The sequence below is a fragment of the Erithacus rubecula genome (genome assembly GCF_903797595.1).
Source record: "Erithacus rubecula genome assembly, chromosome: 1".
NCBI classification, from domain to species: domain Eukaryota; kingdom Metazoa; phylum Chordata; class Aves; order Passeriformes; family Muscicapidae; genus Erithacus; species Erithacus rubecula.
Genome location: NC_136658.1, coordinates 35936669 through 36006505, shown reverse-complemented (window position 1 = coordinate 36006505; position 69837 = coordinate 35936669). Strand labels below are relative to the sequence as shown.

The window sequence follows — 69837 nt, the reverse complement described above, 5'->3', positions numbered from 1 at the left end:
GCAGGAATGGAGAATGTAGAGACACATTTTAAAACCATCGCAGACCTTTCTCTTTATTAACATAATTTTGACATACAACAAAGAGTAGATTTTTGTGTATGCAACAAAGTACAGATGTGGCTCTCCTTCCTAATTACCAATTGCAAAGGAAATTCTGGGGAGGATCACCAGCTTTGACCAATCAGAAAATAAAATGCCAGAAAACACAGAAAGCATTCTCAAGTTTTTATTTTCTAATACCTTGCCAATTATTTTCCTCTATCACAGAGACAATTATTTGTTTAACCAGACAACATGGAATATTTGCAAACAACCTGAAAACATCATCCTTTGGAATATCGTCCTTTTCTCTATTCTCCTGGTCATTGGTGTGATTGAAGCTGTTCTTTGTTTCATTCAAGTCATCAATGGACTCACTGGCTTCATATGTGGCACATGTATGAGGAGAAGAAAGGTTGGTATGCAGTAAAGCATGCTTTATGTTCTTTCCAGTTTTATTTTTCAGGCTCTGGAATGGCACATGAGAGATGAGGGATCTGCACAGTCTCTGGACAAGCTGCTCTGGGCAGTACAGATGCATTTGCACACTTTCTGTCTGTCACATTGCAGTCAGGGATAACCTGATCCTCAGATTTTTCTAAAGAGTATGACATACTGACATACTCATTGCATGGTTCTGTTCATATTTAAGAAGCCTTATTGATAAAGTGCAATGACCCTCCCCAGTATTTGTAAGTGAGAGAAAAAAAGTAGAGATGTTTTAAATTGATCAAATGTAGTAATATTGTAATTTCACAGAACATCTTCCAAATTTCACTTATCACTACTGCTTCCTTTTCATTGTTTATTTTCATTGTACAAGATATTTGCAGTAAGTCAGATTTCCCATGGAATATTAACAAATCATCTTTCATTCATTGTCTTTCAGACAAATATTTCTGGAATGTGAACGACCTACAAGGAATGCCAAGACAAGCCCCAAACTACCAATTCACATACAAAAAGGATAGTGCACTGTACTGTTTTACTTATGGGAGACAACAAAAAACATGGTCAGATGTTTCACAGGGCAAAATGATTTTTTTATAAAGAAGTCAGGGTGCAAAAGGGCTAGATCATTTCAGTCTGAGACTCCACATTTTCATCTCTCTAAACAGACCTGCTAAACCTCAGGAACTGGCTAAAACATTAATCTATCTGGCCCTTACTGCTGTACTTGTGTATAAAGCACAGCAGTCCTCAGATAAAAGATCACCACTTGCCCTCTCATGTATGTGGGAAATGCAGCTGCTGTTAATGTGTACATTTATCAGCTGCATGAAGCAGGTGCTCTCTGGCTGATGTAAATACTGTCCTGTCCTCCCCAAATCCCACCGTGAGCTCACCTGGCTGTTCCTATTAATATTCAATTGGGGCACTCACAGATTTGAATGAGGATGAGCTGGGAATATATAGAGCAATGTTTGAGACACTGCAGAGGCAACAGGAGAATGTGGTTTTCAGCTTCTTTCTGCCCCCCTGGAGCCAGATCCCCTTGCCAAAGCCCAGTGCACTTCTAAATCTGTTCTTCAGGAGCATCTGAGTGTTGTGGCAGCCTTAGGGGAGCATTTGGGTCAACACAGACAGCAGGGTTTGCAGCAAGTTTAAAATGTCTGGTTCAACAAAAGGGGGAAGAACCTCACCACCAATTTTGCCTTCATGAAACTGCCTAAGAATTTCACTAACAGGGATCAAGGAATTAACTCACCAAAGGTAAACACAGATATATGTAGTAATTACATGCAGCTTAGCAATAAATAGAAGATATAATCTGAAGGCAGCAAATTGCATCAACTTTAGGTTTTTTTGCAATAGTAATACCAACCAGGAACTGCATAATTCCCCATCATCACTCAAGAGCCAGCTCTTGAACTTGAGCTAATATCCATGACTGGGAAATTTCAGAAAACTCATAATTTTAGACACATCCTCAAAGATTAATTCTTGGACATGAACTGTCTTTCCTCTGTCAGACAAAGCATGAAATAATATTTTCTCATACTGAATGCACGTAGGCAGCTATGAAAACCTGAATATATTTAAGGCACTTGGAGTCTATTTTTCCTGATTTATGTTTTCTCAAAGTTGTTCATATTTCTGCACTGTAGCATTGGAGCAAGCTCTTTATTGCAGACATACATGGCTGCTTGTGCTGTGCAGCAGGCAAAATACTTCACATTCTCCTTTATATAAAATGGAGTCAGTTGCCTAGATGAGGAGCATATGCACCTTGGAGCATAGTTTCACCCCTAGAAGCAGGAAATTTATCCTATAAAACTTCAATGTCACTTCTGTAAAGAAGAAAGGGTAAGACTTGCTGAAGTTTGCAATCCATCACAGGTGCATCCAAACCTGCCAGGTGGCCTGAAAAGCTCATGTTCATTGCCAGGAGTGAAACATGGACAGTGCAACCACATACAGCAGGCAGCAAACCAGGAAAAGAGTTAAAGGACAGTGGGAAATAAGGATATTCACATTTAGTCAGGTGGAGAGAGACTCCTTCATCAGCACAGGGGCTCTATGAACTCTTCACAGTCCCAAAATACCCACCCTTCTTCATCCCTTAGTTTTGGCTCTCTGATTCTCACCTGTGGAATAAAGCCAACTTTGGCTGTGCTAGCACCAGGAGAGGAAGAGATACCCACTGGCCCATCTCCAGCACAGAAGAATAAATGCTCTGTGTTGCTGTCACCTGCTTGTTCCAGGCTGTCCTGCCTGGGATGTCTGTGTGCTCCTGAGAACACCCTCTGTCCTGCCAGCTGTGTGACCACTGGCCTCACTGATATGTGTAAATATTAAATATTGCTATTCTGAACTTATTTTCTGGCTTGATTTGTGTGGTCTAAAGGATTTATGAGTTCAAACTACCTCCAACAGGAAGATAAATGGGACAACAGAGTAAGCAGATTTGAAGTATCTAACTTGAACCACCATGAAGAAGTCTCTTCTAGAGCAGGCATCAAGATACAAAGGTCCTGGGGAGAGGAAATCTTCCCCCTGCCCACACTGAAAGAGATGCCCAGGGCAAGTGGGAGATGTTGCCTTTCTGAGCAAAGTTCAGTTGTCCTCCATGGACAGGAACATCTGTCCACCCTGGAAAGGAACATCTAGTGCCAGCTGAAAAGCAGCAAGAACCCGCTCACAGATGATCTCTCACTCCAGAGATCCAAGAGTCTCATCTGGAGCTAACAACACGAAGGTGTGGATGACCAGAGCAAGCAGCTATCTCTTGCTGACACAAGGAAAATTCATTTATTGAAAATACATAAAGGTGACTAAAATTAGATGAAATTATTTCAGCTTATGTTTTTTTGGGTCCCCCAAATCACCTTTTACATGAGTCAAAGCCTGTCCTCTCAGAAGTATCACCAGAGCCTTCTCCAGGAACTGGCCAGCATTGCAACAGGGGCAGCTCCTCATGCTGAGCAATGTGGGGAGACCTGTGAACCCAAGCTCTTCTGGTGGGCAAGGCTTCAAAAGAAAATGTCTACATAATACTAAATATAATAAAAAATTTGATTAGAACAGAGGGTTGGCTTGACTAAAGATATTGTGCTTCAAAATTAGGGCTACTACAGATTTTAAGTTATTGGTTTGGGATTTTTTCCAAAATGGAAAGAATTCTTTCAGGGAAATCTCCTAGCAAAGGAAAAGAGCAATTTTGTCCTTGTCTTCATCCTTTTGTATTGTAAACATGAAGAACTTAGTAAAGCAAAGGAACTCATTCTTCTGTATCTAGCTTTCCTCTATATTCATCCATCCATCCATCCATCCATCCATCCATCCATCCATCCATCCATCCATCCATCCATCCATCCATCCATCCATCCATTTTTTCCATATCTATCAACTTTAAATAATTCATAGTCAAAAACTACCCAGACATAACGACAATAATATTTGTGTAATTTTGATACTAATTCACTGTGCAATCACACTATATAGGCTGTGATTTAAGGACTTAAATATGGTGGGTTTGCATGAAATTACCCCTCTCATGAGTTTCCTGCATTTGAAACTCGTGCAGGAGATCAGCCACTTGCAATTAGGATGAACTTGGGATAGGAATACAACTTTAGATCAAGGACATCATCTGAAAAATGTAAATATTTGGAGACCAACAGCCCCATATTTCAGCTGTCAGGATCAAGGATGCAATCCAAATACCTGGGCAGGACACCACACACTAGTTTATACCCTCTCATTTCAAGAGGAGCTGTCAGTTCATTTTGATGCAAATGGCTCAGATGCCTCAGGCCCTGGCACTCTGATGTTCTCAGATGTTTTTTGGATTGCAGAGCAATGTGAACCAGTGAGAGGTTCATCCTTGCAGACTCCAGAGTGCCCTGGCCTCTGCTCTATTGTCCCAGCCCTGTGCCTCTGCTCCCAGGTGAACTCTTCTGTACAAACAAACTTTAAAAAATTCCAAAGGGAATTTTAAAAACCCCTAACCTTTCCAGACTCTCAGAGTGCTTTATTTCATCTCCTACAGAGCACCAGCTCTTTGAGCTTGTCCCTCTCCAGAGGAGTGACAGGCACCCTTCAGAAATGCCCTTTTCTGTAGCACCTCTCTCACCTGGAAGCATCCCATTTGTCCTAAGCCCATGGGCCACAGAGAAAATCCATCAGCAATAATGTAGCACATTTAACCCAGAAAGGCAGAGCAGAGGTGTGGTTTTAGGCACAGAGACCACTACTTTGTCCATCTTTGTTCCTTCCTGTTCAAAGCTGGGTAGCTCACTACAGCACTCGCACTTACAAAGCTGTAAGTGCTCACTGCAGTGCAGATAATTTCTACAATACACAGAGAACTTTGCTGGTACACAGCACTCCTTACTTTCTCTGTTCTTATCAACAACCCCTGTCAGAGTCTGTTCCATCAAGGTCAACTAATAAGGTGTAAGAGCTAAGAGGTCAGCTGAAGAATGGTTTGAGTTAGAAGGGACCTTACAATCATCTAGCTCCAGCCCCCTGGCACAGGTAGGGTCACCTTCCACTAGATCAGGTTGCTCAGAGCCCTGTCCAACACACCCTTGGGCACTTCCAGGGATGGGGCATCCACAACTCATCTAGGCAACCCTTGCCAGTGCCTCAGCACCCTCAAAGTAAAGAATTTATTTGTGATATCTAATATAAACCTACCACCTTTCAGTTTAAAGTAATTACTGACTCTACATGCCCTTGTAAAAAGTCACTCCTCAGCTTTCTTATATTCCCTTCAGGTACTGGAAGGAACTTGTATCCCCTAAGCTCAGAACTCTGGAGATACACCAGAATATCTTGGCTGCTATTCCAGGAGTGTAAGGTGTCTCCAACAGGGACTGTAACCTCTGCTTGGCCAAGTGGACATCTCAAAGGTTTATGGCATCTCAGGTGTCACTGCTCTTGGGAGTAACCCTGAGTTCATCAGTCTGAGGCCTGTGCTCACTCTGCCCTGCCTCACAAGACTAGAAACAGGTCAGTCAATCACCCCTAAGATTTCTCCCCATGGGTTACTCCAGGAGTTTGAAGTGAGCAGCACAGCAGCTGGCACCCACAGCTGCAGCCCTCTGTCATGAGCAGGTAGTAAAGCCCACCACAAAAATCTCTTCATTTGTGAGATTTCTTTTCCCCCTCCCTTAAAATAGATTTTAAGCTGATAGATTAGCTGATAGATTAGCTGAGAGACATTTACTGGCAAAAGAGTATTATAACAGATTCAGTGAGGAACTGGTCTTCTTGGTATAAGCTTGTATTTTTACAATCATTCTTCCTTACACTGTATATCAGCAAAACCACTCCAGATTCAGATAACTGTCTTACACATCCTCTTTCTCTAAGTCTCCTTCATCCCATCATGTAATGTTCTCACTTACATTGTGTCCTACCACATCTGCCCTCCACCCCTCTGGGTCTTTAAATGAAATTTATCTGGAGAATTTTATGCCTGGCAATTTTTTTGGGTTTTTCCCAAGAGATGAAAAAAAGCAGGGTCAGTCCAGACATTCTCTGCAGATGTCAAAGAACAAATGCAAATCTTGCTTTGGGCATGTTGAATTTAGTTGACCCTCATATGAAGGGTGCAAGGTCAGGGGTGTCCTCTAAGGAGTGTCATTGCAGAGGAGGGTGAGACCTGGCTGCATTCACCCTCAGGCACATGCACCTTCAACCTGTTCCTGCTCCTGCCTACAAAATATGCTGCAAAACATTTGTAGAAAAAAACTTAATATCTGTATGCTGTTTTAAAAATTTGTGGAGCACTCATTTTGAGAAAGGAAGGCAAACCAGAGAAACCAATGGTGCCACTGGCAATGGAGCTGCAGTTTCTGTGACCTTGTAGCAGGTTCATTTAAGGCGGAGTGTTTCTAATTACCACCCCAAAAAATGTGCCTTTAATATGCACAGTGTCCCTTTTTGTACTTAAAATAATTTTGTACTTAAAATAATAATTGTACTTTAAAAAAATTAAAAGTCATTACTCAATGAAAATAGCATACGATTATAAATATAAAAGAATATTTATCCTAAGGTAGGTTAAGTAATTATCTGGTTGTCAGGCTTTTTCATCTCTTTTAATTTTCACTTCTTTTTAAACACTAATTATAGAGTCTTCCTACCAGATCACTGCATATCTTACCAAAACCTTTACTTCCCCTTGTGCAAGAAGGTGTCACAGACATCATGGAGTTCCTGCACTTCTCCCCTTTTCTTCTCACAGCCATCACCTGTGTGTTCCTACCATGTCCTGCTGGCAGGATATGTCCCACTGTCACTTCCATGCACAGCTACTCCTGTCTGTCTGCAGAAAACCTTCCTAAAGATTTGGTCTGTCACTCAGAGAAGAAGATATCTGAGATTTCCCCATGGAAAGGAGCTACCCACTCCACAGATGAACAAAGGAAAGCCATACATGTGCCCTAAAATGGGCAGATTTTACATAGGATTGGTTATAAAGGGCCATACTTGGACAGATGGTAAAGATTGACAGAGCACCTGAAAAGATATCTGTGTGGCAACTCTGCAATAAATGTACAATAAATGTAACCAGCTTAATTCTCTAATGCATGTATGAGGTTTTCTCCCAGAAATGTTTCTGTTTACAGAGAGCTTCACAAAGTTTAAAAGTCTGCATCATTCCCATAGTTTCCCTGAGAAGTCCAACATCACCTGGCTTTCCTACCACTTTCCAATGCTTGTTTTGAGTATCATCATGTAGCTCCTGCCATTGGTCAATGGTAAATGCTGAGAGTTTAGTTTAGTCAACTTTAAACGAATTCTTAGCCTTATCTTCTGCTATAGCCTTGTGCCTAGAACCCAGAGAAATACATATTATCTTCATGCCATTTCATAGAGACAAAATATAACATTTCCCCTACTTTTAACCAATCTGGTAATACTACTCACATCAGTGTTCCATTATGCATATCAGCACTAATTCTTATGCTCTTAATCTTTGCTCCTCACAAAAACAAGATTGGATATCTACTGGAGAAGGGGGAAGGCTGCAGAATTGCCAGTGTTTTTCCAAAGACTGAGACTCTCCAGTTCTGGGTTTATCAGACTTCTGGGTTTATCACTCTGTTTCATACTGCTTCTTTTGTTGCAAAGCCCAGCAAATACTCAGCAATCTCTTTACAAGGCACCACTATTCCACTGATTTTTTCTGATTGTGTACTCGATCAAAGAACATTTTCATCACACCATTTTTCCTCTCTATAACCTAAACTGAGCAAGAGCAAATGGCTCTGAATATACCAGGCTTAATATCTCTGACTGTATTTTTTACATTGACTTTAGCCACTGGAATTTGGGCTTCTTGGAAAAGCAGAAAGGATCAGCAGAACAGGAATCCAACAGAGATGGCCATGGTTGGAGGCAGGAATATAAATGTTTTCATTGGATTGTTTACTGCAACAGGTAAGTTTTCTTAAAAGACTTTGAAATTCTTCTTAAAACACATGTATTGCATAGGTCTGGGTTACTTTTATTTCAAAGGAAGTGAACTCCTTTAATGTCAGGGTAGATTTTGCCTAAGTGTGAGTTTAAAGGAGTATGGTTTCATGAATCATATTGGGATGGATTCTTACAAACCTCTTTACACTGAGCAGAACTTAATGTTTATGTAGATTCTCTTAAATTAAAGAGATTAATTTAAGACTTTAGTTAAGAGTTAAATTGAATTTGACAAAAGAATACAACATTTTTCATTAAGGAAGACTGTGGTCTTAATTATGAACCAGTTTCTGTTATCCGATATAACAGGAGAATTTTGCTCATAGAAAAGTCCAGTTCTGTGTGAAATAAATTGTCACTCATAGTGAGCATTGTCTCTGTCTTAAAGAGAAAGCTTCCCTCAACTTCCCTTTTCTCTCCTTGCTGCCTGGCATAATGTGAAATTTACTTCCCTTACCTGTTTTTGTAAAGGCATACCCAGTGGCACTATCACTGTTCTAGGTTTGTTGTCTGACTGCATTGCCTGTTTGCATTTGTTTTCTCTAATGTCTATTTTCTTAGATCCTGTAAGTGATGCTCTTGAAGGAGAACAGTTCTACAAAGGCAATTCTATTTCCTTTAGCAAAAGCCTTCCTCTGAGGAAAAAAAAGTAATTAAAAATTACTCTATTCAGACTGCCTCTAAATGTTTAAACATTGAGCTTTTCCATGGACACAGATATCCATTCTTGAAGCTGGAAAATTATTTAGAGTGAGATTCTAATTCTATTGCCTATAGTCAGCAGCATATCTCTGTAGGGCAGAAAACTTTGAAAAGAAAATAGAGGTATGATTAAATATTTGTATGAGAAAAATGTTTACAATCTCTCAGAGTGTACTGCAGGGAATGTCTCTCAATTCTGACCTTTTCATTTTCCATGATTACAGCCACCTGGGTTGGAGGAGCATACATCAACAGCACAGCTGAAGCTGTCTACCTGCCTTCAAAAGGATTACTGTGGGTCCAGGCACCTGTGGGATTTGCCTTGTCCCTTGTTATTGGTAAATAATTCATGTAATTAGGACACATAAGATTTAAAAATATACCATAGGAGTATATTAAGATATGTGACAGAATATAGGGTTCATTTTAAATGTGATTTTGTTTTTTCAGTCTCCCATATATCAAGAATAAGCACCCATAATGCAATCCTCTGAACTGAAACTTAAGTTAGGGTAGCTTGGAGCTAGTGTAGAGTTTTGCCTGCTTGTAGCAATTTATAGGACAAAAATCTTCTCTGAGGATTTAGAAAAATGTGTCTATGTGCATATTGCATTTTTCACATGGTCTGTAATTCACCACCTATTGAGAATATTGGTATCTAATTTTTTCCTTGGAATTTCTGTGTGATAAAATAATAGTATCTTGATTTTTCCACTAAAATGCATTTTTCTGAGTAGTCTCATCTCAGGATGAATCCAGTTTATGCTACTTTATAGCTGGTCACTTTTTTGTTGAAACTAAGCTAAGTGTGCAGTGTTCTATACTTGAATTTCCATTTCTAACTCTGAGAATTTGATGTTCAGAACTCTGAGGTTCAGCTCTCTTGCCAAGACCAAAGTTGCTTTCAGGTCACATTGTGTTATACCAAAACTCTCTAGGGACACAGGATGATGAAAGCAAGGAGACCTGTGCAGACCTTACACAGGAATTTCTAAAAGAACAATAACCTTTATTTTCAAGTCAAAGAAAAGAGTCCAACTGACGTGAATATGAATCAGGCTTGGAAATATATTGCCAGCACTGCTTATGTATGTAATTCTTACTAATGAAACTGAGGAGTGCAGGTCTGATCCTGCAATCTCTGCTTAGGTCAGTAGTGCCCAGACAAGCAGTCCTGTTGGCTTCAGGGTTAGACACAATACGTATTCTTTGCTATTAATGAGATGGTTGCACATCTGAGGTCCAATATTTAGATGAAAGTTGGTGGGACTCAGCACAATGCACATATTAAAACAATATAGTTTTGGGAAGAGACAATGGAGCCACCAAAATGAAAAATGTAATCAGAAAAGGACCATATATCACAGGTTGTATTACATGACTGAGGACAAAACTTTCCCTCCTTTTTAGCCAAATAAGAGTCTTCAGTACCTCACTCAGTCTACTGACATCTTCCCCAGGATGCTTTTCAGAAAGCTTTGTCTCAGATTGGTAGGTCTTTGAGGATGCAGAGGAGATTCAATACAGGTATCCACTGAGCTAAACTCCTGTTACAGTCACCCAGGTAATTTGTGCCACTTGGGGTGTCACAGGGAGTCCTCTCTGGCCTCCAGTAGCCATTCCAGAAAGGCCATATATATCAGCTGTAAGCAGATATCCTTCATAAGATGGAACCCCTCGAATGGATGAAACCTCACATTTAGCAAATGAATGTAAACTCTAGTGGCTGGTTGGCTGCATCATTCTGTAGAGTCCTTTATGTACAAATTCCACATTCACTAGGTGGGTCTGATATCCATATACCATATTACTCTCACCTTTTTTTTTTCTGGAATATAAAACATGCAAAATTCTACCAAAATGTCATTACTTCCTGATAGGTGGTTTCTTCTTTGTTAACCCAATGAGGTCAAAGAATTATGTGACTGTGATGGATCCCCTTCAAGAAACTTATGGGAACATGATGGGAACCTTACTCTTCATTCCACCACTGCTAGGAGAGTTGTTCTGGTTTGCAGCTATCCTGGCATCCCTGGGTAAATTCTTGCTTTCCTGTTATATTTGTTAAAGGTCTGACAGAGTGTGATACACATTTGGGTTTTGTGGAAAGCTGTGCTTCATGTCTCCTTTTGTGAGAGGAACAAGCATTTCTCATTTCTAGAAAACATGTTCTAAAGTTTAAAGCAAATAGTGCTGTATATTCATTATAATAGAGAACACTTCCAGTGTGAGTCTGTATCTTCCAGATGTAAAAAGGCAAAGAAAGTGCTTTGGAATGGCCATGTAGTGAGGTGAAGCAGTCAGAGCAGGAAGGAATCATGTGCTGTCTCATTTTCCCACTGTGCATGCTCACTAGATTGCATTTTTCATACAGTGTGTTGTACTGGCACCAGGGAAATAACATATCCTTATTTATCCTGTATTCTGCACTTATGAAACCTGTCTTAAAATACTTGACTGCTGTCCTTGTCTGCAGGAGCAACAATGAGGGTCATCTTGGATATTGAAGGCTCTTTGGCTATCACCATCTCAGCATGCACTGTCATACTGTACACTCTGCTGGGAGGCCTCTACTCTGTTGCCTACACTGATGTCATCCAGATGGTTTTCATTACCCTCAGCCTGGCAAGTCCTGTGCATTTCTTTGGTACCAGTTTTTTAACTAAAGGGAAAAGTCCTTGTCTCAGACCAAAAATAACTTCCTTGACCTACAGTTCCCCTTTAGTAGAGCAGGTTTCCTGAAAAATGTGACAATCTTTATAAGTACCTTCATAAAGGTACTTTATAAGTTTTTATAAGTACCTTGTGCATTTCAGACAGTGCTCACACAAACCACTGGCCTTGCTGGGTGAACACAAAAAGGTCTGCACAAAAGTAAAGTTTGCAGAACCTGTCTAGAACTATATTAATTATACAAATATCAATTAACCTGAATCACAGACTCATGTTCTTGATGATGTCATGAACCAGAAACTTGTAGATTTAGAGTAAGGAAGGGGGAGAAAGGAAGACTCTAATTCTAGGCTTAATCTTATGTAACTGCATTCTACATCTACCTTAACTTAATATCTGTTCTCCAAGAACAAGGACACTGGGAAAATGGTTAACAACTCCCATTTCTATCCTAGTGGATCTGTATCCCCTTTGCCCTGGTGAATTCTGCAACAGAAAGTATTTATCACACTGCAACTCATCAATCTTACCAAGATCCTTGGATTGGGAAGATAGAAAAAGAGTATATTGGAAGGTGGCTGGATGACTTCTTCTACTTGGTATGGAGTATTTCTTGGACAAGTGGTTGGGAGGAGAGGCATTGTGTGGGGATTTTCTGTCTGGAAAGTTTGTGAGTTCTACCAGCCAGGAGCCCCTACATTGCAAGGCCAGTTGACACAGGCTGGAGGTGTAAAACTGTCTCTCAGCACCACCTGCTGCCACCTAAATGGACTGGGGACACCCAGGGTTCAACTGTGGGATGAAAAGAAGCAGTAGGGAAACTCCATCCTGTACCCACATGGAGGAACATACCTCTTGGGTAAGACCATCCAGGCAGCCAGTTCCTCTCCTGGCACCCAATGAGTTATTTCCTACCCTTTGAGACTCTGGTCTTGCAGCCTCAATAGTGTGCTTTTAACATAAATATGTAAAATTTCCTCTATTTGAAAAAAAAAATTAAAATTACATGACTGCAGATCATCAACAAGCACAGTGTGATTGGCTCTGCTGCACAACACAATTTTTGGGTTACTATAGCCAAGACCCCAGGAGGTTGTCCTGCTCTTACTAAACTGATAATAGGGACACATAGAAGCTTGTTTGGTGAGGACAGAATCTTCAGATTTTATCTGATTAATTTTGTGTCCTAAGAAAGTTGAAATTATGGGTTTATTTTTCATTTTAAAAGCAGGTCTATTGGGTAGATCTATTTACAAAAACTGCATTCCTGAAAAACTTTCTTTTCACTTCCTCTGTGCCTGATTCACAATTCCAAACAACCATTTTTCCAGCTTTCTCCATCTGCCAAACCATTAACATGTTTTCATTAAAATTTCACATCCATCACAATAACAAAGGAAAAGGGAATCCTCAGCTATCAGAAATATTATCCTCAAGAGTCACAGCTGGGCAACACTGACACAATTGAAATGAGAATTTGATAACACTGAAGATTACTATGGATGATGCCCTGCAGCAGGCTGGTGGGTACCACTGGTAACCTATGCATGTTTCAGGTGCTTGGGAGCATCCCGTGGCAGACTTTCTTTCAGAGGGTGCTGTCTGCTGCCTCAACAGGACAGGCAAGGCTCATCTCCTACCTCTCTGGACTGGGGTGCTTTGCTATGGCCATCCCCTCCGTGCTCATTGGGGCAGTTGCAGCATCAACAGGTATAACAAACTGTTTGTCTCTGAACAATCTATGTGTTTTGGGCACATATTACTACAGATTGTTAATAAGGTTCTTGACAGAAAGAATCAGGATGTTCAGTACTGTAAACTCATAGTCTCCATGCAGGGAATCAGTCCTGTGTTGGCTGTGAGCAAGGGTAAAATTGCAGCCAGATCACTGAACATTCAAGAAAATCAGCTGAAGTCATGGGATTTCATCTAATTCCCTTCTCCTCATGAGCAGAAGTTGACCTTTAATTGAGGCAATTCTGGAATTACACCTATTTCTACAAATGCTGCTGAGGGAAAGGGAAATTTTTGATCTAGTGGGAGCTGCAGCATGCTAAGGGGAATCATGAAAGTTCACAAAAGAGCCCAAAGAAATCAATCTAAGTCCTAAAATACTGAGTAGATCTCAGTTCTTAGCCCTTCTGTGACTGGCCTCTGTGAAAATTCAGTTTCAAAACCAGCAAAAATGTCCACGAAGGTTTTGTTGTGACTTTTCCTTGTTTTGTTTTAAAGACTGGAATCAGACAAGCTATGGTCTTCCAAGTCCATTTGAGAGAGGGGAGTCAGTGACGATATTACCACTTGTCTTACAACATCTCTGCCCAGCATATATCTCCATTACTGGCTTGGGAGCCATCGCTGCTGCTGCCATGTCTTCTGCAGATTCAGCTCTTCTCTCCACTGGCTCCATGTTTGCTCACAATATCTACAGGAAAATCCTGAGGAAAAAGGTACCTGGTTGCAGCATTCAGTAGTTTTCTGTGTCAGGAAAGGCAGTTTTGTTTCAAGGCCATTTCTAAACAGCCTGGGACTGGAGGTGTGTGTCCTGAACTGATTTCTGGAGATAGAGCTCCAAACATGAGCCAGGTGTTCATATCCTTGGTAGGGATACCCATACTGGTGAGCTTTGCTCATTCCAGCATGACTAGTATAAAATTGGGACTAAGGTATTAATGGAAACAGCATAAAGCCATGACTCTTAAAATCAGAGGGCCCCTCCAAGGGGCTGCTGGTGGGAAATGGTGCCTGAAAGCATCAAGGGCTTGGGGAGAACCAGAACCAGAGCCATTTATCCAGAAAACACTGTGTCTAATGCTGCAATCTCTCCTTTACAGGCTTCAGAGACAGAGGTGCTGTGGGCCATGAGGACATCCATGGTGGTGTTTGGGGCTGGGGCTGCTGGTCTGGCTTTTCACTCCAGCTCTGTCTATGACCTCTGGTTCCTCAGCGGGGAGCTGGTGTATGCCCTCCTGTTCCCCCAGCTCTGCTGTGCCCTCTTTGCACCCAGCACAAACACCTATGGATCAGCTGCTGGCTTCTTGGTTGGGCTCCTGCTGAGGCTGCTGGCAGGGGAGCCTGCCCTGGGCATCCCTCCTGTCATCCACTACCCAGCCTACTCCCTGGTGAACGGCACCTACCGCCAGCTCTTCCCCTTTAAAACATTCACCATGCTTCTCACCTTGGGCACAATCCTTGCTGTTTCACACCTGGCCAAGGCTTTGTTTCAGAGAAACCTCCTCCCTCGCAGCTGGGATGTTTGCAATACAGTGGGGGGAGCTGCCATCCCCATCCCCTTGCAGCAGGTAGGAGTGTTTGCCAACCACTGCACTGGAAGAGAACCACGATTAAATGTGGGGCTTCATTTGAAAGGCCACGGTGTGCTCAGCAGTTAGAGCATGGCACAGACAGCATCACTCTGCTTTCTCCACTAATGATTTATTTAAATTCCTCACCGAGAAATAAAGAGGCATTCTGTTCATCCAAGAACATGTGAGTTTGAAGTCAGCAGTTATTGAAGTCACATGGTGATGGAGCTCCATCCTCGTGGTGGTGACTACAGGACACCTTGGGCCCCAGCAGTGGTTGCTTTGAGGTGCCCCTGGTATTCCACCTGAAAGCAAAGCTGTAATCCTGCTCCAACACTTAGGGTGTTCCCAAGTCACATACTTTTCTCACCACAAAGAAGCCAAATTAATGTCTGATAGATTGGGTATTCTTGATTAAAAAAAAAAAAAAAAAAAAAAAAAAAAAAAGGTGAGCAGACCTGTTTCCACTAAACAGCAAGAGGATTGGCATAATCAAACCTCTGGGGAGTGCATCAAACCTCTGAAAACACAAATTACTGTAAACAGTGCAAGTGCCACAGCAGTGGAGCAGTAATATCAGTTCTGCACCATTCCTTGTAAGCTTTACAAAGCTTTGCTTCACACTGCAAACCTTTTAGCACATCTCTCTCCACTGCAGTATCTGCCAGTGGATCACTAAGCCTGGGAATATGTGAGACATCCCCTCTATACAACCTGGTAGGACAGCAACAGGTGAGATAAAGCAACAGCCCTTAACTATTCAGTAAGCAAGATTTACACAACCACTATTTACAAAATCATAACCAGATAGAAAAACAGAGGTGCCAGACAGACTATTGGATGGATTTTGTCTAAAACCTGTTAAATCACTTGTGTCCAGGTTTTACCCTAGCACAGTGACAGGATGGTGTGTGACACACACAAACCAGTGTGTGAGGACTCAGAGGACTGTGATGATAGAAAGGTGCTGGCAACTTTCCTAAACTTTCCTGCAGGGGCACAAAATCCTAAAATCCTGAAGGCAAGATCCTGAAAGACTCAAGCCCCAGATGAGTACAGAAAAGCCCTCAATAACCTGTTTGCATAAATTTTTAATGACATGGAAGACAAGAAACCCAGATAAATAGTCAGTTTGGATTCTAGCCTGAAGTCTGATGGAGAACAACCCCCAGTGAGATGGATCATTAAGATGTGAGCTGAATTAAAGATTCAGGAGGATTCTACAGCAATGGCTCACAGATGGCTGTCATTTTATACTCCTCTCAGCAGCTGTGCAGCATCTTACTGGGGTCAGTTGCAATCCACCCACAAGAGCCAGCAGGAACCACACTCACAGTACCTTCCCAAAGTGCTTGTGGGAGCTGCTGTGAGTGGAAACACCTGGCACTATTGAAGATTATTTACTGGCATAACCAAAATGTGGTGCAGCAGAGTTACCCTCACAGCCGAGTGAGCTGCTGAGGTGAAAACAAGGTGCTGCTCTATGATTTATTTCCAGCATGTGCATGCTCAAGGTGAGAAGTGTCACTGTGCAATACTGCAGCAAGGAGCCACAAGACTCTGAATTGTACCAAGGCAACCACCTTGGCCTGGGAGGAGGGTTGTCAGCCCTGCACTCCAGGTATGGCTTTGAGGACTCTGTTACCTGTGCGGGATCATTCACCTCTTTTAAAATATCTATCCTCAGCAAGGTGAGATTCTGCTCCTCATCAGAAAAATATCACATAACCTTATGTTTTGTGCTAGTTAGTGAATACCTGGGCACACTAACCTTCCAATGCACAGTAGTCCTGTTGATACACTTTGTTAAAAAAAAGACCAGAAATTCTCTCCTGTGCCTCTAGAGACTGTCATGAAGTATTAATTATAATGTGCCCAGAAAAGGGAGAAAACTGGTTTACAAATCAAAAGCTTTTCCATAGATTATGGCCCTAGGCAGTCACCCACAGGAGTCTTTCACACAGCAGTGATTTGAGTGGGAGCATGTGAGGTTGTGCTTAGGCAAGGGAGGCACCAAAGCTATCATTACCCCAGCACCAGGAGAACAGGACTCTCCTTAAATCACAGTTGCTGATTCAAGCATACTCCCCTGAGAGATTTAGGGGTGACCTAGTTTGGGGACCTGTCCATCCCCCGGTGTGGAGCAGATCAAAGCTGCACTTGAACCAGGGCACAGACCTGCTGCATAACCCAGATAAGAGAGAAATCCCAATGTCCTCTTGCCAAGGTCATCACCCTATCCTGACCACAGAATCATAGAAGGTTAAGGGCTTGGAAGAGACCCTAAAGATCATCCAGTTCCAAGCCCCCTGTCATGGGGAGGGATGTCACTTACTAGGTGAGGCTGCTCAAAGCCCCATTCAACCTGGCCTTGAACACTTCCAGGGATTGGACATCTGCAACTTCCCTGGGCAAACTGTTCCTGTGCCTCACCAACCTTTGAGTAAAGAATTCATTATCTAATCTAAAAACACCCTCTTTCATTTTAAAAATATTGCCCCTTGTCCTGTCACTATCTGTTCACACAAAAAGTCCCATTCCCTCCTTTTTATAAGCCCCCTTGAGGTACTTGAAGGCTACAATGAGGACTCCATGGAGCTTTCTCTTTTCCAGGCTAAGTAATCCCAAATCTTTCTGACTGTCTCCATAGGAGAGGTGCTCCATCTCTCTGATCATCTTTGTGGCTTCATCTGGACCAGCTCAGCACATCTTTCCTGTGCTGAGGACCCCAGAGCAGGACACAGCACTGCAGGTGGGGTCTCACCAGAGCAGAGCAGGGGGGCAGAATCCCCTCCCTCACCCTGCTGCCCACCCTGCTTTGGATGTAGCCCAGGATCCATCCCATACAGCAGCTCTGACAGGCATATGCCTATATCTGGAGATACCTTTTCACTCCACTGTTGTTGCTCAATTTCTGCTGCTTTTACCCTGCAGAGACCCAAAGTTTGATATTGCAGCCTTTCTGTGCTGACAGGCTTGGCATGGCAGGCAATGGATCCACAGCTTCCTGAGAGAGCAGCAAAGGACACTGCTGAAGAGTGCCACCACTGCCACCATCGTGTTACCACCCAGCATCACCACAGAAACCCACAGAGACTTCAAACACGAGAGCCTTTGCTGTCAGGGCATCTGGCATGCTCAGCCATACTTGGCCCTTGCAAAGCTTCCCTAAATTTCATACCACTCACAGCCCTCTGCTTTGTGTGAAGAGAGGAAAATGGCAAAGACACAATTACTGTAACTCATGCATGTTTACCATTTTCCACCCTTATATGACTCTCTCCTCCGAACATCCCCCAGCAAGCTTAAAAAGAAAACAGTCATCAAGCTTGGACAAAGTTTTGGAAGCAATTACCTGCAAGCAAAATAAACACAAAAGTACTTCTGTCCTATATTTAATGCCCAAATGTCTAGTTGCTCCATTCCAGCAGAGCCAAGGTCCTTGAGGTGTTGTTATCATGGGGGATAATGACCCAGCTCCCATGAAGCCATTCTGTCCTTGGGTAACAGTTCAGCATTCCTTTATCTTTCTATCCCCCCTTAATAAAAAACTCACCTGAGCTCTGGAGAGCCCCAGTTTACCTCTCCACGTGTGGATTTACCTCCTTTGACCCTTAGAAGTGTCCATGACAGTGGCTCTATATTGTTTCAGCTTTCATTAGCTTTTCTCAGCCTGGACAGCTGCTACATAAGGCAGCAAACACCAGCATCCAGCAGTACACTTGGGCCTGGGCTAGCAGGATCCACTGAGATACCCTGAGGCTTTCACTGTCTTGCCTTTCTTTTACATTTTCACAGTTCATCTTCAGAGCATCTGAGATGCTATCACACTGAAATTTGATTAAGAAAGAAGAACCATACAAAATCAATGCCATGTGCATTAGGCAGATTAACAACTGGCAGATTTGAAATGTAATTACAAGTAGGAAATTACCATCCAGGGTCAGAACCTCTAGGGAGGGTGATTCTTGGCACTGTGCTGTGGAACTGCACTTACCAGTGGTGGGTGGGCAATGAAGAGCAGTGCACATCATGTGCTCAGCTGGTCAAACAAGCTGCAGGCCAGTGTGGGCTCATGGACAATCTCATGCAGGTGTCTACAGACAGATCAAGTGCATCCCAGCCTAAAACCAACTGCTGGCTGTGTTGTCCTCAAAGGAAGGTCTGGGTGATGCTATGCGCTGCAATGTTGAGATTTACAGAGATCACCTGCTACTTTATCTCTTTTTTATTTTTTTCCTCCCAGGCAAGGTTCATGGCAACATCCAGTGTCTAGAAGTAAAACTAGACAAATTAAGACTACAAATGAGGCTCAGCATTTTAAATGTAAGGTCCATTAAATAGAGCACGTTGGCAAGGGCTGAGGTGGATTTGCCATCACTGAAAACACTACAGTGCAAGTGAAAGCTTTTCTCAAAGTTATCCAGAGGAATACATTCAGTGTAGCTCTGGGATTCTGATGTCCAACCCAGAGTTCAGACTGACAAATCCCAGTAACATTTGTTCCTTACTTCTCCCAGCCTTGCTGGAGATGAGCAATCAGGTCACCACTGAGATAACCACTGCCACTTCTGCCTTAATGCTAACATTACTCAGAGCCCTGCTTGGCACCCTTGAACTCCAACAATAAGAAGTCAAGAACACAGTATGATTTGGATTTCTAAATCTAAACTGAGTCCTCCATCAGCAGACTCTCTGTATCCTGGACCCCAAGAGGTTCCCCAAAGATGAGGGAAGAAAGTCTCCTTCTCTCAGTGATGGCACTGCACAACCTCCTCCAGCAGCCACCTACCCATCCTGCAGTGAAAAATCAAATTCCATCTCTGGTGTGTGGGGAGCAGTTCCTAAGTCCTCCACAACACGGGCTGAGTGGGGCATAAGGCCAAGGCTAAAACTGGTGTTGTGACATCTGTGTGTGGTGCTCCAGGGGGAAACCAGCCACTGTGCCTGTGCAAGGGTCTGAGCTGTGACTGCCCTGAGTTACCCGCACTTGTTTCTGGGGGAGACACCATAATTACACCAGCATTGCTCCTTCACAGTCCTTATTTGACTGTCACATGCCTGACATGCTTCAGCAGCTGCTCTGCAGGGCCAGGGGAGCTCGATCCAATTCACTGCAGTGCTCTGTATTCCCAGCTGCCTTGCAGGTGCTGTGTCCAGGCACAAGAACCAGCACAGACAGGGAGGTTGCCTGCAGTGAGGATCAAATCTGGCTCTCTAGAGAGACCCAATGGCAGCCCCTGCTCAGTGCTTCAGCAGGCTCATTGTGAGCCTGATCAGTGGCAGAAAAAAGAGTTGTGGTTTTGGCAGCTCAGACGCCATGAGGACACAGCTGTGTAGGCAGGGCAGGTCAAAGTAAATACTTTGCACCAAATTTAGGCTAAATAAATTGGAGAGCTGTTTAGGTGATCCACATAAAAAGTGCAGTTAAGACTGAAGTGTGAATATATAAACAATCCATTTCAACCAGACCAACTTAATCATGTTTAATTATTGCTTTTCTTAATTATTACTCATATTTAATTTCACTTGTCACTCAACCTATACATATCAGATTAAGACATAATGTACATATGCAGCATCTTAGGACAGTGATCAAATCAGAGATGAGAGGCAGGCCTGAGCACCTAGAGCATTCTGAGATTTGAGATGAATAAAGCTTGTATTATTCTGGTAATGGACAGAAAAAGGGGGGAAAAAGAGGGGAAAAATGAGGGGGAAAAAGGGGGAAATGGGAAGACACAAGAGACTCTTTTGCACTTGTCCCTTCTCTTTTTGGGATTGTTTTTATTCTGCACACAGTGAATAGGTGAGCCATTCACTTTGCTGAATTCTACAACTGAAAATATTTACATTGCTAATGAACAACAGTGAAAAATACCATGGGTCAGCAAAGTTGGACTAGAAATTCAGAAAATGGTCAGATGAATCTTCCTTGTGATAAAGGCTCCTCTTGTATATTCTTTGTGTGGTATGACAATAACCAATAGACAGTAATTTGGGACACTGATGTGAGGTGAAGGGTTGTAGGAATGACTGACATTCTGGTGTTCAAAGTGGAATACAATTATTTTATTTAATTGGAATTTAATCATTATTTTACTTTATTTTTACCACCACAACACAAGTTAATCAATGACATCAAGATTGGAGACAGCCTGGGCTGCAGTGATAATGCACTAGCAGAGTTCACATCCTGAGGGATAAAAGTCAGGTAAAGAATAAAATCAGGACTCTGAATTTTAGGAAAAAAACTTCCAATCTTTCAAAGAGTTAGTCAATAGGACCCCCATGGAAAACTTCCCTCAGGGGCAAGGGAGCAGAAGAGAGCTGAGAGATCTTAAAGGACATTTTTCATAGAGCATAAGAGCTCTAAATCCCCAGGTACAAGAAATCAGGAAAGGAAGGCAAAAGACTGGAATGGCTGAGTCAAGACCTGCTAGAGAAACTAAAGGGCAAGGAGGAATTGCACAGGTAGTGGACAGGAGCAGGTATCCTGGGAAGAGTATAGGAACACTGCTCAGCTGTGTAAAGACTGGGTGAGGAAGGAGCAGCTGCAGTGAAAGGGAAAGGGGTATTGGTTTTAAATCAGAGGTGATTCAATTTGGATTAGACATAGGAAAGAAAATTTCTACAGTGAGGGTGGTTTAATACTAGAACAGGTTGTTTAGAGAGGTAGGACAAAGACCACCTCAAGGACTTAAGATGGTGAGATTTATTTTCTCTGTTTTGATATAAACTTCTTAGGAAAAAAAAAGCAACTGTGTGCTTTGGTTTCCCATTGAAAGGACATGGGGATATTCCACTCTTTGTGAATGCAGAGGGAGGATGTGTTGTCTCAGAAGATATTTACTGCCACAACAGCACCCCATGGGCAAATGTCAGCCATCCCTGCTCAAAAGTGTGCTTTGAGCATCAACCATTTGATAAAAGCTGTTTCCAAATGTCTCTCTTCTACTAAGCATCTGTGTATTCTCAGATAAACATTTCTGCACTATCATTTGATATTTTCCTTCTATTTCCCTAACCTGCAAACCCACAGGCCAAACCCACAAGAAGGTTTAGGCAGTCTAGATAGCTTAAAAAGTGGATGAATGCTGACAGACCAGAACTGCCCACTGTCTTTCTTCTTACAGCTATTGATTGATTTGAGGTAAGAAAGGGGCTTTTTGTACTGTACCTCTGCAGAAAAAATAAAATGCAAAAGGAAACTACTGACATGCAAAGGCAAATTTGACCATGTTCTATTTCAGATGCTGAAAAATCCTTTTTCATCTTATACAAAGGGAAGGAAAGTTTTTACACACCAAGACCTCACAACAAATATTCTTCTCACCCCCAGAAGACCAGAACAGCCAAGCCAGGATGACTAACCTCATGTGAAAGAGGGGCCAGCAGAATGTTGCCTATTTTTTGACTACTCCTGTGCCAGGTGGACGTTTCTTTGGTGGTTTGGAAGCCTGCAGCTCTCTCCTGCTCTCTGCCAGCTGTTTGCCAGCTCACTGCAAACATCAGCCAAAAACAATGGTGAGCAGCCTCTGCAGCCCATCTGACCAGGCAAATGCAATGCCCTGCAGCTGCTGCTAACATTTCTTTGCTGAGTTTTCTTCTATGGTTTCATGCAGGATGAAATTGCCTCTAAAGGGCCATCTCAGGTCTGCTATCTCTTCCAATATTTAACTCTGGTGGTTTTTATCTTTCCTTCAGCAAAAGACAAGGTCAAGCATTTTATCAACTCCAAAAAAGACATCAATACAAAAGGCTGAGAAAAAAAGAGCAAACCCTCTGTATAAAGCACTTCAGTGTACTCATGCAGCATATTAGAGAGCAAAAGGAGCTTTCTGGCTCCTATCTGGCTGTTGTTGCAATCATTAATGTGGTTTTGTTCCATTATTGATGGCACCAGAAAGAGAAATCAGGCTCTCCAGACAAACTTGAGAGACTGTGGTTTAACATTTGGCAATGAGAAGAAAGGAAAAAAAAACATTTAAAATAATGGAAATAAGCAAAGGGAAGGGGGAGAAATACTTAAAATATTAAGCATGTAGCAGTAAAATCTGCAGATGCCTACAGCAGGGTAGGAATGGCAAACTAAACCTTTTACAGACCTTGTAAGTCATTCCCAGAGCCTGGTAGTTTAAGACCACTTTTTAATTAAACAAAGCCAACTTGATTTTTAACAGAGTCTATTATATTATTTGAATTTTTTTGCAGGGCCTGTTACATTACTTGATACATTTATGTTTCCTAGAACTGGTGATTCACAAGCAGAGAAAAATAAAACCAGAAGAGAAACATTAAAGGATGAAAAACCTACAACCTGGAGTGGTATACCATTAGGCTTATCTGAATGTGGTTGGATAGGATTTTATTAAAAAACTTTCTTAGGAAAATACATCATGACTATGCCAAGGTAAATAAGGAGTAACACTCCAATCTGGCTTGTCTGTAAAGTTACCCTGAGTTAGGCACCCAATCCTGCAGAAGAGCCAGGCAGGGTGCATCCCTTCACTCACACCTGGCAGAAACTGCTCCCTTGCAGAAGCTTGCACCAATGCCCAAGCACCAAAGCCCAGGATGTCCACAGCATCCTCTTCAAACTCCAGCCCAACAGCAGGTGTTATCTGCTGAAGCTCATCCCCCATTGCCTTTGGAGTGCTGGGGGGACTCAGAGGGATCAGGCAGCAAGGTTAAATTCAGTTAGATTGGTTGCTCATCAATAATCCAGCCATCATCAGTAGGAGAGGAAATGACTTCAGAGGACTTTACTAAAAATTGCTTCTCTGAAGGGATTGTCAACTACTTGAACAGGCTGCACAGGGAAGTGATGGAGTCACCATCCTGGAGGTATTTAAAAGACGTGTAGATGTGGTTCTTAAGGTCATGGTTTAGTGGTGGACTTGGCAGTGCTGGTCTCTTCCAACTGAAGTGATCCCATGATTCCTTGAAGCCAAGTGATTCCTGCTGTAGTCACTTGTTGATGGGGCTGCACCCCAGGCTCTCCAGCACCAGCCCCCACTGTGCAGCTCATATGCCCACACTTCTGCACAGGCTGCAGGCAAGAAGACTGCCCTGAAAATTGCCCCTGCCCTCTGCTGCTCCCCTGCCTTGCCAAGGGGCCCCCAACCTGCCCAGCTGTCACCCAGCACAGCTATTTCACACCCTGATGCATTTCTGCTTAAGAGAAACCTCCTCCCTTGCAGAGGGGATGTTTGCAGCACAGAGAGAGGAAGCATTGCTTCCAAGGGCTCTCGATACATTTAAAATATGCAGGGTTAAATTAATTTTATATGAGAATATAGCTCATAAGTTGTGCTGCCAAAATAGTTGACTAGGTCGCAAGCTCTAAAATAATTTAAATAAAGGCTGAAAGAGATAAAAAAGGAAAATTACACGAAGTCACATCACCATGAGACCTTCTTTAATGCACTGAGAAATAAAACTCAGAAATAAAGTGATGGGATCAGGAAGAAACTTTGTCTGAGAGAATCTCTCCCAAGGGAAGCACTACACACTTTTTCCTGCAGTTACATTTTCAGCAGGAACACCCAGGCACAGTGTTGGCCAGACACAGCAGAGGGGATTTGGCAAAGCACAGGAGCAGCTTGGGCAGACAAGGTGGAAGGGAAGCACTTCATGGCCTGCCTCTGCAGACTGAATGCAAACACACTTCCAGGCACCCCAGCACCATGGCAGGCTGCAAAACCTATGTGGGATCAAACACTTGGGAGTACATCCTCACTGACCTCCTTTCCTGCCCCTTCATCTGAGTATCATCGCTGAAGCTTCAGGACATGACCCAGAAGTCGGTGAAGCTGGAGGGTTGTTTTCACCTGAACAAAATTCAGGCCCTGGAGTCCATGAAGATTGTGCAGTCTCTTGTCAAGGCCTGACCTAAGTCCCAGAAGGCCCCCCCTGAGATGTGCATGACAGAACCTGTAATGCCATATAGAGCATGGCAGCACATGATAGCAACACTCTTTGGTTGAAAAGCCCCAGCAGGAATGGGTCCCCTGCAGATGAGCCCTGCACAAGCCTCACTCCTGCTCAGCCCCCTGCCCAGAGCTGTGCTTCAGCCCTCCAGACCCCCTTGTGACTCACCTGTTCTCCTCACAGCCAGCCAGTACATAAGGAAACCTTTATTCCATTAATGATTCCATTACTCCATACAGTGCAGGCAGCTCGGGCAGATCGCAGCTGTCCCACCTCACCTGAGTTGTTGCCCTTTCCTCCCATTCACCATGAGGAGCCTTTGCTGATGCTGAAATGTCTGTCTTTAATCCACAACTCTACTAAAGAAAACGTGAGAAGGAAATGCAAGAAAGAGAATGGAAAATCAGCCAAAAGGCTGATTTGGTGTGTAACTCTTTTCCTGGTCAGAGGGGCAAGTCTCCGGGGGTGTATATGGCTTCTGCTAGCCATGCACAAGGATGTCTCTGAGCAAGGATGAATTTTCAGGATTGGGACACTCTCCTGTTTTCTGTTCATGTTTCCCACTACCTCACACTATCTGGTGCTTCTGGAAGAAGCACAAGGATTGCTGGGGACCTCCTCTGGACGGCAGTAGAAGGGAGAGAGGAGCACCTGGTGCAAGTGCCGGGTACAGGTGGATGCGAACCGTGTTCGTTTTCCAGCGCGACCATCTGAGATGATCTCTGGGGACACAGAGATGCTGCTCTCCAGCCCTCCCCCATCCCCATTTCACCTTCAGCATCACCAGAATTCTTGGAGCAAAAAAGCCAGTTTTTAACACCACGAAGAGAAATTTCCCTTGCGGAAGCCAAACCAGTGCAAAGCAGCCTGCTCGGCCAGGTGTCCCGGCGCTGCTCCCGGCTGCAGGCCGGGCAGGGCGCTCGTTTCCCGGCGGGGCGATGGCCGGCAGCGCCTTCCCTTCCTCAGCCAATTGCATCTCCGCCGGGCTCGGAGACCGCGGGGGTGAGGCGGGGGAGCGCCGGGGCCGCGCCGGGGGGAGCTGGGCGCAGCGGCGGGAGCGGGAGGAAGAGGAGGGAGGGAGAGAGGGAGAGGAGCGGGCAGAGCCTGGGGCAGGCAGCCCCGGGGTCGGGCCGGCCCGGGCACTTCAATGCGAGCCCTGGGGCATCGGCTTCCCGCTGATGAGACCGCTGCAGGGCTGTCGCGGCAGGGGCGTCGTCGTGGGCACCGTCACCCTCTGCCTGGCCGCCGGGTGGGCTCTGCAGAGTAAGTGTCCGACCCCGTCCTGCCTCTCCCGCTCCCTCCCCCGGCCCTTCCCTGCTGCTCCGCGATGTCCCGGCTCAGCCCCACGCCCGCAGACCCCCGCCCCGGCCAGCGCTCTGCCCAGCCCGTCCGCAGCTGGGAGCGGCTGGGGAGGGGATGGGCACGGGACGGACCGAGACTCAGGCTGGCATCGCTGCTCCCTGGGGGCTGGGCACGGTCAGGGGAGGCTCGTCCCTGCTCCTGCTGCTCGGAGGGAGCGGGGCAGCCCAGCGGGACCGGCCTCCAGCAGCCGCCGTGCCCCGCCGCTTCTCCGAGGGGACAAGGCGTGGAACGGGAAACCAGCCCGGCTAGTCAGGGTGTCGGGTCACGCTGGGAAGGTGGGTTCCGGGGCAGCAGCCACGGGGGGTGAGTGGGGATGGGGCAGAGAGCCGTCCGCACCTCTCCCAGAGTCCTGAAGGAAGGAGGCGAGGCTGCTCCCAGCCCACCTTCGCCTGGACCAGGGTGTCAGTGCCGCCACGGAGCTCGGCTCGGTCGCTCCACCAACAGAGGTGACGCACAAGAGGACACCAAAGGGAGGAGAAACTGTCCGCAGGGTTTCAGAGGCCCCTTTTAGAGCTGTCCCTCCAGTTTAGAGCTCTGCCTGGGGGCCCCTTGCTGCCAGCGTTTACCTTCCCCACTCAGTACCGGTCTGTACGCAGAGCCGCACTTGCCACTGGCACTCTTGGCCAGGCAGACACTCTGAGCAGAGCAGCGTGCCAGGATGGCAAACCCGGTGAGCTCTGAGCAGCTCCTGCACCCTCTTCTCCTGGGTGTGTTTTACCGGGTGTGAAGGGGCTGGTTTTGCCAGCAGCAGAGAGCAGTCACCCTGCGTAGGGCGCTGCATGTGGGTGTGATGTTTGCTCTCCAGCCTGGTGCAGCTCTGCTGGGTTAGACAGGTTCAGGTGATCTAGGCACACTGCCTACTAAAAATAGTTTTGAATGGTTAGATACTGCATTGTGTTTTTTAGCTTTGCATGCCAGATAGGGACAGAACATGTTTGCAAATCATTTAATGGAAATATTTAAATTCTCTCTCTTTTTTTTTTTTTTTTTTTTTTTTTTTTTTTTTTTTTTTTTACATTTACCTTGAAATCACATATTCAAAACAAAGCCTCTATAAAAACATGAAATGGTCACTGAGGGGAGACACTCAGCTCCTGTCTGGTCAGAAACAGTGGGAAAGGCCTTTAAATAAACACACGGACCAGAAAACAATTGGAACAATTTGCAGTGATTACCAGAAGTTCCCGGCTGTTCTGTTTCTGTAGCTGGCACAAACCTCGTTTTCACAGCTCTGGTTAGTCTCTCCTGCACACAGGCTGAACAGCAGACCACAGCTCAGCTGAGGATGCACTGAGCTGCCTGGAAAGCATGATGCTCCTGCACAGGGACTGGGCAGCATGAGTACAACAATGCTGATCAAAGGGGGAGCCCCGGAGTGTTATCTTGGAAAAATCCTTTTTGGTATTGTAGATGAGGGCCTGGGAATTGAACTGGCTTCTTGAGCTCCCTTACCTTACCCTGACCAGGAGAGTTAGTGAATTCTGCTACACATCCCAAATACAGTGAAGTCAGGCTGTAATTCACCCATCTCTTCCATTTGTGGTGGCTGTGGAGTTTTGGCCGTAGAGGGCTTCTATTTTAAAGATTTTTTTAAACATATTTTTTCCCTTGGATACTTTTTCTTTGCCTTTCTTAATCATTCTTATCCCTGAAGATTCTGCAGAACCTTCAGGATCATCTCCAGGTGTCCTTCTTTGCACTCATGCAGTGTAGCTGAGGGTCTCATTCTCACACCCCTACTGGGTTACAGACATTTACAGGTCAGCATTTCCTTTTCATTTTGCTCTTGCAGTCAGGCAGTTCCCACAGTAAGGGAGTAGAGCAGGTGAGCTGCTCCAAGCCAAACCAGGAAAAGCCATTCAGCCTTACTCTGTGCTTTATCTGCCTTTCTTCTTCCTTGCTTTTTGTGGGTAGGTTAACAGAATTTCAGTCTTTAGCCAAGGGTCTCAAACAAGCCATTATAAAAAGAACAGATGTATGCCAGTTAAAAGTCCAGTGTTGGTGTTCATCCAAATCTGCATGCAGAAACACCAAATGCAAGCAGAAATTATTGTAGTTACACATTAAACTAAGCTGTCGGTTCAGTTTCACAGTGTCATGGACAGCTCTATAATCACATCAGGAGGAAGTAGTTGAGAATTAAATATTCTTTTATATGCATTTTTTGCCCAGATATCATCGGGAACATGAAGTCCCTGGCTTTTCATGAAATTGTACCTTTGATTACATGATTTATCTGCACTGACTTATTAACTGGCTGCCTTTAAGAAACTGATATTTCTAATGTTGATTACACATCCTGAAAATACAACAAAGTCCTTGCCAAGACTTCACATACTTATGTCTGCTACAGTTCTTGCTTTTGGGAGATGGTAGATAACGAATGTGATAGATTACCTTGCACATGGCGACTAAACTTTCCATGTAAATGCAGGATTTGTAAAGATAGCCAGTTACTGATGAACACAAGAAAATTGCTCAGTTTTCAGAAAATGTTGTGCTTATCCAAAGTCCCTTTCTATGTGGGTGTTAAAACATGGAAACACATGCAATTATGTGTCCTCTATGGTGAAAGCATTTTTACTATCACAAATTATAAATATGCATTTAGTCTTCAAGTATGTATGCTACTTTTATAAAAAGCAGAAAGAAAAAGGTATTGAAAAGTGTAATCTATCCTCCCTTAAAACAGATCCCTGAGATAGGTAGGATGAATCACCAGGATCCAGAGTCCCAACATGCCCCGGACTGTTGGTGCAGCATCATCCAGACTCATCACTCTCCTTTGCCTTTCAGCTCCAGGAGGAGTATCCTTAGTTGTCCCACAACCCAACATCAATGCAACAGTGGCACAAAACATCCTCCTCTCAATTGAATACTCTTGCCGAGGCGTGGCCACCATTGAGTGGAAGCATGTGTCAAGCAGGGGCACCATCAGCATAGTGGAGTGGAGAAGTGGGAATTATGTCAACATATCCACGGTGTACAAGGACAGAGTGACTGCTTTTGAAAATGGCTCCATACAGCTTCGGAATGTGGACATGAGAGACGCTGGCTACTATTTTGTCACTGTAACAGAGGAGCATGGAACCAATGCCTACGGCACCATCGTAGTCAATGTTTATGGTACAAACTACACAAGACTTCCTGGCTTTACCCTGTGTTTAAGCGTCAATCTACTTGTAATCAATTTTATAATATTAATTCTTTCCCATTTTCCCTACAGAGATCATCTATGAAGATTTGCATTTTGTAGCAGTTCTCTTCGCGTTTCTCGCTGCAGTATCTGCCGTTCTTATCTGCTTCATGTGGCTGTGTAATAAATCTCTGCATCTATTTCAGAAGAAGACAACACACAAACTAACAGGTATTTCTCTAAAACTGTAGTCAGGGTACAGGGTCTTCAAGCTTGAAATTTGAGCCTAAAATTTGTACCATAAAGGTGCTGTACAGGGCCACTGAGCAACAAGACTGAAGGGCTCCGATTAGTTATTCTGTCCTAACTCCTTGGTAGCTGAGGCAACTGAATAAAAGGTGTTTAGTTATAGAAAAATCCACAGGACATCTCCCTTACATGTTTCACAGCAGAAATAATAAAAACCTTTCCAACACTGCTGATTGCAAAACTCGAGGAGAAAAGGCCAGAGCTGCAATAACCTCCACCAAAGGGCAGGAGACAAAGTCAAGAGCATCAACAACTCTCTGAGTTCACATCAGCAGGGCCTATCCTTGGGAAAAATATTCAAGTGACTCTTGGGAGCAGATCCACCTCAGTTCAATCCTCAGTGGAGGATTGCATCTCCTCCTCTCAAACCCCCTCTTCATCTGTTCACTTTTGATCCCGTTGCGGACTCCAACAAACACTGAGGAATATCAAAACCTGACACTGGAGACAACAGTCATGAAAGGCAGGTCAAGGGAACACAAGGGCTACACTGAAGGGACACAGTAGAGAGGAAATTTCCAAGCCACTGCCAGGGATATTTGGCCTAGGCAGAAAGACAAGGTGCACGTTATAGGCCTGGGACCACGCTCTTAGGCACATCTTTGAAATGGGAGGTTTCCTTTACCACTTCCCAATATTTCATATGTTTACGTCCCTTCTTTGTAAGTGCAGATCCACTTGTGGTTTCTTGCCCTCTAGGTAGAAGTCTGTATTTCTTCTATAGTAAGTGTTACATTACAACAAGCAGCCTAGCTATCACTATTTTACTAGACCAGCACAGACACCCAAGCATCCTAAGATTCATGGCCCAGACTTTTGTCAACTCTGCAAAACCTAATAGAAGAAGAAATTAACTTAGTTTGAGCTGTCTCTTCCTTTCTGTTGATCACCTACAGCTCTTAAGGGCTGCTGCTGTTTTCATGGTGCATGCACCACTCACAAGCTTCTGTAAGCTACTGAAAACTTTCTTATCATGCCAGAATATACAGGATTTTGTTTAGATAAAGTATCTTCCTCCAGCTGAAGCCAATCTTCCCACAGGGCTGAATTGAATAGATATATTCATGTACAGCAGAGTTCAGGAAAGCACAGTTCTAGAAACTTGTTGTGTGATCTCCCAGGAAATGGTGCAAAGCAGAGACCTAATTTCTGCCCCGATTCTATCTCAGAAGAGCTGTCCTTTCAGAAGTCATGAAGAGAGATATAAGAACGGGCCCTAGGGACTTCGTTTTCTTAGTGCCTTTAGCCTTGTACTGGAAGAAATTTTTGTCACTTTAAAGATTGTGAGAACCTCTTTATACAGTAAAATATTTTGAAAAGATGTATTTAAAACCTAATTTTAGGTGAGCAAGCTTGAGCTAATATAAAAAAGTTAAAAATGTCTCAGCACAGTTAATTTTGGAATGTTGGCCTTCCAATCCATTTGCCAATCAATAACAATATTCTTTTATTTACAGCAAGTACAACAGAAGAGATTGAACTGGAAACCATTGAGTGTTAGCCAAGGACCATATCATAATAAAAATAACAATTCTACCTCAAGAGAAAGTATTGTCCAAGAAAGCAAGAACAAACCTAGAAGGTAAAATATTTGTGACTACTGTAGAAACATCCTGACTTGCAAAGAAATTAAATCAGCAGTGTCTGATGGAGCTGTTTTGACCTGTAAAGTTTTCAGTTCTGCTAGTCAAGGTCAGAGTAAAAACGAATATGCTTTCATGCTGAGCATGAACACATTTTTGTGGTTAGCTAATAAAATCTACAGCCTCTACCACTCTTAAAAACAACCAACCCACCAACCAACCAAGCCTCTAAGATCAACCCATAAAGGAAATTATCATGGTCTTGAAGGACACCTGGATACAACACGTCTCCTATTACAGACAGAGTGGTCATTAGCATCCATCAACATAATAAATTAAATATCTAATTACAGTATTACATTAAAAAATTAATTGCAAGCATTGAATCCTGTTTATTGCACCTATGCTGCTACTTTTGGGTGTAAGGAACTTCCTGAAGCTCTGAAGACAAAATGCAATTTTTCAGGAGACAAAACTAATTTTGAAAGAATGCTGAGCTGGTCAAAGTTCTCCCTCTTGTGTTTCTAATTGTCTACACTGCCCCAGGATGGATGTTCACACACGTTTTATGACATTACTAGAGCAGGTGGTTGCACAAAGAATAGTGCAGTCAGGCACTAAAGAGTCTGTAAGATTAGAGAGGTCAGATAAAATACTGACACATAACACCAGTGGGGTGGCAAAGTACTAAACAATTTTGTTGTGAAAGATGTCAAGTCCTTTGCAAACTTAGCTCATGATGAACAATCTATCTGAGAAGAAAAGTTAAAACAGCATTACTTTCAAATATAGTAATTACAGTTTGAAATTGCTCTTGTTGAGAAGCCACCTTTGCTTTCCCTATGTTGTAAGAAAACATGAATTGACCCAACTTGTATCCACATATTGCATATATTGCAATTCTCCACCTGTAGATCTGTTGGGTGGAATGACATTTGTGTTTGTCAGTGAGAGAGCAGTTAACTGACCGAGTTCCAAATTATTCTGTTTTGCTTTTGTAATGAGAATTTTGCAGTGTGAAATAAACTTTGAACTTGGAAGACACCATAGACTAGTCTGTGCCTGTAGATTGCCACATGGCTGCTTGAGTCAAACTGCTGCTACTACCTTTCTCACATTTCACCTCACTTGGTTGCAAAAACCTTTTACAGGACAGGGTGACAGAGCTTTCCCTCTGGTCAGGGACTGGGATGCTCAAGTGCAGAGGTACTATGGACTCCATTTGGAAAAACATTCAGGGAATTTCTCACCAAGTCCATAGCGATGCAGGTAGGTGCCAAACAAGCCAAAGCACCCTGTGCACAGTACCTTTAAGCCATCCCATACTGAGCTGGCCATTTGTAGTACAAAGGGCCTCTATCCCAGTCATAAATTGAGGTACCAGATTCTGCTGTTTGCTCCTTCCTACATCTAGAACTGGTCAAAAAAGGTGAGAAATAAAATAAATATCAGATACACCACAGGCAAGTAACAGTTTATTCCAATTCACTGCTTTAAACATTTATTGCCCATCTTTTTGTGTCTTTGAGTGAACTAAGTTTTGACAACAGGGAAACTGCAAGTGCATCTATTTCAATCACCAAACTTGAATTACTTGATAAAAGCATGCTTATAGAATATGGAAAACATTGTTAGGGGTTCTTTTTGAGCCCTAAGTCTTAGACTTTTAATGCAAAAAAGCATTAAAGCACTTTGAATGTGAAGATAGGTATTAGGCTGAGCTGAATATTTAGCAGGTGCTCTGCCAGACTTAGAAAGTACAACATAAAACCACTATTATCTGCTAACACTGACCTGAACACTGCAATTACCAGAGGAAGTCAGGAAACATATCCAGACATGAAAAACCATTCCAGTGCATTGCTGTGATTGCAGGTCACACGCATATTTAAACCACAATGCTTGAAAGCTGGAATGGAAGGAGGAACTGAACACTTAAAATTCTTTAGTTTAAAATGTACTACAACAAAAGAATTTTACAACTAGCACAGTTATTCTACCTCTTCCAGGTTGGCTGAAGTCACTGCAACTTCAGGCACCCATCCTTGGCTACTGAACCTGGTGCCAACCTCACTTTTAGGCAGCAATATCCTGCATGAACAGCAGGGACTCAAAAAGAATTCATCAAGAACACCCAGCCTGTATATAGCTTTCCTTATAGACAATTCCTCATCCAAATATTTTACCCACAATTTAACATGCTTACTCTACACAAGTAACATTACTTAAAAAATATTCACATTTTCCTGAAAATTATGTTTGTCAATATGCACTATTAATCTCAATATTTGAGGTACAGAACATGAGGCTAAACTGTAGCAGTTTCTTGCTACCCTGAAGCACCTAAAGTCTGATGGAAGGTTGCTACAGTAGAAATTCAGAAACTAGCTGTTCTTACTATACTTGTAAACTCCCTGCAGAACAGTAGCAAATTTAATATTTACAGCATAGTAGATGATCAAAGGGATTAAGGCATTTTACTTTTTGACTTGAATTAAAGAGATGTCCAAGTTCACCAGATTGCTTTGGCAATTAATTGAAAAGGTCTTAATCATTCCCTGTCGTTATGATTTCATCTTCAAAGATGCACTGCCAAGTTTCAAGACAGTCTCTCTGTTAGATGTCTAATCAGTCTGTTTTTCATTAAAATTAGTAAACCCTGTGTATTCAACAAGAAAACACAGACACTCCAGGTCTCTAATAATTTTTTTTTTTTGTTTTTTTTTTTTTTTTCCCAGCTAGACCTAGAAGTCTTGACAAATGCTTTCATGCTAACATGCAGGACTTGCCCTCCTGCAACACAGGAGGTGTCTTTTTCAGGAGAGAAGTCCTGCAACCATGAGATTATAACAGCTCCATGCAGACTGATTACTTGGTAACAAAGAACTTACTTGACAAAAAGGCTATTGCTACATGCAGACCTGTCAATTTAAGTTAAGAGCAATAAAGTGTAAAGACATTTTCAAGTTTCATTTTCTAATTATTAATAAGAGATTTGTTGTGTTGGCAGGAGTCAGAACAGCCTCATCCAGTTGGATGCATGAACACATGGATCAGGCTGTTGGCTGAACTGTTCACCAGGGAACAATCCCCTCCCTCTGTAATCACACAGTGTCTGCTAGCACAGCAACACAGGACCTGGCATCACAGGGGTCACATTAGGCTCAGCCCTGTTTCAAGATCAGGAGATTATTTTCAACTAGGGCTTTTAATTTTCACCAGTTGTCACAGGTAACACATGACCACCTGAAAGGAAAACTCTTTCTCTCTCTTAGTTCAGTAACAGAGATACAAATACTTCCAGGAACTGAAACCAGATGCTCTGTGCTGGCCAAGACCAATGTAAGTACAAGAACTGCTTTGGATACATGCTGTGCAGCAGCTTGCTGCTCATTCTCCTACAATACTTGATACTTGAGAATACAACAAAATAACAACTGTCACCATGGAAGTGTGATGTTCAATTCAGATGTTTATGTGCAAGAAGTTCATATATATACACATATAGACAGATACCACATAAGACAATATGGACATGAATATGAACCAGTTGACACAGACAGGTTGCAAAGACCCTTGGCACCTAAGTACCAAACAAAATGAAAGCTTTGTTGAACACCATACTGTAAGTTTCAAGAAGGCTACAATTACAACCAAAACTATACAAAACGTGACATTTTTATTTTGAAAGAACTCAAAAGAGCTGATGTTCAGGAAGATATTATTAATTCCCTGGATGATAATCATGGTATACAGGACAAAGATACAGATGTGCAAGTGTGGAGGTTTACTGCATGAGAGTCACCTCCTTCTGACCAGCCACTAAGTCACAAGTCACCCACAAATTCAAATTGTCAGAACTCTGCAAGCCAAGTAAAAACCTTTCCTCTGTATTCTTGCAAAAACAATATTAAAAACCAAAAAGCAAAATAGCTGACATCACACAGGCCATTGGAGAGGAAAGACTTTTGCCATAGGCAGTGACTTTGTAACACTCTCAAATTAAACTGCCAACATATTTCTCAAAAATAAAGGGGTCACTCAAAATACCCATCAATGTTCAAACAAATTCCAACTCAAGAACGCTTGAACTTAAGGATTACCAAATTTAATTTTATAAACAAAAAATACATTAATTACTCATCTGTCACTCTGGACACATCAAATTTCAAAGATAAAGCGGAAAGGAACTTTTACAAAAAACTGTATGTATTTTATATGCCACTGAAAAAGGTTTCATTACAAATACCTAAATGGCTATTTCTGTAGAGGAAATAAATTTGATTTTGCTTTCTTGTATTGGCCCATAGCTCCCATTTCCCTTTGCTGCACTGGCAGCTACCACTACACAGGGACACTTCAAAGGCCTCAGAGAGAGGCTGACACTTCACTAGCAGGGAGTTAGGGCAGCCATGAGGAGTTCCATTTTATAGACAAAGTTCCGCCCTTCCATTTTATTCCACTGCACTTCCCTGAAGGGCCCCCGGAGATGGTTCCACTTGCTGTCCTGCAGGACGTCGCCCTTGGGGAGATCCTTGCACTGGCTCCGTGGAAACTGCACCATGACCTTGCTGCCGCTCTCCGGACCGTTACGCACTGTGTGAAAGGAGATTGCAGTGAGCATTCTTACACTGCATGAACTCCTCATACTAACATTTTTCCTTATGTATGCTATACTTTACTTCTACTCAATTCCAAACATGCTGAAAGCAAACAAGGGAAATTCCCTTTCTCTCTTTTTTGAAATTTTTTCTCTGGATTTTCTCTCTCGTCTCCCACTTCTCTATGATTCTGTTGCCTTAGCACTGCATGTTCTTGGTTAGATCAAAAGAATAAACTTTTAATAAACCCCAAAATGTACACCTTAGAAATGCATTTCTTTTACCCTTTGATGCCAAGAGCAAAGGCTTCATTGCTCATTCTTTCCTTGGATGTATTCCCCACTATTCTGTTGCAAAATGTATTATTTCTAGTGGATTTATCTCAAATAGACAGAAATCACAAAACTCTGCAGGACTGGTGCTCCATTGCCTTGGATGAGTTTCTGTTTTCATGTCAGGGAGTGGTGTGTGTTGGCTTTTCCAATAAACAGTGTGGTACCACCTAGCTTTTCCCTCCTCTACCAAGCTAACCTTCTAAAGAGATGACTGTCAGACTGATTGAACATAATTCTCTTTCATAAATTGATGCCAACTACTCCCCATCACTACTTTCTCCATAGTACGTTCAGAAAATTCAAACTGTTTTTTTCCTCCTCATCCTCCCAGTAATTGCAATGAGGCTGATCAGACTGTAGTTCCCCACATTTTCCTTCTTGAATATAGGATGTAACATCTGCCTTCTTCCAGTCCTCACGAGCCCTTCCTGAGCCTGGCCTTTTAGAATGATCAAGACTGGCTTTGCAGTGACATCAATCAACTCCCTTGGCAGTCATGGATATATATCCCACCTGGTCCCAAGAATTTGTGTATGTCTAAGTCTGTTCAAAGGTTCTCTAACCTGGTCTTCCACTACTGAGGCTGAATCTTTGTTCCAAAATGCCCATGGGTCTCACAGATCCATCTGAACGCCAGTCTTAAGGCCAAAGTAAAGAAGGCACTGAGTACCTTGGCCTCCTCCATGTGCTGTGCCACCAGGTATTCTCTCTGTTTAACAGCAGTCCCACTTTTTTTCCCTGATTTCTCCCTTGCTGACATATCTGCTGAAGCTCTTTTTGCTGCTCTGTACATCCCTCATCAGATTCCTCTCCTATCCTTACCAAAGCATGCTTGGATAGTCTCTCTCTATTTCCCTCCCACGTCAACTACTTAAAAATCTCTTGGAGTTTCCTTCTTATGTCATGAGTTCAGTCATGAGCTCTTTGTTCACACAAACAGGACTTCTGTCACCTTTGCACAACTTCCTGAACATTAGGAATGACCATTCTTGAGCTTGAAAAAGGTGACCCTTGAAAGCAATAATCAAACAGCACTCCCAGACTCCTCTTCTTTCCATCCCATAGGATCATATCCCATAGGATTCTTTCAAAAGGATTCCTAAAGAGAACAAACTCTGTTCTTCCTAAGTTTGGAGTTGTGATCCTGTTGTTTATCCCTTTCTTTCAGGATCCTGATAGTTTCTGTCATCTCTTTTTTCTATGCTAATAATAACACATATATATTTATATTACATAAACAAATGTTTATATAATATTTACCAAAATAATAGATTTAAATAATGTACTTATATATTACATATTATAGAATATATATATAATTTTCCATAATAATTATAAGAAATATTTTCAAGCCTGTGTAAATTAAATCAGGTTTATCATAAGTGGTTTCTCAGACAAGGTGTTGATCCTATTTAGATCTCAATTCCATACACAAAAGAGGTAGTCTCTCAACTTTCAAGGCATAGTATCAATTTATATTAAATATTCTACAAACACTCTCAGAAAGATTTGACCTCTATTTGCAAGAGGAAGCAGTACCTGAAATGGCATAGTCTCCATTTGGTGATGCTACAGTTATTGCTGATGCATTGCCAATGCTCTCCACCGGCCCCAGACCAACGTGATTACTGAAACTCAGCACATGCCATCCCATAACTTTTGCAAGCTGCTGAACTGCATGTACTTGGTGCTGTGACATCTGAAACAAGAGGTTTGTTTTCAGTTCAGTATTTGCAGACCGCAGAAAGAATTGTATATGGGGTTCAGCAAGACTGTTTTCTGTACAATAGTTATCTATAAAAGTGACTTTAAGTTCTCTACTTTCAGAGGAACTTTTTTATCTTAATTTAGACTAGCTCCTCTGCAGACAGAGAAATCCTCTGCACTCTATCATGCAGATAAGTGATTTTTTCATAGGTATATGTGCTTAGTAATTTTATTTAAGTATTGCTTTCAATTTACAAAAATCTTTTTAGGCCTCAAAAAATTAATCTGTAAACAATCCTGTCTTTCAGGAGAGACAAGACTTCTGCTGTAAAATATATAAAAATATGAGGAAGTATTAGCAGAGAGAATTTAGAAAAAGAGGTTCTCACATGCATGATTACCTCCATTAATGCTCAAGTGCAAGCACTGAGCTCTAACAGCTTAAATGCTACTATTTTCCTGTATCATGACTTAACCCTTGTAATAAGGAAGTATCCAACACCGTTCAGCAGTTCCCTGTGAACAAGTCTGACAACACTTGACCAAAAAGACACGACCTCAGCAGAATCTGTTTGGACTTGTTTTCTGTGTCATGGAGTTTTATATAACTGCAACAGGCTAACCACTGTTATTAAAGACCTGTATTTTGACTATTTATAATGCATAGTGAGGAGATTGTTACTTCTGAATAAAACCAGCAGGTTGTTCTAAGCAATTAAGAAAACAGAGTTCATTCAAGTATCAGCTGATTTAGTAACAACAGATGCAAAGTGAGCATTAACAGACAATGCTGAAATGACAGTAATTGTGGGTTCATTAAGAACTTGGCTACAGTAAGTTTCATATATAGAATACCTTATTGTCTGCTATGATTACCACCGACTTGTTTCTCTCATAATGAACAGCATAAAGAAATGCATTTTAAATGGGAGGGAACAATTGTCATGACTACTGACCCTAGTAAAAAATGTCAATTTATTTTAGTAACAGTTGCTAAAGACTACACAAACATAGTGAAAATTCAGTCATTCAGCTTCCTATTGTCACTATCTGAATTTGAACTTTCCAATACTTTCTACACAGATAAAAGTGAGATTCTAACTTCTGTATCCTGAACAGCACGAGAAAGGGAAGAATAACATACGTGAGTCTACCTGAGATAAAAGGAAATCCTGCAGTTCTTGCTCTTGATGGGACAATGTAATAACTCTTCCATCTCTATGCACAACTCTGATTTGTTCAACTCCAATGTTCAGCTGTAGTTGAATGGATCTTTGAAGACAAGATTCATATTTATTCAAAAAGCATTAAAACACTTAAGAAAACAGAAAACCAAGAACACTGAATCCCACTCAGTCATTGACAAGAATTCCTAAGAGAGATGGTGCAAAGCCTACAGAATGTGACTGCAACTTGAAACACTCCAGTTTCATCCATCACCATAGCAGCTCCCTCTATATGGCAGGTGACATATTTTGTGGCATGCTCACAGAGCAGGTCTACCATTTGTTCAGGTCAAGGGAGCCTCACAGCTCCCTGCCTGTCCCTGTGCCCAAGTTTCTTTTCAGTTGTGCAGGGGAAAATGGAGTGTTTTATGCTACAGACAAGATCTGGGCAGCTTATGTGCTCTGGAATCAAGACTAGAAATGCACCAATGACTGCAGGTTGCCTGCACTATGGTCACTGCCAGAGAGCACTGCTCCAAATGGAAAAAAACACTGTTGATGCACTAATGAATTCACTGCTGGTTAATCTGCAGGCATTAATTTCTGAAACATGAAATCTCAAATTTCAGTAACAATATGCATAATTATTACATGAATTATGTGAGTTCCATGTTTCAGTACCTATCCAAAAAAGCTACTGAGCACTGATGTGCTTTGTAGCACATCAAATGATACTTTGTATTCAGTCATCTCTACCCAAAGTAAATCCCACCCCTAAGTGTCCACTCTCATCTTCAAATTTCTTCTTTGAAGGGAAACTGTATTATTTAAAGATGTACTGAATATCTTCATTAAAGGGTAAAGAGGGTGAAGTTTTCTTAAGGTGACTCAAATCAGTCCCACACACAGTCAAGTCAGAAAAACAAACACACACAAATAATGGACTCCTACTTGTCTGTCTGAAGAGAATCTAAACCTTTAAAGCACAATGCTGCCTTTGCTTCATGCTTTTACAACTAAAAGGACATGCAATCTCATACTTACTTGCATATCTGCTCATATCCTTGAGAAGTTATTAGAACTTTAACACTGGATTCATAAACATCATTGATATTGGACCAGTGAGCCTGAATCTGAGGATCCTCGATACGACTCGCCAGACTGTCAATGGTTCGAGCAGTTCTACAAGACAAAGCCATATTCCACACACAATAATCCAGGCAGTTTGTGCTGCTGTCTTGCTTACAGGAAGCAAGGAGGTTATTAGATTTAACAGAAACATGTGGATCAAAATTCTATTTCAGCACTGTTCTGGTGCTAATGAAGTACCATTGGTTTATTCTGTACATTCCTGATACATTCTGCAGCAGTATTTTAGAGGTATTACTCAGTATCAGCTACTGCACTGCAAAGAATACTAAAAAAGGATTTTGAGATAAGTAGGGACAATTATCAGCAGCTTATGTTGCAACTGCCACAGAGATCTCCAAGACATCTGGTATTTTCCTTTTACTAGCTGAATGTTGTTTGCTCCTATTTTTTCATAATTGCATAATATCATTATCATAATTACTCATTATCATAATTTTCATAATTTTTGGTTCTTAGTACTTGCAAAAAGAGACTGTATTAACCATGAAGGAAACAGCAGCTAGTTTTAAGAACACTTAAAATAGATAAATTGTATTCTACATAATGGTACATGTTTCTGTAACAAGAGTATCTTGTGACTCACCTTCGTCTCAAAAAGATATGCTTCGCCTGTTTTATGATCTTTTCCAGAAGTCCTTCATTTGACTGTAAAGAACTGATTTCATTTTTATCAAAAGCCTGAGGTCCTGCAAGTCTCATTCTCTTATGGCCAAAAGGTGCACTAGCTGGATGTGGCATCACTGTCGAGCTCAGGGTTTGCTTGTGACACTGCAACAACCAACAGATGTTATAAAAGGAAGGGACCAAATAACCTATCTGCAAGAAATACCATGCATACTACAATATGTTGCTTCACACCAGGTTTTTTGAGTGTACATACTTTCAAAAAGTACAACTTTTTAACTTTATCCACCTGACAGCACTTTAAAGACAGTTTTTCATACTTTGATTCCCCCATTTATATGTATCTTGCAAACCTTATAGAAAGTAATTTAAAATAAAGAAGTACTAGCTAACAAAAATTTGGTAACATGGCAATAGTTCCTAATAATAAGCCTTCTTTATATACATCTATGGAGACAGAAAGAATGGTCACTTTAAAATAAAGGAAGCACTTTAGATGAAAAAAATTGAAGTACAAAAAGTTTTAGCAACATATCCAAAGTGGAAGGAAATGAAAGGAAATCCACAGGAAAGGTGGGCACTGAGCCAAAGCTTCGTGAACCCTACATCAGTGTTTAAAACACTGGACTGTTCCACATGACTGCATGACTTGTAGAGCCATGCTCTAAGGAGCACTCTCTGGAGCATGGTTTCAATTCTAGTTAGAGATGCAAACTGTGCTTCTTTCCTGAAGAGACACAAATTCAACCTTGTACCCCAGGTTCTTCTGTTATATTATACAATATTCTAAAATGCTGAAGCAGAGAAGTGGACCTTAAAATAAACACAGCTATGATGGCAATCAATTGTTCCTTCATAAGGGTATGGGCTGGCCAGATGCTCACTGACAATGGTTAGTAAGCACTATCAGACACAACAAAAAAAGGCAAAACAGATGAACTCTACAGGAAAAGCTTTGCATGGTTTTTCTGAAGTGAGCAGCCAGGTCTGAGGTTAAGTAAAGAACCAGCATTCCATGAAAGCATTAACTGAACTCCCAAACCACCCACACCCACGGAAACCAAGCAGTAGGTTGTCTTTCACAAATGGATGGAGAAGGACTGGCCTCTAGTGGCACTCAGTTGTTATACCAGTGCCACACATTAGGCAGAAGGCTGAACAAAAGCCCAAAAACTCTTCAGCACTTCAGCCAAAGATACAGTACCTCTCTGATAAGTTGATGTAAATTATGTTCCAAAACATAGAGATGATCCTCTGGATTCTGTTTTTCAGAAGCAGCTTTTTGTGACTTTTTATCATTGGAAGAGTGACACAGAGAAATAGACAACTGCAAACCTGTACAAAGCAGATGGAAACAAAGATTTTTAAAAAGTGAGCACTGACAATTTTCAAGGTTGCTACTGAGAACTGCTTTTCTTCATGTTTTATACTCAGCAGTTTAACAACAGGTATTCCCTCTATCAGAGAAAAATGAAAGAATGGTTGTTTACTTGCCTTTGCACCAAAGGCAAGTAAAGCTTGATATTCACTGAAGCATTTACAGGCCAACTGTGAACTCACCAGGTGCATTTAACATCAATTTCTATGACTCAATCCCACGCAAAAAGAAAAGTCCCTAGGATCCCATTCCTTTCTCTAAGAAGGAGTGATTAATCATCACACACATTTTAAGCAATCCAGAAATATATTATTTGCATGATACAATCAGTTGTGTACCCCTTGTAAGAACATTCACCACTGACTCTGAGCCACCTTTATGCTGTTTAGTTATCCTCACTCAAAAGAGCATTTGCTTTTGTTCTTCTGAGGACCCATAAACTCAAGTTTTTAATTTCTATTTACATGCAATGCTGGAGCAATGATTAATGCACAGCTCCAAAATGCCACATGCACATGGCATTACAGCTGACAGTTCTAAGTGCTGCTGACAAAGAACATAACAAAGGAAAATAAGGTACATCAGAAACTACTGTGCATTAGCTAAAATTCTGTTTTTCAAAACCTTTGAAAACCAAGGAGATTGTTTTTCTTTTGTAAGGACAGAGCATTAAAAAAAGGTGACATCAATCAGTATCTAAGCAAATAATTATAGGTGAAGAGTTAAGGAGATTCCTACCTGGGAAAGGCTGGGAGATTATCTGATTTTTCACTACAATGTGAGGAATCTGTGATTTAATTTGAACAGCTTCTCGTGACAGCTGGGCAAAAATTTCTTTACATAGAAGAACATTCTGTGCGGTCTCCAACTTTGTCTGCCAGTGTGCAGAACCTGAAAAGTATAAATCAATGTTTGCAGGAGGGGAGAGCAAAGAGAAGCTACTTTTTTGTTCAGATGTCAGATACTATGCAGTAGCCAGATGTGATCACTAAGGTAAAACAGTCAGTACCTTACACCCAAACCGAGTCTTAGCAGAATTTTATCTCAATTAAATAAGCACGTTAAGGTAAAACTAATTTTGATTCAATTTTGCATGTATGTGTATTGTGAAGTGCAATTATCTTTATGGAACAGTGTATTACACTCCAAGACTCTGTGAACTCTCCTTATGAACCTTTGCTCCTTAATTTGTAATTTAGTTTCAATGATACTTCTGGTTTTATTAAGTTCACTCTATAGTGAACTACCCAATAATGTTCAGTGCATGTATATGCTTTCATAGGGTTTATAGCCCCAAAATTCTTGGGAGATTCTGAGGTGAGTAAGCACACAAGCTGTATAATGTACCCTCAATACCATATGAAACACCTCATAGTACTGCACTATATGTTCAGGACAGCACCAGCATCTGTATCACAGACAACTGTGAAATAAAAATCCTGCCAGATTATTTCCAACTTTAAGGAGTAAATCCAAAAGTTCACAACTTCATATACTGGCACATATTAAATGAATCAATGTATTATGTGCCAGGTGTGTTGGTAATTAACAGCAGACCACCAGCACAGTTTCAGATCCAGATAAAACACATGAGCAACAGACACCAATGATACAAGACTGCAATGATGCACTCTTAACTCTGCATTTTGGGCAGAGTTAAGAGTGAGCAATTATTAGTTCAGCTGAATTAATGGGATGTAACTGACTGAAACACAACTTAGTTTGGTTTCAGTTATTGGTTCAAACTTTTAACGTCTAACAGAAGAGACTCCAGAATACTCAAAATACAATCCTCATGATTTTTTTCAGAGCTTAATAAACACACATGAAAAACTGAAGGATTTACAAAGCCTTCATGATTTACATCTTTATTTACAAAGTCAAAGCAGCACCTAAATAGAAAATTTCAGTTTAAGTAAGGGAAGTCTTATTCACTTTTCTTCCCAGATATATGCTGAAATTTTCAAACAATCATATGCAAACTCATTGTTTGAGAACATATTCATAGAACAACATATAAGCCATACCTGGTTTTGATTTTGGCAAGGGTCTTTTAAAGAGATTGACTGTCCCAAGGTCACCAATGTCTGGTGCTTGTTTTTGAATAGAAACCTGGGTAAGAGACAACAGTGTTTAGTGTTTGTTCCCTGTTGCAACCACACAAATCTGAAACAAAACTCCATTAGGTTATTAAGGCTTCTCTGACAAACCTTGATGTATGCTGATCCCTCTAAATCACTTGGAATTTGAACATCCAAGGGACAGTAATCCTCAGGTATCTTTTTATCCAGGTCAATATCAGTGTTCTTTATCACCTCAAATGTGCCATGATGAAGAAAAAGGGAGCCTGAGTAAAGAAGGACAAAGACATACACATTAAATATTAAGCATCTTCTGCAAATGAAAAAGCTCCTATCTCTGTTTCAGAACAATATTTATTTCTGAGTCTCCAAATCTTCAGACTCAAATTTTTTAATGACTTCTTTAAAAAAGAAGAGCTTCAAGAAAGCTCATGCCACTGTATCAGCATCTATATCCTCCACTGCACAATGTGTAATATTTACAGTAAGTTAACACAGACTATTTAATAATTATGGGGGGAAGCCAAGAGTTTTTCAAAATTAGGCACGAGGAACGAGAAAAAAAAGAGATATTTGGTTAAAAAAGACAAAAAAGTAAATGTGTGAAGTTTTGCAAACAGCTAGTAAAGATACAACATTCTTATTGATTAAAGGAATTCTGATGATGTTTGGCTAGAAGTCTGAAAACTATGACCATGTTCTGACTGTTAAAAAAATAACTCTAGCCAGTCATTCATGGACTGGTAAAAGCACATACTCACAACTGTCCTACCTGCACACCTTTTTCATTCAGGGCACAGTTCAACTAGTTCAGGGTAAATCAAATTACAAAGATACACAGCCTGGGGTACATCTACAGCTTTTTCATGAACATAAGTAAATTTGTTCTTCCCCTGCCTCATCAATGACAACAGGAACCCAGTACATCCAGTTTTGATGCCTGCTTTGTGCCTACATCTTAAGTTCTGTGTGATTCTGTGTTCACTTTGTCACTCCATAATGGCATATAGAACGCTGGGCTGGTCACCCCCTTTAAATGTAATCCATGAATCAAGGCATATTCTCAGCATCATTTCTCAACTGCAGGAATAACAGATATAATAATATCCCTTCAATGCCACTCTTTAATCACATGGTTTAGTTTTACCTGGTGTGAATTCTGAGGAGTAGAGAGATAACATAAGCCTTTTGGGTCCCTTCTAACTTGAGATATTCTGGGATTTTCTAACCTTTGATTTTAAAAAAAAATGTAACCCACTCTTCACTTTTTTGTTTTAAAGTGCTTTATACACCAAACATAGACAGATAAAAGCCAAGGATTTACAAAGTCTGTCTGTCAAGTGATCAGTGACATTGCAAATGTGGTATTATCTTTGTGAACAAATTCTTAGTAAAATACTACACAGACTTTAGAAGCACTTTCTGGATTGAAGATGGCAATATATTTTCTTTGATACTAAAACGAGAATTCTCCCTTTATAAACCCGTCTCCTAAATAAAATAAATTCACATTGAAATTATTTATTATGAGATACTCTATTTCTTTTTCCAGTTACAAAAAGACAAAACAGTTTACCTGCACTTCTGTAGCTCAGATCACCAAGAATTTTATCTCCCACTTTTCTCAGCTTCCAGTGTTGTCTCAGTCTCAGCAGTTCAGAGTTGAAGTCTCTTTGTCGCTTATTTTCCTGATTTTCAGCAACTGATTTGGATAATCTTTCTGCACCTTTCAAGAGGATCTGAGCTGCTCCAGCTAATGACTTCTTTTTTGAAATCAGCTGTAGAAACTGAGGATTCTAGTACCAACAACAAGATACTTGCACTTTAATTCACAAAAGATTATTCATTGCTATTATTATTATTAATAACAATAATTTTAATTATTATTTATTTAGTAGCAATACTAACAGAAACTGAAGGTGATTGATAAGTTGTTTTTGCTGGATGTCCAGTAACTTATTCAGAATTATTTTCATACCAGCATTATATAGCTGGAAGTAGCATTTTGACTTAGAGCTTCAGGAAAGAGGCTTCTGAAATTGGCCTCAGCTCCCATTCTCAGCCTTACTCTGACCCTCAAAGCACTGCACTAGCACATCAACAGGAAAGTTTTCATAAATTTTGTACTGATCACATGTGAAAAAAACAACATTGGAATAAAATCTTTAGCACCAAACCACACAAAGTGCTCAACTGGTGCAACATACTTGTTTTGGAGGAAGGGGATCCTGCCCGACTGGATCTAGAGTCATGAACTTTTTATCCTTCACGATGCTAAGAACGTCATACAACACACACATCTCAGTCAAGGCACTTCTTAAGTTGTTCCTCACTGAATCCCAAGGCCAGAGGGATGGCTGAAACTTTACCAACCCTAAAAACAAAGCAAAGCAAGGAAAAACAAAGGAGCTTAGAAAGATGCGGTGTAAGGCTCATTTCTGAACCACAGAGAGCTCATAACGGCACGAAATACAGCACGATATCATATCAGCCGCTGTCCTTTCCCACTGCAATTCCTGGGGCTGGGTCACCAACACTCGGAGCTGCCCAGCACGGGAGCCCCTGCGGAAGGCAGGCCAGCCCAGGCACCCGCGGAGCTCGGCGGGGCTGCGCCAGCCGCACCCCGGCGGGAGAGCTGCGGCTGCGGCCCTTCTCACCTTCCTCATCCTCCGCCTCGCCCGCCTCGGCCCAGGGCCGGCCCGCCGAGCCCGGCTCGTCCTCCTCGGAGCCGGAGCCCTGGCTGAAGTCGATGCGCTGCGCCAGGCGCGCCAGGTTCTGGGACATGGAGAGCGGCTGGAGGTAGGTCTCGCTGCCATCCAGCCCCACCTCCTGCACCTGCTTCTCGCACGCCGACTCGATGCTGATGCGCACGGCCGGCACGCCCGCCATCTTGCAGCGACCCCCGCCCGCACTCGGCAGGGGGCGGGCCAGCGCCGGCGGGCCCGGGAGAGGGCGGGGCCAGCGCCGGGTGGGCTCGGGCATTTCCGGAGGCGCTCGCAAGGGAGCGCGACCAGTGACGAGCGGGTTCGGCCATTTTCGGAGAGCTCGGAAAGGGGCGGAGCCAGCACCGAGTTGGCTCGGATGTCTCCGGAGGCGCTCGTGAAGGACGAGGATCAGTGCCGGGCGGACTCGGCCCTTTTCGGAGAGCTCGGAAAGGGGCGAGCCAGCGCCGAGCGCGCTCGGCGGCCTCCGGAGGCGCTCGTGAAGGGGCGGGGTATCGCGGTGAGGGGAGGGTGCCGAGCACAGAAGCTCGAAGCTGCTACTGTTTTCCGCTATGGCCTTATGTTTGAGCAGAAGTTGGTTTCATGTCCCGTTTTAAACATAATTTCACCTCTGGTTCCCCATCGGCAGCTATGGCCACGCAGGAAGCTCAACTAAACAAAAGGAAAATATACAATAACATTGCCATTAAATTACCATTTGAATTCGGTCATAAACTCCAGTGAGAGGTACGCTCCGCGTTCTGCCCTTTGACACAATTAAGAAGGCGGCAGCTTACTGTTCTCACATTTATTGTTAAATCTGGTGAGTGCGCAGAATGGAAAGCATTACAAAACTCAGCCCGTGTACTCAGGGGGATGAAATGCCCGCGGGGCTCAGTCTCTCCCGACCAGGTGCGTCTCCTGCGGCCTGTCGATGCGGAAGAGCAGCTCGGCGGGCTGGAAGTAGCCCAGGTACTGCACGCTGTCCGGGCTGGTGTCCTGGTGGTAGTGCCCCCCTTCCCCGTGGTGGCTGAAGCAGTGCGTGTGCTCCACACGCAGGTCGAAGCCCTGGCACCAGACAGAGGCCCGTCAGCAATGGGAACAGCATTTAAAAGTCACGGGATAGTCCATCCTAATGTATTTCCACACATCTCCAAATGTTAAGCAGTGAAAACTTGCAAGACGCTTGTGAAACAGTAAGTCAAAATAACTTAGTAACACTGACAGCCCCTAGGTTTTGGTGTTAATCTGACTGAGATCTCCTTTTTAACCTTTTTCCCCCCCCCACCTTTCTTTCCATTGGGATAACCCCTACTGGAAATCAAACCCCTTTGCATTGAATTGCCACAGGCCCATGCAATACAGGGATTGTCTCCAATTCGGAGTGCCAGCTTAGATGAATATGGGAAGAACAGTGAATAAAATAGCAATGAACGTCCTAAACCACGAGATCAGTATCACCAGTTCTATGTACCACAGAATAGGCTGGGTTCAAAGGGACCTTCACAGATCATCTATTCTAACCACTCTGTTATAGGACAGGACATCTTCCATTCAATCAGGTTGCTCAAAGCCCCGCCTAATCTGGCCTTGAACACTTCCAGGGATGGGGCATCCACATCTTCTCTGGGCAATCTGTTCCACTGTCTGTCTAAAAAAATTTTCCATATGTCCAATTTAAATCTATTCTCTCTTAATTTAAAATCCTTGCCTCTTCTTTTATCACTACATAAAAAGTTTCTCTCCATCTTTCCTGAAAGCCTCCTTTAAGTACTGGAAGGCTGCAATAAGGTCTTTCTGGAGCCTTTTCTTCTCCAGGCTAAACAATGTCAGCTCCCATTCTCTCTTCATAGGAGGAGGTACTCCAGCCCTCTGCTCATTTTCATGGCCCTCCTTGGGCCCTGTTCTAACGGGTCAACATCTTTCTTGGCACCCCAAAGCTACATGCAGCACTCCAGGTGGGGTTTCAGGAGGGAAAGAATCACCTTGCTTGACCTTGCCACACCTAGTTTGACATAGCTCAGGACAGCATTATTTTCTGGGCTGCAAGGGGATACTGGTGAGCAGTGCTATGGCACTGGAATGCCATCATCTACTGCTCTTTGTAGAGACACTCAGACATTTCCAAAACCACAGGCCTAGCCAGGTGCTGTTGTTTGCAGGGAAGGCAGACAGGAGAAAGCCCTGCACCACACAAGTTGCACTGGTTCTGAATGGAGCAGCTGCTGATGGCTGCTTTCAAAGGATGCATCAGTGGTTTATGGGAAGATACACAAAATTTAGCCTTAGGCCAAAGGCTGTCACATAATGACACAATAAAATCACACCCTTCAATATATTTAAGTCTACAGTATGTCCCACTTACCTCTGTAAAAAACGTTTTTATATTACTTATGAACTGCATTGTTATTTATAAAGTAGTAATTTTCATCTGTGGTTTTCTGGTTACTTTAAACAAATAGTTTTCCTAATTATGAACACCTTAATGGTTTTTGAAACCAGATTGATTATTATCCTGAATTATTTGCTGTTGAATTTCTTGCTTGTGAAAGATGCTGAGTAAGTTTCCAACATGAGGCTTTGCAGGTTTCACTTTACATCAGCAATGGGACACATGCTTCATGTCTTTTGACACAGCATTAGCAGAGGGAGTTCTTATGAAAGCAAACTACATAAACACAAGGCTGAACCACCTTCCATGCTCTTGGCATTTCTCCCAGTGTGGCCAGCAGTGAATGTAAACTGTACTGTTGGGTTTGGGATGTAAGCACTTGTACACATGCAGCTGGAACAGAAGCATGAAGTTATGAACAACCACTAGGTTTCAGAGCAGATTGATCTGTCCTCAATTCAAACAATTCACAGAAATGAGAAGCTTCTCAATCATTGCCCCAGCTTTGGAAGAGTCGAACACAATATATATACATACTCCCATTCTTGAAAGGAAAATCACATCCAAGACAAAATTAATTACAGGTCTCAGTCTATACTTAGAAATGAGAAAAAGAGACTCACCGGATCTCTGGAAACTATTACTGGCTGACAAATCAGTGGAGCCTTCATTTCAAAGAATTTGAGCCAGTTATTCACATCTTCATCAGTATTCAGGGGACAGGCAGAAAACTCTGGAGGCTAGAGCAAAAATAAAAGCTTTTCAAGTAAAAGAAAGACACTTGTCTCAGGATACTTTTTCTCTAGAAACTTTGCTTTTTCCCTCCCCACTATTCTGTTCACTGTCTTTCATGAAAGAAGCTGTCCATCACTGTTTCTGCCAGAAATAGAAGCGACCAGAATATTCCATCTTTCATTGCACAGGTAGTGGGAAAACTACTGAAGTGAGGGTGCTCCTCCTCCTGGTACATTTTAGAAGGTGAGTTATTTTTTATAAGTTTAATGCTTCTTATAAGTATAATCTGAGTTCATGTATTTAATTTTAATTCGTTTTACAATAGTTCTCCAGCTCTTTAGCTGCACAAAGATATCAAAAGATGATGGCATCAATGCCAACTAAAACAGAATTGCTAGTTTTGGAATATTGATTTTGCAATGTCAGCTCCTTACTTTAATACAGTGCTCATCCTAATAGTTTGTGCAAACATTTAAAAATACAAAACAAAGTGAAGAAACTAAGATTTACACTAAGATTTATACTTCTGTTTTCAGGAGGACAAACAAAGTTGCATGCATTGAGAACAACATACCATAATGTGAATCTTTGCTTTCCCCTTCTGAATGATAAACGTGCCACCCATCCCAACTGGCTTTTCTCCATAGTGTTTCTCTAAAGTTTGTCTCAGACAGGACACAAAGTTAAGCTCCCCGGTTCTTCCATTGGCTTTCACTTCAATGACCTGGAAGATAAAGTCAGTTTGTCACTGCTGCCTCCTGCTGCAGTGGTCTGGAAAGGTCTGTGAAAGCTGTTCTGAAATTCTCCCAAGCTGATAACCCAAGTTCACTTTTTGAAAAGATAAGCTTCCATGCAAATGCTGTTGCACTTGCATCTTTCCAGTATGTGACCAACTCCCTTTTCTTGGTTCTGTTCAATGCTAGCTTTGCCTGTAAAGGGAGCTGGGCAGCAAGAGATTTACCCATACATGAGACAGTGAGTTGAGCACCTCCCTTCTGTCCACCAGCTGGCTTCCACTCTGTCAGAAACACGGGGTAACAAGACTGTTCTGTTTCCATGCAGCTGTCAGTTCTGCCAGCACCTCTTAGTGCTGGCTGTGTCAGGAGAATCACTTGTGCAAGAAACTACCTCAGTACCAACATCTCATTTACACAAGTGCATTGCACCATTACTTTAGGTCCCTGCTTTTGCATGTTTCTCTTGTGGAATTACTACTTTACTATTATCACAGAACACTGATGGAAGAACCATGAGTTGCCATTCAGTCACAAAGCACCACAAAGTCACCTTAGAGGGAAGTACACACCTTACCAGGTTGGCCCTCGCTGGCATAAAGGTTGGCCAGCAGTCCAAACTCACAATCTGTGTATTTACTGCTGTACTTCTCAAGCAGGCACCCCTTATCTGCAGGATTTATCTGAGCAACGTAGCTCCCATTTACAGCAGGCTTTTTTTCACTCTTAGTTTGAACAATAGGGATAAGCTGGGAAAAAGAACACATAAGAATAAGTCAATAAGAACATGTAAGAATCAGCCAAAATAACTGAACTCATACCAATGTGATTTAAGCTTTGGACCATGATGTCAAGAAAAAATCCACTTCATCACCCAGCTCTGTCTCTCAGGAGGTCTGTACTGGTAAGAAAAATGCACTAATATTGTAATATAATTGAAAGGTCCAGAAAACAGGTCTAATTTTTCTGAACAATTAAACTTAATGTTATATAAAGATGAATGCTAGTGCTAAAAAAAAATAAGATCTATAGTCTGCATGCAAATATTGGAATTTTATGTAATACTCTCTCAGTGTACAGTAACAACCACTGTTATGATGGTCCAAATTTAATGCTCATATGGACTATCTCCTCTGCCAATAAATCCATCAAAAGGAGACCACAAGACCAAAGGCCTGATAAAACTGTCATCAACCAAAGTCTCCATAGGCAATAGTCTACTAATAGTCTAACTACCCTTCCTGGAGTTTATAATCTTCTAGGTCATATCTTTAAAATTTGCAACAGTGAAACAAAGTCATCCAAGAGGGCAAAAGACAGAGAGTATTTCAAAGACATTTACCAGTAAGTTTGAGAAGCATTTCTAAATTTTAGAATTAAAACCTCTTTGTCAATCAGTTCCAAGAAACAAAACCCATGTTTCTTGCATGCTTCAAGGTAATCACATGTTTCCTGAAGAATTATAAGTTAAAAATTAATTGTTGTTATCTCAGGAGTAGGCACCTAAGTGGATGTCCCTCATCTCTGTTCTTTCTAACATGTTTTATGTGTTTTTGTGGTGTGAAAGTGTTTATTAAATACATTGTTGTAAATGGGGAATACCCAGCATGATACTACTCTCCTGTTATAATAGTTTCATGACTTCACTGAGAACCATCACATTTACATACTGACCTCAGCATTTATTCCAAGAACTTTGGATGAAACAGCTCCAGCTCCAAGAATGAAAGCTCCAGGCAGTTCTATGTCCTTTGCAACCTTATTTAAGTCATAAACCTGAAAATAAAAACAATACTTTCATCCCTGGAAGGCTGGATGGGGCCTTGCTGGATGAACAACCTGACCTAGTAGGTACCATCCCTGCTCACCACAGGAGGGGCTGAAACTATATTATCTCTAAGGTCTCTTCCAACCCAAACCATTCTATGATTTTGGTGTGGCACTCTGATCTGCAATTGTCATTCTGTTCACTGTAGTCCTGGAAGTATTTAATTCACAACACCCACCCTCATTAAAATTTTGATAATTAGGTGGAACATGGCTTCTGAACACAACATAACATTTAGTAATAACAAATTTGGTAGATGTCCATTTGTTTACTAAAAGATAGATTCTACCTGTATGTTCACTGTTCATTTTATTCAAAGACTGAATTATTGTTCTTAGTAGATTCATGATATACTACAGTATAAGAATCAGTCTCATTAAACATTGAAAAGTGTCTTCACAAGTGTAGAATTCCAGTATCTGGATCCTAGTATCTCTTAGTCCTTAGCTTTGTTTATAGCTTTTCTTTTGACAAATGTATTAAACCCCACAGCTGCAGGGAAAAACTCACTTTTTCTTTCTGTGCAATAGGTATGAGGTAAGGAACACCTCCCACATCTGCTATCCTAGGCTTCCCGCAGATTCCTGGAAAAATGCAGCCAGTTAGCTTGGTAAAACCTTTAGTTAGCTTGGTAAAACCTTTATTCCCAATAATCTTCAATAAGTATGCATTCTAACCCACCAAAGAACTGATTCCTCAAACTTCTCAAACCCTTGAGAACACTATTTCCTTAGCATGTTTAGTTAAAGTTTTGAGCTATTAAGAAGTCCAAGCCCTAAAATTATTCACAGTAGGATTAATGCTGTGCAACATGTTGTAAAATAACATTCTCTAAGCACAAAAAGAAATTGTCAGAGTGGACAACACCTTCCATTTGCCAGTTCTCTAGTAACATCCTCACCACACAGTAGAGACCTCTGCTGGGACTCCACTTGCAAAATTTTAGCACAGCTGAAAGCTGTATCAGGACAATTCATCCCACTTTTGGATATGTATTTTAAGAAGGGATGAATAACCTCCTGGAGGTGTTCCTTTCACACTGATGCCAGAGGGAACTCAGATGAGTAGCACAGATTACATGTCTGTCTTCCAGACAGCTAATGTCAAAGAAGATGAATCCCATTCAGAATAAGACAGTTTCACTTCACTGACATACATGAATGCCAGGAATTTAAAAATTAATGGAAGCACAACTCCTTAGGTTCAGATAGTGATTGGCATGGTTCTAAAAAACTTCTCCATCTGAAAGATGATAACTTAATTTCAAAACCTTTTCAGTACACTAAGTAAAGCTTATGAAATAAGTAGGTATGCAATGATAGGTTAAGAAAAAAAAATATGACAAGTACTTAGTAATGACTTGTCCCTGTTCATACAACAACTAGGAAGCTAATCCAGAAATAAAATGTAGCTCTCCTCTCATGTATATTCTTTACCTAAAAAACATTTTAAGGTCTCAAACATCTTCAGAGGATCAAAACTAAGCAGGATTGTGCAGAAGGAACTGGAAAAGTTTTAGTGGAAAACAAGAATGCTAGGTTACCTTTAGCAGGAAAGTTGAAGGGTTCCTTAGTCAGATCAGGACAGTCTACAACAGAGACTTGAGCATCAGCAAAGTTCTCTTTAAGCCCTTTCTGCAAAACTACAATAAAGAATAATGGCAAAATTATTGATAATGAAAAATTACCAAGAGTCTGACAAATTTCTAACAACCATATGCATATTTGTTTGGGCTTTATTTCTGCAAGACACATTACTTATGCTTATCCTGACTAATTCCATTGACTTAAATGCCTGCAGGCACTTTTGACATTATTCTGATCTTCAGAGAGGAGCAAAAGTTTGTTCAGATAATTGCTTGCCACATTGATTAATTTTAAGAATTTTAAGAATTAGTTTTAAGAATTTTCATTGAAATACATTGACTGACTGCTCTAATATCACTAAGGGCAGCACAGTGTGAAGTACCATGGGTAAGCTTCAATAAGATTCAGCAGTGGGTTTGTTTCAAAGAGCAGACAATTATGATCCTGGTCAAATATGATGCAAGAGCACAGGAGGAAGCAAGATTTAGCTGAAGCAACAATCAGTTCTTTACATACATTAACCAGACAGTTTGCAATTGATTATAATCTCAAACTGTCTCTGTCTGTCTGGAAATTTCCATCACTAAGGGATACTGCCTATCATGTTTATGCTCTTGCAGAGAATTTCTGGCAAGTGCCACTGAGAACCACAAGTTCTCAATACACAGGAATGTCACACTGACACAGATTCAGGAAAGTGGTAAACTGAACTTGAGGATCAATCTGAAAGACAAAAATCCTTTAGTGTATCTGCTGCAGGGGAGAGACTGCCAGAAGGAATAATGTCTTCCTACTAGAGCAAGAAAAGAAGCTCATGAGCAACTGGGCTGAACCCAGAAATCCCTTCCAACCTCAACCACTTTTTTATTCCAAGCACATCTTGAGAAGGCTTTAGAAATAAGTAAACTAAAGAAGATGTTTCCTGCAGGCCTGTTCTAAGGCAATACCAAAGGAAGAGACAACTAGGTTCAAACAAGACGGTCTGCCATGCTACATTGCATTTTGTCAGCTATGTTTTGAGCAGTCCTGAAAAAGAAAGAAACACTAGAGGACAGAGGAGAACAGATGATTCTGTATGTGTGAAGAGGTTTGGTGTGTAGTGGTCAAATTTTCATGACCTGCACACAGATCTGCATATACAGCAGTTTTAAAGAGATTAAGAGCCTGTGTTTTTAAATATCTTGGGGGCTTGGTGGAGGAGTCATTGTTTGCTCTAAGAAAATCATCACATATAGAGAAATAGTGCTGCTGTTCTTTACCTCTCAGTGTGCTTAAAGCAAGAATTCTGCATGTACTAGCTGTAGAAAGACTTTGAGCTTTAAGGTAAGTTTGAAGAGTACATTACAAGTTTGTATAAAGTCACATGTTGCATTACTTACCCCCAGCAAGCTCCTCCAGACTTGGGACATGAAAAGCAAACCTTTCGACTTTGGCCATTTCCTAATCGGTGCTGATTTCTTCAGGTAAGAAGTTACAGTACAGCACACTGCAGAGTGATTGGTCTGCCAACAAAGATAATAGTTCAACAATTTAAACAGGCTCCTTTCAACACGTTAATTATTTCTCAATTTCACTCAAGAATACATAGAAAAAATAGAACTGCAGTTCTGGAATTACAGGAGAGACTGACAGCTTCAATAGTAATGTTAAATTTCTTATGCACTTTGGAAGGAGATGTGTCTGCCCTATAGCTGGCTCAGAGCATTGCACATATTAGTCTTCAAGCTGACAACCAGGTGTAGGGAAAACACATCCTATGCTGAATGCAGTTCAAGGGATCAGGAGATTTGGGTGTCTTTTTGTAAGCCTGGAGTCACAAGAAGGTTTTGAAAGAAAACCTGAGCTTTTCTGAGCACATCAGCTGCCTCCTAAGGTCTCCCCAACCTTAATGTTTACTTTTCCAGCAGTGGCTATGGTGGACTTTCAACCCCAGCTGTGGCATGGTCTCCAATTGATTCAGGGCATGTGTTTCCCCTTCCAGAGAGAAACAGGCTAACAGCAAAATAGAAATAATCAGCAGCAAGTTTGGCAGTATCAGGCTCCGTGTGGGTACTAAGCCTGTAACAAAAAGTTTTGAACATGAGTTTAAGAACCTCATCACAAATAGGCTGTACTTCAGTCAGCCTTGCAAAGCCAGCTAGAAGGGCAAGCCACTAGCTCAGGGCAGAAACAGCTGATTGTACACTACCTAAAAATCAGCTGCAGCAATCATTAACTCCTTAGGCACATACTTGCTGCACACAGCAACAAAAAATAAAATGGGTCCCATTTACCTGGATCTCAGGTGTTGAAGGAAAAAGCCAAAATCCTAACTACCTTCCTAGACCTGATTGAGTCTTAGTTAGGAAGGACAATGGTGTGCATAAAGGAAAGAAGCCCAAACAAGCAGTGTAAAAAAAAAAAAAACAGAAATAAGAAGAGTGAGGAAATGGTAGCAGACACTTAACTGAAATCTTTGAGCTCAATGCTCAGCCACCCCAAATTACTGCTGTAGCAAGCAGTAGAGAAAGGAAGAAAGACTGCAACCTATGTATAGTAATTCTCATTTAACTTGTCTTATCTATCTCCACAGTTGACTTTGTCCCTCCTCTGGCTCTGGAGGAGAAAGTAGCAGGCTGGATTTGGTGCCTCTGGTAGAAGCCTAATGTCAGGTGGAGTGAATCATACCCCAAGACTTTTAGTGTGCACCAAGAAAGGGAGTAATTAGGCATAGGCAGAAAGTGAGAACATGGCTTTGGCAGCGTGGTTGGAGATGATCCTCACCCCCTCAAGAACCTTTTGCCACATCCAGAAGGAGGCTGTACCAGCACTCAACACATTGCTGTCCTGAAACAGTCTGAGAAGACAAACTAGAACTGCTGTTGTGCAAAAGGCAGGGGCAAGACTTGTACATATTCAAATAAGTTGGCTCCCCACAGTCAAGAAAGGAGGGAAAGACTGTGGAAAAATTTGATGTACCATGATAAACCCAGTCTGATTGGTAGACAGCAGTTCTTATGAGGAAAGACAGAAAAGAGTAATCTGTGGCCCACCACTGCAAATACTCTCAGGGGAGTGAATTGTGTGGAGTGGGACAGAGAGAACCTGAGACAATAGCACACAAGTAAGATCCACCATGGAGGGGTGCAGTGACACTGAATTGCTACAGAAGACTTCCAAAGAAAGAACACAAATGCTAAAGGAATGATAAAATCATTATAAATGTGGGATGGTGCAACTAGAATGGAGGCAACAAGTATGTAAAAACCTAAAAGTCTGCTTACAAAGAGGGAAGAAAACATCAGAGAAAGTAACTAGGTGCCAGGAGGACACAGATGAAATGTGAATCATTAAATTGAACCATTAGATGTGTATGGGATGTTTATTATCAAAACCTGAATTAAAATTAACTAAGGGGGTTAAAGGCATAAAGGAAAGGTTGGGAGGAGGGTGGTGGGGGAAGAAATATCAGTGGAAAAAAATTGAAGATGGCAGTTGTGAGAGAGAAATTTAGCGATGACACCAAGAAGAGCAGGACATCCACAGATGCAGAAGCAGAATGTCTCGCCTGGGGCGGTGCGAGGAAATCCCGTACGGGGCAGAGGAAGGAGCAACTGCTGGAGCGGCTGGGATTTGGGGAAGGGACGGGGCGTTAACAGGCGTGCTAGGCGAGGCTGCGGTCCAGAGGGACAGAGAGCATCCCGGCAGGAAAAGGCGGCCAAGAGTGCTGGAGCGAGGGAGCGCTAGAGCCGGCAGCACGCTTGGCACGGCTGAGGGGAAGGGGAGGAAGGGGCTGTTCGGGCTGGAGCAGCCAGCTCGGAGGAGCCTGGGCAGCGCGGGGAAGTAGAAGCAGCACAGCAGGAGCGGGAGCCTCTCACCGGGCGGGAAGCCGAGGGAAGCCGGGACCTGCCCGATCTCTGCCACGCACCCACCGCCGCTGTCGCCCGGCCGCACAGCCCTGCCCTGCTGACCGGGACTGGCACAAGAGGGCAAGACTCGGCTCCGCCCCCGGGCGCGCCATCCCGGTGCCACTCCCAGCATGGCGGCACCTCCTTCCCGCCTTACCTCCTTCCCGTCGGCCCGCGCGCTTCTCGCGAGAGCCGGGCGCTATTTAAGGTGCGGAGCCGCCATTGCGCGCCCTTTGCGGTGAGGCAGCGGGGGCAGCAGGTGGGTGCGTCGCGGCGGGCGGATCCACCGCCATCCGCACTGCCGGGGCCCAGGACCGAGGGGCTCGGGGGTGGAGGGACAGTCCGGACGGTGTGGAGGCGCGCCCCGAGGATCGGGGCGTGTGGCGGCGGTCGGTGAGGGGTGTACATGGCCCGCGGTGACTTGGTGCGTACCCGCGTTGGAGAGGCCTTCCCGGCCGGCAGCCAGGCCTGGCGAGGGGTCGAGCAGTGTGCCTGGCGCTTTTGTCAGGTTCTTCAGCAAGTTTAGATGCTTGTTTTTCTTGCCTAAGGGATCTGTGTGCTGTGCCAGCGCTGCGGGCCGGAGCTGCCTTCGAGGCCGTGAAGGATGCTGAGTTGCGAGTTGTGAGTATTGGGCAGAGTGGGTGCGGTCCGAGGGGCATTGCTGGCGGTGGGTGGGTTTGTTTCTGTGTTTGTTAGGCCGTGGGTGAAGCAGTGGCAGCAGTGTGCCCGCACAGGCATAGCGAAGCTGGCGCATGAATGTCTTTGTAGGTGTGAGGGGTGCAGAATGGAACACCGTGCTGGAGCTGTGGCCTCGCCAGTGCCCGGTGCAGGGGACAGTCCCTGCCCTGCTCCTGCTGGGCACACCCTGGATCATGTCCAGCCACTGCTGAACAACATCCCCACGGCCTTTTCTGCTGTGACCCAAGGGCAGGACCCTGCACTTTGCCTTGTTGAATGCACCTCACTCAGTTTTCTTTAGTCCATCAATACAGCCCGTGCAAACACCTCTGCAGAGCCTTCCTGCCCTCCAGCAGATCAACATTCCTACCCAGCTTGGTGTAATCTGCAGACTGAATGAGGGTACCTTAATTATTTTTCTGAAATAGTCAGTGAAGACATTAAACTGATCTGGCCCCAGCACTGCTCCCTGGGTAACACCATTTAAGACCAGTTACCAGCCGGATGCAAGTCCATTCAGCATCCCTCAAGGCCCAGCCATCCATCCAGTTTTTCATGCAGTGAACAGTCACCCATCCAAGCCATCAGCAGCCAGTTTCTCCAGGAGAGTGCTGTGAGAAATGGTGTCCAAAGCCTCACTGAGATGCAGGCAGACAATATCCACAGCCTTTGCCTCATCTGCTAAGTGGGTAACTGGTCATAAAAGATCAGGTGTTTGGACATGCCTTTCCTAAATTCATGCTGGCTGGGCCTGATCCTGTGGTTGAAATGCATGTGCCCTCAGGGTGATCTGCTGCAGGATATGCAAGGAAATCGGATGAGTTTTGCTCTACTATCTTCAGGTGCTGAACTGTGTGTAATTACATTTGAAATATTAATGGGTAGCATAATAAGTTTGTAAAACCCTAAAAAGCATAGAAATAGAAGTACATAACTTAAGGCTATTACAGAGGTTCCTTTTCTGTATCTTCCAGTTCCTTTTATATAGACTTGGCCACTGAAGAGCTGGATTGTGATGTTGTGCAGATTCAAGTGAGAATTAACATTTTAGTTCTGGAGCTGGTCTCTAATAGCTGATAACCAGAGAACAAATGGGTGAGGAATTGTTACCAGCAGGAGATTTAGGTATCTTTCAGCTCACAAAAGAACAGAGGGAAGATGGCATTGCTTCTCATGATGACACTTGGGTTAATTCAAAGGTTTTAAACCACAGTGGAGTATTTATGTACGACTTAAAACTACAATATTCTTACAACTAAAACGAGCCCTTGGCTACTTAAATGTGTTCTTACTTGGAGGAAAACTTAAACTTAGTAGGGAGAGGTTTAAAATATTCAGAATTAATCTCACTTAAGTCTCTGAACTCTGTTGAACCACTGAGGTTTGCCTTCCTTTGGGCAGGAGTTAAACTAAAAAAATTTCTGACCTCAATTATGCTGTGAATATCTTGAGGTAAGTGGCTGTGACTTAAATGTTAGTGTGAAAAGTATAATTGGTCATAATTCATAAGAAAACCTCTTCTCTAGTTTTCTCTAGATTGTTCTTATAAGTTTACCCTGTGATCATGAGTGGAGTACAGGAAAGTTTGTTACCTGATAAATATAAAATTTTGTTTAGTTTCTTGTATTCTTGTTGCTTTTAGGGCAAACTAAAACATGACTGATACAGATGAATCCCAGGCTTCTGGCTCCGATTACCCTGATGCCCAAGAGCTGATCAGCCATCAGCAGAAGGAGCCATCTGAGGTGTATTCCTGGCAAAGGAATACAGGAACAGAGCCTTCATGGTCGAGGCAGAAGGCAGCTGCTCCTGGAGAATCTTCAGATCATCCTAACAGCATGTGTAAATCATCAGCAGCTTCAGCTGAGGTTTTACTGATTAGCAGTGGTTCAGATATGTGAGTTTTTTATCTTTAGTTCAGAATTTATCCTGTGGAGAACCTGTGTAATGTATCATAAACCTATACCTTCTTTTGAAAGTAAGTACTTTTTTCTTCTTCAGTGATGTCTCTGCTGCTCATCCTGGGTGCTCCGTTGCTTCAAAGCAGAAAAGAAGATCTCAATCTTCAAGGCTGCAAGTTGAATCTGTTACAGGAGTACCTGACAATGAAAGTTCCTCAGATTCTTCTCTGTCTCCCCAAAGTCCAGGGAAATCTTTGGAAGTTCCCAAGCAGCAGAAGTCAAAACTCAATCTGAAGGCTATTTTTGCCTATCACTTCAGGGGAAGGAAGTTCAAAGCAGCTGCACACCGAAAATTCAAAATTCGCACACAGAAGAAAAAAAAGAAGAAAAAGTGTGAGAGCACCCAGATGCCCACGGGGAGGCCCCCACTCACAGCCTCACCTCAGGAGCAAAAGAGGAGGCTTCTAGACAGAGGGTTTCAATTCCCTTTTGTTGAAAAGCATTATGGGGAGAAACATATTCCCTTAAAGATGGTTCTTGGCTATGAGGTAAGTCCTGTTTTGTGGGATATTGTCTTAGTCTAAAAATAGTGAATTGAAATGAGTTATGTTGTGCATCTACTAGAATAAAACAATGAAACAAGATTTACAAGTTTTCTGTTAAACAAGACACTTGGTGTTGTAGATGTAATATCTTTTAAAGCAAACAGCAAGAATATATTGCATCGATACAGTGTTACAGTTCAGTTCATAATGTATATAAATGCTTTATAGTGGTATTTTTAAGATCTCAACTAAGTTTTTTTTTCTACAGCAAGCAGCTGCAAAGGGATATTTCAAGTATATTGAAGTGCTTAAATATGAAGACCATCTTAAAAAAGCTTTAAAAGCCCTTCAGGCCAGTGATGACTTAGAAAAAGACTGTGTGGTGTTTCGGAAACACAAATACTTAGATGATGAAGGCCCCATTTCCCCTATTCAGGAGACAGAGTAAGTTCATCTTTAATTTCTCTCTTGTGCTTAACTGACACATAAATATCTGTGTGTATCAAGTTCAGTTGTTCTTCTGTCCTGTTCAACTATGAAGGCATTGCTTCTTTTGCAAGCAAAGTGCTCTGCCACTTAAGATTCTGTGCTTGCAGATGTGACTTAGAAGTTCTCACAGAAAGTAGTATTTTTAGTTTGATCTGAAGACTGATAATTGTTGGTAGAAATTAAAGTTTTCTGAAATGCTGTGTTCTAAAACAAAGTTCTAAGTGTTCTAAAACAAAGACTAAAGGATAATTTTTAGTACCCTTTTACGCTTTTAAAAACCAAAGTATCATCTTAGGTCTTCAGGGTCAAGCAATTAGCTTAGTGCAATAAAAAGACCAGTAAATCAGCAAGAATATTTGCTCTTCTGTACATACTTGTAACCTTTAGAAAGCTTAAAAAAGACAGTGTGAAGGTACAATACTGTTCTTCAGCTACTGTTCACTTAAGGGTTTGGAACTTCACACTTTAAGGTGCAGTAAAAGTACACAATTTGATCTATTTTTGTTATTTCAGTAATGATGAGGACAGCTTGAATTCCAATACTCAGGAACAGTTTGATGCCAGAGTAGTGGTAAGTAAGCACTCCTTTAAATTCAGAAACACTCTAGCCTAATTAAAGAATTAGTAGATAATGTCTTCAGTATTTAGTTCTTGAGCTTAGAACCAGAGTTAATTGTAACTTCTTTGTATCCTGATCTTTTAGTGCAGAAGAAGGTTGATAGTCCACACTCTTCTCTTTAATGTAATGCTGAAATGTATAGGAATATTGCAGTTCTCTGTAGAGGTCTTAAATCTGCAAATTTGCTACTTTAAGTATCTCAAAACTAGACTTGTGACTACTACTGTCTTCTATTTTCTTAGGAGAACAGCTCTTTCATTCTAAGCAGCACAATTGCCAGTAAAAAAAAGCCAAAGTCAGGAAGAAAACATACAGAAACACCCGAAGTGATTGAAATAGTGGATGAAGAAGATGGTGCTGCAGAGAACTGAGCTCTGTGAGGGGCAGACACACAAAAGAAGTGGCAGCAGTTGTTCTTCAGATACCTCTTTAATGGGCCTGTTTGGTTTAAAAACTCAGTCTGGAGTCAGTGTTGAGCTCTCCACTAAGCTGCCCTAGACACATTTGACTTACTGTGAGTATATTTGACTTGTGTCTGAGATAGTTTAAAAAAAAACAAAACAACAACTTTTCCTTCTGCTAAGCTTCTAAGTGTCTTCTTTGCTACTCTTTATCCAAGAGTACAATATTCCTGGTTCAATGGCTGATGATCTTGGTGAAATTCTGGCTTCTGCAACTTGACTTCTGATAACCATTAGGTCATACAATTTACATAATTAAAAATGGAAAAACAAGTTCCAAATATTGTAACAGGACAGCACAGGATAGAAAAGTATGTGTATATAGAAAAGAAGCATACATCTATAGTCTCAAGTTAAAAGGGCAGTTTAGATGCCTTTCTTTCATAGCTGACTTCTTTGTGGATGGTGCTTGAGATACTGTTTTTCTGTCTTAGAGGTGCAGGTTTGAAATACTTTAGAAGTTAAAGTTTGAAGACAGAATTGAAGCTTAATGCAAGCCAAGTTCCATAAAAATGCAGAAGTGGTTGGTCAACTTTGACAAAAGTCTATTGCAGAATTAGGTTAATGCATTTGAATGATAATAAAATCCAGTTTTGTATTATTGAGGTTGTCTATTCCACATGGAAGAACTTCTTAGGAAACTTAATTCTCTGTTCCTTAACCGAATACAATAATTTGAAGTTGTAAGTTAATTGTAAAAAATAACTGTAGCAGTATAGTGAATTTTGGATTTAAATTTTTTTCCCTCTTGCCCTTCTCTTAGCAGTACTTACCAGGCTTTGCCCCAGCTGCAAATACCTTTCTCAGAGGTGTTTTATTCAGTTGGAAACATGGCTAGTAGTTAGAATTAGTCTATCACCAAGTCGTACTGCAGCAGTTTTGGTAGCTGAAGTAATAAATGTTTAAAATGTTCACTTGTGAATCAGAAAGGTTTAAAAGTGAGTCACCTGACAGCCTCACTCAGGTGCTCTTAACCAAATTGCTGTCAGCAGCTGATTGACAGCTGTTCAGCATGTAAAAGAAATGTGTGCTGCACGAGTGTGTTGTCTGAAAAAGGCTTTGTCTGCTGGTTAAATTTCCTTCAAATGCAACTGACAGTCTGAGATTTGCAGCAGGTGCTCAATATTGAGAACAAGTCAAGTTGTGTTTAGATGCTTGAATTAAGATCCCAAACCTTTTACAAGAAAGTTTTCCAAATGCAGTTTGATAGCTCTAGGACTGCAGAAATTGCCTTCAGCATTTAAAGATCACAACTAAAACTGGTCCAGAATTAATGGCTAAATGTAACTCTTCTAGGTGTCTCCCTGAGAAATACTCAATGGCTTGACAGACTTGTGCTGAGTCTAGGATTAGGAGTATGTGGAGTCCTGCTCATTCTGCAGTTCATGTGATGAATTTGGCTGTTCAACTGCTGAGTGACTCAGAAATGAACTAAGTTTCAATTCTGATTAGAACTGGATAAATATACATGAAAATCAATATTATAGCTGTTAAATTTAATGTTGAACTCTAGCTTTGACTTCAGGAATCTTCAGTTATTTGGCTGTATATGAGTTCTTACCACTTTGCTTTTCTTTCCCTTCTAGTTTGATGTTGCTTTTGGAAGATGAAATATCTCATGGTTTTTTTGCTGCACAAGGTAAGCTGTTAGTTGGGTTTCAGTTTTGTTTCCTTCAGGTAGCTATTTTTTGCATTATTTCACAAAAGTTTTTGGAAAAATGCTCTGTAGTAAAAACAAATAGATTACACTGCTCCACAGCTGAGCAGCTTGTGTGTGAAGCTTCCAAGGTATCAGTTCAGTGCTACATACCTTTCATTTGTCTGATGAAAATCAGAGCCTGTTAGCCTCTCTGAACAAAAACTTGAGTTCTTGAATACTTCAGAATTCAGTTTTCCTTAGAAAACAGAAGTTTTACCTGATGTCAAATACTGCAGGACAACTTTATCTGATATGGCAACACTGCCTGGAATTTTCTCTGCTGAAGATGTTAAAGGACTACTGTCTCTTTGGTGTCTTTGTGGTGTTTCACCCCCACTTTCTGTACCAGGGTGTATCATACCAGCTGCAGCTTCTGGTGGCTTCCCTGTGGTAAAATTCCATGTTAATTCCTACCCCTTGCAAGCAAGAACAGGAGGGACAGCAGAGAGCAGCTGCTTAGTCTTGCATGTGGCTGTGAAATCATCTTACTGTAGGATGTTGCCCCATTTGCATGGTTTGGGACAGTGTAGGAAATGGCATGGAAGAAAGCACCATGTAAAAATACAGCATAGGAAAAACCCTTTGAGATGGGAAACACTGAGCTGAGGGTGGGCAAGTGAAACCTTACAAGAACATTCTTGATTAAGAGGATAGGAACAGATACCTCACTTGGCTGTTGCTGTAGGCTGAGAACTGCACTGGGAAGTACATTAGGCTGGCACAGTGTAAGTTGTCCTGAGGAGTTGTTCTGAACTCCTCACCACAATTACCTTGGTCCAAGCTACCTGTCTAGAACTGGAGAGTGTGGTCACTGCCAGCTGCTTCTACTGCTAACAGTAAGTATTTATAGTCAATTGGGAAGTAGCTTCAAATGCTGTTTCAAAAATAGTAAAATGTGTTTGGTCTGTTCCAGCACTTGATCAGGTATTGTCTTTCGTTGTAGACAAAAACCTGGAACCTAGTGCTTAGAAAAAACCCTTCTTTTGCAACCCACAGCTGATGGATGTATTAGTTGTGTTACTTATATGAAGGGACAATATTTGCATGGCCTGAAATAGCATTCATTTATTCAAATACTGATCAATCTGGAGTTTGGCATTCTAAATTTTCAGAACTGCAGTTTGGTTGTATCTTTTCTTTGCAGATGAACACACTCACACTGCAGCAGCAGCAGCAATTTTTTGGGGATCTCTTGAATTCTTACAGCTGTTTGCTGACCTGATTCACAAATCCATTACTTCAGTGGACATCTGTGCAACATGCTAGCAAAAGAAGGTGAGCTTTGTATTTCTTCTGAGCTTCAGCATAAGGCTATTTGATTTCTTCAGCCTAGTGCTATTCCTACGGCAGGTAGTCAGACTAATTTGTGCACTGTATGGTATCTGCACCCAGCAGTGTCTCCCTGATGGGGTGTTCAAAAAGCAGTGCTACAGTATTTCAACAGCTGGCATCGTTGGTTTCCATGCAGATGTGCTGGTTAAACTTGGTATTTCTGTTGAAACAAGTAAATTCAGTGTTTCTTAGTGGGGAAGCTTTTCAAATACAACATCAAAAACTGTTAAAACTGTTACAGGATAAAAGTATAGTTAAATTAATGATGTTGTTCCAAAATATTTTTTCTTGAAGGGGCATTCCTGTGATGGGTGGAAGAGATTGGAAAGCCTCTATTCAGGTGTAAGTATTGAGGAAACAGCTGGGTTTTTTCTGAGTTAGAGGTAGTTGTATAAAGATAAAAGCTTAAGTCTTAACTACTAGACTGCCTTTTGACAAGGAAAAAAACAACAGTATTCTCTTTTGAAACACAAATTCAAGTTCTAGATGGCCACTAGAGACAGGTTTCATTCAAAGTTACCTGGCTGGGCTTAAAAACCAGGCTATTCAAAAGACATTTTGGATTTTTTATGCCTCGTTCTTCAGCAACTAGACACAACCTGCTGTGTGTCTGAATTGGAAAACGTGGCTAGAAGAGTAACAGGTTCTGCTTTCCTCACTGTACACTTCATTGCAGTGGTGACAATGAGACCTGTAACAAGTTCATTTAGTGGGACAATTCTGCAAACACACTTAAAAATGCAGCTACTTTGAAATGAAGGATAAACTTTAATTAATGTGCTTCAATTCTGAATCCTGTGTACTAAAAGAAGTAGAATTAGCAGGTAGAGGAAAAGTACTTGCAGTGCTGAATTCTTGTAGATGGTTTATTTAAAGCATATTTTTAAGGTGTCTTAAAAAGGTCTCTTCCATGCTTTCTTTGTGAGGTAGCACCCCTAGTTTTACCTTCTGTGCCATAATGCTCAAGTGTCTTCAACTGCAGAGACCTTATTGCAGATAAAATACTTTGTGTCATTAGCCTTCAGCCAGTATAACTGGACTACTGTCTGCCTGGCTTCATACTAAGATAAAAGCATGCAATTCTTGATGGACTGCTAAAATATTGAGGAAACCTGAAAGTATTACTTACATACAACAATTTATTTTAGGAAGTGCACCTGAAGTCCAGTCTGAAGTTGCATCTTGGTAAGTTTGTGTGGCTTTTTTTTTCCCTTGCCTGATTCAGGTCAGCCATTTGTCTTTAACTTGGTGAGCTGGTTGTACTACTGCTCCTTTCTTACTGAGAAAATTCAGTGTTGTTTCAGAAAACATCAGAGGTTATCTTTCTCAAACTTGAGAATGCTGTGAAAAAGTTGTTGTGATGATTGGCAAAATGTTCAACTGCTCTGAAGAGAGTGAGTGAGAAGAGCCTTTCTGAACAAATCTACTCAGTACTGTTGTAGGTTCTGCTGATTTGCATGCACATACATGCTGATTTGTTACATTACTTGGTTTTTTTTCTGGTGGCAGGTACTCAGAGAAACAGAAGGAAGAAATGTAGGATGCCATTTCACAGAAGTCTGAAGCTGTTTCAAGGGTTAGTGTGACATGTGAAGTTCTGCCTGTTAATGACTATGGGGCTCTGGTTGGCCAGAAGTCTCTCAGACCAAGCTTCATGTGTGAAGGTTTCAGGGACTCTTTTCAGCATTACACTACTATATCCTAATTGATCATTTGTTCTGTTAAGGGAAGAATTTACTGTAACTTAAGTTTGCCCAAAGAATGTTCATGTAAATTTCTCAGTCAAAAAACAAGGTGAACAGGTTAACTGCTTAAGCTGATAGTTTTGTGTTGACCACTAGTAAATTCCTACACTTAGTAGGATTCTGCTGAGTTCTGTATTTAGTTCCTGTTAATGTTTGCTTCTCAGATAACTTGTAACTGAAAACTTGCTAATGTGAAGGAGGTGCTAGTGTATAATTTACCATCTTCCCCAAAAAGTCTTGAAACAACCTAAAATGACACTTAGTGGGATCTGTGCCAGATAATTTTGCAGTCTGCTTGATTTTATTTGTCTGTTGTGTTAATTTATAGTACCAGAAGTGTTGAGGTCTATCCCGATGGGATCTTTTCTGTAGGTTCATGTCGTTGGAAACGCCTCACAGAATAAACTTGTGGTTTGGCTTTACCCACTTAACTACCTGTTAGCTCTGTGGGATAAAACTGCAAGACAAATCTCAGGATTGCAGGGATGCCCAGTGCTCTCCATTAGGTGTACTGGAACATGCTTGGAATACAAAACAAAAAGTTATTCAAGGGGAAAAGCTTGGTTGGAGTCAAGAGTCACTGTGTCTTGGGACTTCAGGTGCAACTGCCATTCTGAATTTCATGGGCTGAACTTAGTTTTTTACCCAGGTTTTTGTGTAGGCACCTGACTTGCAACAGGTTTTTTTTTTTTTTTTTCTTGTTTTCTGGATGGCCTGAAACTGTCTATTCCCCCTTTAATAATGGAGGAGTGGTTATTTTTTTCTTGTTTCAGTGGCTATAGGTAAGAAGACACAGCAGAGTGATGTCTGTTATGAAGTAACTTCATAAACTTGGTGTTTTTGTTTTGTATTGAGAGATGCTCCACAGTTTGATTCTGAGCAGCAATATTTGAGTTATTTTTTCCAGGTATGAGGTTTAATGAGTTGATTTCTGAGCAGCTCAGCCAGTTAACTGCTATACTGTTAAATCCCTGGATTCTGTTCTGTAGAATGAAGAGTAAAAGTAAAAGAAGCAAAAAAATATAAATGTCCACATAGGAGAATTTTGAAGCTGCTGTTCATGTTAGTCTGTTTCCCCTCTCAGATACATGGCACTGGTGTGAAGAGTGCCTCTTACTCCCTGACACCCACTGGGGCCATCAAGAAGCTCGAATGTAAAGTGAGCTGTTGTGGTTGAAGGGTTCCAGTACCTGCACCCAGCATTCTTCTGGGGGATGTTCAAAAACCAATGCTACACCAGTGCAGCATTTTGCATCCTTGGCTTTCATTCTGCTGTGTCTGTTAAACCTGGTATTTTTGTTGAAATAGTCTTCAACCTCTTCAGGGATCTCAGTGTATTTTCTATTTTCATGTAACAAATGAAAATAGAGGTTTTAATTAGTCTTTATTTTGATTATCTCTGTGAAAACTGGCTACTGGCCTCTGTAACTCAGCAAGTGCATTCAATTCTTTGTAACAGGTGCTTGAGAATACAGAAGAAAGTGAACTGCCCTGAGTTTAAAAAATGGAAGCAACCTATTTGACAGGTTAGTACTCAGTTACTAGTTCCATATTGTTTCACAGTTGCTGTAATAGCTTTGTATGACTGTAAATATGGGAACTACTAAACTGTTGTAGAACTAAGTGTATAAATGGTTGTGCAGTACCAGACATTACTGGCTAGTGATCACTGCAGATCTTGGCAGTATCTGAGCACATCACTCACCTGTGAGTCATTCTTGTGTGTATACATACTTGAAATTGCTGCCAGTTTTGCAGCCAGTTGTAGTACTGGTGTCTTAATTGGACTGTGTTGGTTGTGAGGAATTCCTCAGTACTTGGAGCTTGTGCCATACGTCAGGCTTGGGTTAAGTATTGGCATTGACTGGTCCTTCACTGGAAAAGGTGGGCAGCTGGGTTATTAAATCCCTTAAGAGCAGTGGGAGGAGTATCTGGTCATTACCAAGGCTGCTGGGATGTTCCTGTTTCTGGTGAGCTGTGGACATGACCATAAAGCAAATCCACCAGACTCCTGTGTTGTCTGTCACACGATGTGGCACCAAGTCTGCTGGGAATAAAGCTTTAACATAGGTCAAGGACAATATTCCATTTTGTTGTTTAGAGCAAGTTCTTGCTGAGGTGTAGGGATATGGCTTGTAGGGCTGTATCCTTGGGCACCTTCAACACTTACACTACAGGGGAACAAAAGTTCCAGTTGGGAGGGCTTCTAGAGCTCCTGCTATGAGGATGGTTCTTTGGAACAGAAGCAAGGAAGGGAAACAGAGGCTGTTCCATGCAATTTATACCCAGGGTGCCTTTTCCCCTGTACTGATCAAACCAGTCTTTAACTCCTAGGGTCTGCTCCAAGTTGCTGCATGTCAGAGGGATGAGGAACACCTCGTGGAAGCTGCCAAAATCAAAGTGAAGGTAAGGGCACTTGGCAAAAAGTCTGATAACTGTAAAGAAATTAAAGGTCACTTCAAAGAGGGTTTGCATGGCTGAAAAAC

At 42.0% G+C, this 69837-nt stretch overlaps 6 protein-coding genes across 9 annotated transcripts in view; 4 read left to right on the top strand and 2 right to left on the bottom strand.

Annotated features, from left to right (window-relative positions):
- The window catches only part of LOC306807829 (transmembrane 4 L6 family member 1-like), a 12568-nt gene extending 11485 nt beyond the window's left edge, over positions 1-1083 (top strand). For both annotated transcript variants that reach the window (XM_079317768.1, XM_079317769.1), the window contains exons 5-6: positions 268-454; positions 929-1083. In XM_079317768.1, coding sequence (XP_079173894.1) covers positions 268-454; positions 929-949 — 208 coding nt within the window. In that variant the 3' untranslated portion in view covers positions 950-1083. The remainder of the gene's footprint in view (positions 1-267; positions 455-928) is intronic.
- A 6085-nt stretch (positions 1084-7168) lies between these two features.
- On the top strand, positions 7169-14738 carry LOC306798063 (high affinity choline transporter 1-like; the record flags this gene model as incomplete). The annotated part of the gene is made up of 9 exons (XM_079297865.1): positions 7169-7253; positions 7816-7935; positions 8898-9011; positions 10554-10709; positions 11150-11298; positions 11802-11945; positions 12903-13056; positions 13579-13796; positions 14181-14738. The coding sequence occupies exons 2-9, from the start codon at positions 7878-7880 to the stop codon at positions 14736-14738; spliced, it is 1551 nt and encodes a 516-aa protein (XP_079153991.1). The 5' UTR covers positions 7169-7253; positions 7816-7877.
- Positions 14739-25685: 10947 nt separating this feature from the next.
- On the top strand, positions 25686-34579 carry VSTM5 (V-set and transmembrane domain containing 5). The gene is made up of 4 exons (XM_079317164.1): positions 25686-25847; positions 28743-29072; positions 29173-29313; positions 30849-34579. Exons 1-4 carry the CDS (start codon positions 25763-25765, stop codon positions 30890-30892), a joined length of 600 nt encoding a protein of 199 aa, XP_079173290.1. The 5' UTR covers positions 25686-25762; the 3' UTR covers positions 30893-34579.
- On the bottom strand, positions 34429-47094 carry MED17 (mediator complex subunit 17). The gene is made up of 12 exons (XM_079317089.1): positions 46676-47094; positions 46226-46392; positions 45595-45814; positions 44148-44284; positions 43965-44049; positions 42676-42828; positions 41764-41894; positions 40519-40703; positions 39828-39965; positions 38772-38889; positions 37450-37609; positions 34429-35570 (listed from the first exon to the last, which is right to left on the bottom strand). Exons 1-12 carry the CDS (start codon positions 46998-47000, stop codon positions 35365-35367), a joined length of 2025 nt encoding a protein of 674 aa, XP_079173215.1. The 5' UTR covers positions 47001-47094; the 3' UTR covers positions 34429-35364.
- Positions 47095-47513: 419 nt separating this feature from the next.
- LOC306807492 (ester hydrolase C11orf54 homolog) lies at positions 47514-55502 on the bottom strand. Its single transcript, XM_079317153.1, has 8 exons — positions 55375-55502; positions 53953-54051; positions 52920-52993; positions 52256-52357; positions 51154-51330; positions 50422-50571; positions 49736-49852; positions 47514-47788 (listed from the first exon to the last, which is right to left on the bottom strand). The coding sequence occupies exons 1-8, from the start codon at positions 55430-55432 to the stop codon at positions 47615-47617; spliced, it is 951 nt and encodes a 316-aa protein (XP_079173279.1). The 5' UTR covers positions 55433-55502; the 3' UTR covers positions 47514-47614.
- Positions 55503-58058: 2556 nt separating this feature from the next.
- Positions 58059-62864, top strand: TAF1D (TATA-box binding protein associated factor, RNA polymerase I subunit D). Of its 3 annotated transcripts, none has more exons than XM_079305035.1 (6): positions 58059-58141; positions 60203-60457; positions 60562-61009; positions 61275-61450; positions 62009-62066; positions 62357-62864. In XM_079305035.1, exons 2-6 carry the CDS (start codon positions 60216-60218, stop codon positions 62483-62485), a joined length of 1053 nt encoding a protein of 350 aa, XP_079161161.1. In that variant the 5' UTR covers positions 58059-58141; positions 60203-60215; the 3' UTR covers positions 62486-62864. The 3 variants fall into 3 exon arrangements, with proteins under 3 accessions (XP_079161161.1, XP_079161162.1, XP_079161160.1); XM_079305036.1 differs by lacking the exon at positions 58059-58141 and adding an exon at positions 58192-58306; XM_079305034.1 differs by lacking the exon at positions 58059-58141 and adding an exon at positions 58342-58503.
- The last annotated feature ends 6973 nt before the right edge of the window (positions 62865-69837 follow it).

Bases quoted from the DNA above. Each gene is read 5' to 3' on its own strand.
- VSTM5 (XM_079317164.1), top strand. From the start codon at position 25,763: ATGAGACCGCTGCAGGGCTGTCGCGGCAGGGGCGTCGTCGTGGGCACC. The intron at 25,848-28,742 runs GTAAGTGTCCGA...TTTGCCTTTCAG, and splicing joins CGCCGGGTGGGCTCTGCAGA to CTCCAGGAGGAGTATCCTTA. The intron at 29,073-29,172 runs GTACAAACTACA...TTTTCCCTACAG, and splicing joins CATCGTAGTCAATGTTTATG to AGATCATCTATGAAGATTTG.
- MED17 (XM_079317089.1), bottom strand. From the start codon at position 47,000: ATGCCCGAGCCCACCCGGCGCTGGCCCCGCCCTCTCCCGGGCCCGCCG. The intron at 46,393-46,675 runs GTGAGAAGGGCC...CTTTGTTTTTAG, and splicing joins CGAGGCGGAGGATGAGGAAG to GGTTGGTAAAGTTTCAGCCA. The intron at 37,610-38,771 runs GTAGACTCACGT...CTCTTGTTTCAG, and splicing joins AGGATTTCCTTTTATCTCAG to ATGTCACAGCACCAAGTACA.
- LOC306807492 (XM_079317153.1), bottom strand. From the start codon at position 55,432: ATGGCCAAAGTCGAAAGGTTTGCTTTTCATGTCCCAAGTCTGGAGGAG. The intron at 52,358-52,919 runs GTGAGTTTTTCC...TTTTATTTTCAG, and splicing joins CTATTGCACAGAAAGAAAAA to GTTTATGACTTAAATAAGGT. The intron at 50,572-51,153 runs GTGTGTACTTCC...TTTATCTTCCAG, and splicing joins GCGAGGGCCAACCTGGTAAG to GTCATTGAAGTGAAAGCCAA.
- TAF1D (XM_079305035.1), top strand. From the start codon at position 60,216: ATGACTGATACAGATGAATCCCAGGCTTCTGGCTCCGATTACCCTGAT. The intron at 61,010-61,274 runs GTAAGTCCTGTT...TTTTTTCTACAG, and splicing joins AGATGGTTCTTGGCTATGAG to CAAGCAGCTGCAAAGGGATA. The intron at 61,451-62,008 runs GTAAGTTCATCT...TTGTTATTTCAG, and splicing joins TCCCCTATTCAGGAGACAGA to TAATGATGAGGACAGCTTGA.